Here is a 72,089-nt window from a genome sequence, read left to right as displayed (position 1 = left end):
TTATAACGGGTTCCGCATGATTTATTCTCCATGTTGGTGAAAGAAGTCTGTCAAGAAGTAAATGACCTTAAGGATATGACATACAGTGTTTATTAAAGCTTTTAGAGGAATATGTAGTCACTAAAATTGAGTGTGAACGTTCTCATTAACAAAAGTAGTACGGCAGCACCATACTCTGTAAATTATTCAATATGCCTTATCACATTAAGTTAGCGTAGTAATCTGACTGTGTTTAAAATATCTGCTTTCGTCATTGTCTGAAAGAAAAGTAGCAAATAAGTATTAGTTTAAGTTATTACGTTCCTGAATCAAAGCGCTCAAAGCGCTGATGGTGGCTGCTAATCAATGTGTAAAATATTACAAAGAAAGTGACATTTGAGGAATTCTTAATATAAGGCAGTGGCTACGATTACGGTACCGTAATCCTAGCCTCTGGTTCTAGGATTACGGAAGTTCCGTATTCCTAGACAACCCTATGAGGATAGGCTAGGATTACGGAAGTATTTAAGAGGCATCAAATATATGTTAGGACATGCATAAATGACGTTGTAAAATTACTTATTTCACTATTATTTCGTGCCATCGATCCGCTGTTTTGGGTTAGTATAATCTTAATGGTGGCACGCGGAAATATTATAGAATTATCTATGTTTCATATATACCTGCAATTTTTGTCATCAAATCAACACAAATGGTCTTTAATAACATACAATATGGTTATAAATAAAAAAAAATCAAAGTATAGAATATTTTTTTAAACCTAACTTTTACCCTCATATTTCTATAATATTTCCGCGGGCCGCCATTAATATAGCGTTTAAGATTATACTAACCCAAAATGGCGGATAGATAACACGGAATAATAAGGCAGGCATCAAAAATCGCTATTTTAGTAAAGTGAAATAAGAAGTTTACAACATCATTTATGCATGTCCTTGTGAATATATTTGATGCCTCTTAAATACTTCCGTAATCCTAGCCTATCCTCATAGGGTTGTCTAGGAATACGGAACTTCCGTAATCCTAGAACCAGAGGCTAGGATTACGGTACCGTAATCGTAGCCACTGCCTTAATATAAACCCAGAAGAACTTTTTGTGTGTGTGTGTGTGTGTGAGGGGGGGGGGGGGGGGGGGGGGGGGGGTGTGCAAAATATTCAGCTTTGGTTTCAGAATTAATCCTTTTTTCATTGCCAGTCATTGTTTACATACACACTGATTCTGTCTTTAACGAACAGTTTTGATCCTTTTTGATTATTTGTGACGAAAACAACAACTTAAATTATTGTACTGTAAATAAATAATATAAGCTTTTTCTACAAACCATTCAGCTTTTAAGATTTCTTTCTAAAGCTTTTGGACAGTGCCTGTCATTAATTATGTACACACTGATTTAGTCCTTATCGGATAACTTTGGTTTTCATGAAATTTGTGTGGAAGAAATCAGCACAAAACATGCACCACAAATGCACCTCAGAATTTCAGTTCTGCAGCCAGCGCATTAATTATCACTCCATTTTGTTATACCGGAACTCAAAAGTCCGCTAGACATACCAGCAGGCTTCGCAAAAATGTTGGACATTTAAGTCAGACAAACTTACAACTTTAGTCAGACCGTGAAAGCAATCAAAAAATAAATTATGTAACTGGCGAAACAAAACCGTTTTAATTTTTATACATATTTGTATCAATCCAGATATTTTGAGCCGAACCATGAGAAATCCAACATAGTGCGTTTGCGACCAGCATGGGTCCAGACCAGCCTGTGCATCCATGCAGTCTGGTCAGGATTCATGCTTTTCGCTTTCAAAGCCTATTGCAACTAGAGAAACCGTTAGCGAACAGCATGGATCCTGACCAGACTGTGCGGATCCGCAGGTCCATGCTGGTCACAAATGCACTATGTTGGTTTACTCTTGGTGCGACTGAAGTGAGCAGAATCTGTCTTAAGGTTTCGATGGAGGCCTTGAGAAACAAAAATCAAACAACACCAAATCAAAGAAAGAAAGAGTTGTTTGACATGAAAATTGAACAGCATGTAAAACATGTATATTACTTTACGAAACAAGTGTAAGTATACTGATATAAACATTGAATTCCGGAAAAGGGCTGCCTAAAGGGGCTCCACTTCCGGACAGTTAAACGCCTTTAAAATCTCACCATTTTCAAAGAACAGTTACACATGTTCGTTTTGATGCATTTGCAATAGCGTGCGAGTGGTGAAATTTCGCATAACAAGGTGGAACACAGTTTTTAGCAATTGTTTATCTTTATTTCTTTACAAATGGCATTCATTTTCAAAGGGAGACAACTGTTCCCGATTAGTTTAAGTACAAATGGCATTCATTTTCAAAGGGAAACAACTTTTTCCGATTATTTAAGTAATCTTTGAGAAAAAGTTGTCTCCCTTTGAAAATGAATGCCATTTGTAAAGAAAAAAAGATCAACAATTGCTGAAAACTATGTTCCACCTTGTTACGTGAAATTTCACCACTCGCACGCTATTGCAAATGCATCAAAACAAACATGTGTAACAGTTCTTTGAAAATGGTGAGTTTTTAAAGGCGTTTAACTGTCCGGAAGTGGAGCCCCTTTAGGCAGCCCTTTTCCGGAATTCAATGTTTATATCAGTATACTTACACTTGTTTCGTAAAGTAATATACATGTTTTACATGCTGTTCAATTTTCATGTCAAACAACTCTTTCTTTCTATGATTTGGTGTTGTTTGATTTTTGTTTCTCAAGGCCTCCATCGAAACCTTAAAACAATTCAATTTTTAAGTTGGTCAAATCTGTTATCCGATGGCTTGATACAGTCTGACATATCGCCGTTTCAAAAAGGCGAGTATTAATATCATCGCTGCGCCCGTTGATCATTCGTGTTTTGTTAGACGAATTTGTACCGAATACATGTGTATCTATGCATTAATATAGTATCTTATGTTGTACATTTGCTGAAGGACGATTATCCGTGAGGTACGGAATCATGTTGGGGCCATTTATAATGTCGCCGTCGCGTTTGTGGGGTCGACACACGACAACGCGAAGTGACATAGCGACATTATTTTATATATAGGGGGTATTTTTTGTAAAGATAGACTTCTATGGTCTTATTGATAGAATTTCAGACTCCTGTGCTTTTTCTAACTTTAAACTTTCGTAACATATTAAATTTGTTGAAACAAAGTCTCAATTAAAGTCCGAAATGGAGATTAACGTGCATTAACATTAGTCTACTAAATGATTGGAAAATTTGAAAATCGAAACTGTTCTGAAAACAACTCATAATAAAAATTCCTTACCCCACCAACTTTCGTATGCAAACGCTGATCATTTGGACAGGAAACACAGAAAACAGATAAGTGACATGCATCAATAAGTATTTACCCTTACCAAAATAATGTAGATTGATGTTATCAAATAAATTAGCATGTTTTTCTTCATCCAGTTTTCAATGAAATAAATCGGTTTTTGTAGCATGTAATTTGGTAAACATTTGACTAAAATGGCGTAAATGCATAAAGGGGAAACAACTTTAATGCAACTAAATATAAGTGTTATGGAGGCTACCGTAATCGTAGCCACTGCCTATGATTTATTATAGACGATGTGTGCGTAGAATGTATTTATTTTGATTAAAATCCATTTGAGAACAATCTAGGACGAATAATAAGCATTTATACACTTTTACGTCCGTAAAAAGTAGCGCACCAAAACATTTTGGATTGATTTTTTTTCAATGGGACGAGCGCAAGCCAAAAACAAAAACAAAATATTTTTTTGTGTTTCTGAAAATATACGAGCGGCAAATCCGATGAACAACTTTTTAATTTGGTGAGGCCTTAATTATATTTTTTTCTTAATATAACGATGAACTGGACATGTTCAAGTTATATCAATAAATTACTGTCCTGTTCTGTTCTGTTCATAAATCATCTTACTAAATTAGTGCGCTAATTAGTGTTAATTGGCAGTAGCAACGCCTGAGGAAATCCGTATCACTGCTGATTATCGATTTTCTATAAATAGCCTAATTACCGTAACATGTGGTCATATTTTCGAGTGTTTGAAACGACGAGACAATACTGTCTAAAATTCGGTAACATTCTTAGATCACTAGGGTTGCATTAATATAATATTTTATAATTTGATAGCTATGATTGACGAACATTTAAGTTTATTCAGACATCCTTGAAAATTGTTACAACTTGCTGGAAAAGCTATGGTAGGTATAAACTGGTATTGTCTATGGATCGGAAATGTTCGGAAACTTTTCCGTTGAAATTCCCTTTCTATTTTTAGCCGTGGATTATCTGTAGATGTATATAATTTGTAGATTATTGCTAGATCTATTAGAAGTCATCGTTCTTTATCAAATACAGTCTTATATTTCGGGAGTTATACATGTGACAATGCGGTTAGGAAACATGTTTGAATTGTCAGTCTGGATTCCCGGCTAGGTTTCTACCTTCTCTACGTTATAAGCTACGTGACCTCTAGCCTAGAGCAGTACTAGGTTATAACACACTAAATAGCCACCACTATATATTCTATATAAAATGACAAGTTTTCACAATGCTGCAATACACACCTAGTCCCATTTTAAATTTCTTTAACTAACATTTTCTTGTAGAGCAACATTTATACTGTAAAAATATCCAAAGAAAAGTAGTGGTCATGTTTGATGCAAGAAAAATATTTCTGGTCAAACGGACACACCGTAATTTTTACACTGAAATGACAATCACAATTTAGAGTAGGGGTGTATGAATAAATTTCACATGTTAAATCAGTTTGGAGTCTTTTTTCAACATGCAAATGCTACCAGTATGTCAAGTGTAGGCATGCAATATGATTTCAACCAATATATAGCAATGATTTCAAGGAAAAATCCTTCTAACAGCAAAAAAAACTGAGAACTATTTGAATCCGCCATTATGCGATGTTAAGGGGGGTTGCGGGTGTCCGACCACAGCTGATGGTTCTGAATGCCTCATGAGGGCCCCGTGCCAAGTTTGAGGTAACCTCATGGGTTTAATCTCACCCAACTCTTTAACGTGTATTTTAATAATATATATCCCTGTATGTATGCATACCGCTGACACGTTATTATATATTGTAATTTATTTTTGCGGTATTTGCATTGACAATTAATGACGTTTTTTCCATAGTAGGAGCAGTTGTATCGTTTTATTAATGATACAGTGGTATAGGATTGGTAGATTTTACCAGGGAAACAATATCCTGACGCAAAAGCGCTTTCGACCCGAAGGTCTTCTTCGGTTGCTATAAAATCTAAATCCTACGTTATTAGAATCTTATGGATTTGTATTTTTCATTTAAAATTATTAATCAATATATTACGTGGATTCACGTTAGATTTTATTAAAGCCTGTTATTTTATCCGTAGGACATGAAAATAAGAAGCGACAGACTCGCCCGCACTCTGAGAGACATGTTGTTTTAACCATGACGAGAACTGACCTAGATTTTAACCATATATCAGTAAGAGCAGTCTGTCGCTTCTGACTATTGACAATAAATAACAAATGCTGATTGAATGGGATAAGGCCGTGACTTTTATTATTATAATATCATTACAGAAAATTAATGAAATATCATGGCATATTGTATGAGATAGAAGTATCATGAAATGAAGCATGAAATGATAGATTTCTAGCCAAATTGCATAGAAACAAAATAGGCAACGCTATGATGCTGAAGCTCTAAATTTATGATAAGTACACATGTACTAGACAATGGAAGGAGAATGCAAAATTGCAAATTCTGCTAGCAAATCCAGCTGCCGAAATTCCGAGGCCAAGATGCTCAACGAATTCTCAACATCATGATAATGGATTTTAAGGAAACAAAAAAATGAATCCGGTGCATGTGCAAGAGAATATATAATTAGAATAAAACTGCCAAATAGATACCATATTTTTGCCATGTTTATGCAGCAATATATCAGCCACGAAGTGAACAAAAGTCACGACTAACAATTAAAACTTAAGTCTTTAAAATGATTTTTTTTCTTTTGCTGTTAAGAAGATGATATTTTGCAGCAAAATAAACAAGTCCGCTGCTGCCCGCGTGTTTACTTGATACAACATAATTATCATATTCTACAAAATAAAATATTTTCTTTACTGAATAAAAACAAACAGTTTCTTTTGTTACACAACCTTAAAGTTTCGCTGAATCTATTTCATTTTGTTAACAGGACTATTTCAAAGGGAAGTCGAGTAACTGCGAGCCGGCTGCCTAACGCCTAACTCCTATTTATATATCTTTTTTTACCCTCATCTTTTAGTTATTTATCTTAATTTGAAGGGCGGAGGGGGGAGGTAGTGATGTCCAAATGCTGCAAACAGAAAGGTGTCTCCACCCCCCGACTTCCTTGATCTATAACATTCGTTTTTCTGGTATTAAACGAAAATTGGACATGGTCCAGGTCTTAACATTTGGACAATTAAATATACAGATAAATACTTAAATAAACTGGGGAAAAAAACGCTGAATTTCGTAGATGAAGCACTTTCATATGCATGAGCAATACAATCCATAATGAAGCCTTCATATACATGGTGGCGAACGTTTGACTTCTTGGAAGGAATAATTGTCTTTATCCATAAAAGGCACTGTATACCGGTGTGGCAGTATGTGGCATGACCTGGTGTACTGGCGCTGAAAAATATATAACACGACAGCAGAATTTTTTCCAAAAATTGTTAGGGTGAGGAGGGCCGGCAGGGGTGTAAAATTCCACTCGCCCGCTCGCATTGGCGAGTTAAAGTCTGAGTAGGACGAGTGGACCTCGCTGTATACTCGACCGATCGGGCGAGTGGTTTTTTTACGTCCTTACCTTACCAAAATTCAGAAATTACAACTCCAAAACGTCAACAAACTTTGAGATGGTTCAGTCGCTACCTGGATTGACTGGAATTTACCCGCGAATCGTAAAGATATCAAAACGTCATGCCGTTAATTTTCCATTCCACAAGCACGTGCGACCTATCGTATTAAATATCTAATTTACATCGTCACGTACACAAAAACCGTGCGTAGTGCATTCATTTTTTTAACATTTTCGCTTCAAGTTTTCAACATCTCTTGAGAAATAATACTATTTGAATTCTATAATGATTTTAATAAGCTATCGACAGAAATGTAGGCAAAATTCTATAAAAACTTTCGAATTTTCATATAAACATTTGTAAAAATTCAAACAGCGCGATCTTAGTTACTTATTTCTTTCTAAAAGTAAATAAATGATGAATACTCTGTGCATAAAATTCAGACTTATGACCAGAAAGAACAAAAAAAACAGAATAAAAAAATCTTAAATAATGAAAAAGCGGCAGCAATTACAATACATGGAGTAAAACGATTTTTGGCAAACAGATTTCTGTTAGTGCGGCAGAATAGGTTACGTGACCTCGTAAACGTAAATAGAAATGCGATTTTAAAATAAAGCAATGTGATGTCATTGCGGTTTTTAATAAGTTCTAAATGAATCTGTGTACATGTATTTTTTGACCAACAATTTAAAAGTATTTTTTTGTCAAACAATAATGTAAATTCCTCGAGGGCAAATAGGTCACAGAGGTAGGATATCCACTATAGTAACTATCGTTTGAGACATTTACCTTTTATACGGGATATAGCACATTCGCTTTTGATAACAAATTAAAGAAGACACTTTTTATTGATTTCTATTTCTCAGCAATTTTAAGAACCGATGCGGTACGATCAGACAGTGATGTGTCACATCGCGCGAAAACATGACGTAATGCCATGACAATCTCGAGCAAAAATACCGCTTTGATCTCCACTTCAGATGTCAAGATACTGACTCTTTGAGGGGTGTAAATTGATCATGAAAACAAGGTCGATTACTTAGTTTATCGTCTGAATAATTACCGATAATCTTTAACGTTTTTTTCCTCTCTTTCAACACGGGTGGATGGACGATGATTATTGTGTCCAAATTTTTTAGACACTTTTCAAAATAAATATTTTTCGGGAAATAATACTATTGTACATAATACTCCTTTCATAAAAGTGACAGTATTAAAAGTGTCAATTATTAGGGCGAGTGGCTGTTCACTAAGGGCGAGTAGATATTACTGGCTACTAGTCCTGCAGGGCGAGTGGTGTGAAAAATAATTTTACACCCCTGGGAGGGTGGGTATTTTTATACATGAAGTGTCGACTTGCCTGCTTAGTTATTTGTGAAGGAATGAACCGGTTTGAAATATAAAATTGATCAAAACGACCCAACCCGTGAACCACTCGTGCGTGAAAGTGATTAATCAAGGCACGTTATATTATATGGACTGGATTAGAGTAACAGAAGCAGAAATTATAGCTCATGCGTACCTACTGAAAAATAACATAGATTTATTTCTCAAGAGAACATAAATTCCTTTATTTTATCCGTAGGACATGAAAATAAGAAGCGACAGACTCGCCCGCACTCTGAGAGACATGTTGTTTTAACCATGACGAGAACTGACCTAGATTTTAACCATATATCAGTAAGAGCAGTCTGTCGCTTCTGACTATTGACAATAAATAACAAATGCTGATTGAATGGGATAAGGCCGTGACTTTTATTATTATAATATCATTACAGAAAATAATGAAATATCATGGCATATTGTATGAGATAGAAGTATCATGAAATGAAGCATGAAATGATAGATTTCTAGCCAAATTGCATAGAAACAAAATAGGCAACGCTATGATGCTGAAGCTCTAAATTTATGATAAGTACACATGTACTAGACAATGGAAGGAGAATGCAAAATTGCAAATTCTGCTAGCAAATCCAGCTGCCGAAATTCCGAGGCCAAGATGCTCAACGAATTCTCAACACATTGATAATGGATTTTGCTCTGATTGCCTAAATTATACTGGTGATTGTGTATACAATATGCCATACCGAAATGCACAAAGTGTGTTGAGGGCCACCAAATATTTTAGGAAATAAAATTCGTCCATAAAATGGTACATTGAATATTGTATCTAATTACTGAATAGCCACATGCAAGCATTCGTTTCTTTAATAATACCAGATTTTCCGGATAATTTACTTTCAAAGATGGCAATATAAGCTATATTCAACTCTAATTGGCCATTATTTCTCTTGATTTTATCTAATCAACAATATGCAGCAGTTACTTTTTCCCTGATAATTTGTTGGATCTAACCCGAAATAGGTCAGGTGGTAATCTTTATAAGACGCGCACTTTATAATTCAGCGATTATTCAAGTATGTAATTACGTATATTTGAATAGATCAAAAATTTTACTTAATAGTGTTTTGCTTACCCTGCTAGCAAAGTTTCCATTTACTTTCACCAGTCTAAGGTGAAAGAACTCTACCGAGGTCATGCCACCCTGCCACTCCGAGTTTATTTTAGAATTAGTCTCATGCAAACCACCAAATGGTTCGACAGTGCTCTCAGGCTGCGCTTCTATTCCTAGTGTATTGTTTGACTAGACAGTGCTTCTTCCTTGGTTCCGGTATAATGACATATATCAACAGCACAACGCCTGTGACAAGAGGATATAGAAGCTGCATACACAAGCATCTAAATAAAAATAAATAAAGTATCAAAATTATTATCTATTATGTTGGGTTAACCCCCTCGGAATCAAATAACTAAATAATAGAAATACTATACAGATGTTGATTATTGATAAATGATTTCGTGATTACGATAAAGTCACAAAGCGCACAGCCCTAGATTTGACAGTGTGGACGAAAATTATTAAATAGATGGCGGCATTAAGATACCATACTATTGCAATATTCAAGAATCAATGTTACTGCAATTCCTATACGACTAAGCCACTGGCAGTGTTATACGGAATATTTTCTTACATAATACATGCATGCGCAGGCACCATCTAGCACTGAAAACACAGTCAAAGTCGTAATTCGAAAGCAAAATTTATGACATATGCCGTTCAAATCAGTTCGATCAAATTAACCTCCTTAGAAATTTTGATTTAACAAAAGCCACAGTAAAACAATTTAATTACAAGCGTAAACATAGATATTACAGACATAAACCAATGTATAGTCTGTATCATATACGGTAGAACACGGACCAAATACAACTTTTCAATAACATCGACCTTTTATCTTTCGCTTCTACGACATCCACATCAAAATAGTTTTTGATAAAAAGCGTTAACATAAATAATGTGGTCATAAACCGATTTAGATGGTAGAACAAAAGGGACCGCAGACAACGATTTAATAACATGTAGCTTTTACCTGACTACTTACCTTCAGGTACTGCTACCAAATAACATATTTTAACTACTTTACCCAACAACAGCATAAATTTCTGTTGTCCACATGCCTGTTTTCTTTACCCATCGCCCAAAAGAAATTTACTTTCAATACCTGCTTAAAATAAAACAAAACAATAGATTGTACTGCTGTATAATGAATAAAATGTGACGCAATCTAATACTTAATGTATGATTAATTTAAAGCCATTTCCAGTTTCGGAAGGTCAACATAGTACTGCTGTAATTATTACCCGATGTACAGTAAAATGCATAGTCTAATCATCATCATCATAACCGCCACCACCATCATCATCATCACAATATTTTAATTTTGCGTTCAAAGGTATGATTACTAGCCCAACGTCATCATCAACATCATCATCATCATGAGGATACCATCAAAATTATAAAATTAGAACAATTAGTAAATAACCACGATATTATATTTCTTAAACTAGAGATGCTTTTGAAAAAGGCGCATATCTCCCACAACTGCCTTATCAGACTTTCAGTGCTTTGATTATAACGCGACTGCCTTATCAGACTTTCAGTGCTTTGATTATAAAAAACAAGTTTCAAGGGCCTTCATTCCGAAGTGCCTGAGCCGATTTGGCAAGTTAACGAACTTTGGCCGAGATATTATGATCAAACACATTTTCGTCAAATTTGGTGAAGATCGGATGTGAAATGTTCATCTTAGAGTGCGGACAAGTTTTGTGACAGACGGACATATGGACACAGACAGACAGACACGCACGCACGCACACACGGACACACACACACACACACACACACACACACACAGAGGAATAAATAATATATGGCGACCACACCACTATGCGGACCTGCAAAACTGAAAAGATAAGTTGATATCCAACGCACAAAATACTGGAGAATACTATTCCACAAACTGATAAATTTGTTTAGTTATACATTGTACGCAACAGACACGGGTGCAAAGGTGAGGATCGGGCACATTGTGCCGCGCAATAGTTAACCCTCCAAGCAATCAACTGCACTAAAAGGTAAAAGGTAAAGGTAAAGGTAATTTTATTTACCGTCGCTTTGTGAAACAATTAACATAAGTTCTGCAGAGCTTTTGAGCGACCCCACCCCAAGAACAGTTAAAACCATTTATACCTTACCCCCAGCGGTTTGCTGGTACCCATTTACAGCTGGGTCGACTGTGGCAAACGTGATAAAGTGCCTTGCCCAAGGACACACCGCAAATGGGAGTAGCCAGGATCCGAACCAGGGGCCTTCACCTCCGTGGGAGCGTCTTAGCCCTCTCGACCAATGCGTCCACTAAGCGGCACTCAAGGACATAAACAGGGGGGTGATGTCTGTTTCAACATACCCAAATGTTAGAGGTTTGTAGCAAAGTGATCCACAAATATATAAAATATATAATGTGTACTGACTTACAAGTACACATTTATAAACAACTTTCGACGGGTCAAAGACCAATTGGCCGAAGAGTTGTAATCCCTGTTTAATATAAGATACAGTCAATTCAAGGAATTTGGTTGAACGGCCGACCATGTAGGTCAAGGCCCCCTCTAACGGTTAAGAAGCGCACGCCCTTAACACCAATAATAAGTGAAGGCCAGTCGAACGCCAAACTTAAGATGCTGATCTAGTGGCCAACCTAGGAAGTGAGCTTGAATTTTAAGATACTCCGCAGTATCAAACCTTTAAAAGGCATACCAAAATTGTGGATCATATAAATTTTATATAGCTCACGTGATCAACACGGACAGCCTAAAACAAGCATTTTTGAACAAACAAACAAACAAACAAAATTAATTCTCCTGTACGAGTGCGTTGGACCAGTATCTCCTCTGAGAGACATAATAACAACGTCAGTAATAAATTGATAATCATTGTGATCATCATCCAAATCGTCCATTCCAATATCATCATAAGAATCGTCTTGACCACTAGTCGTGTTCACCAACATCGACCTTTTCTGTACATAAATCTACTAAATCCGTTCTGGTATACTTAGTATTATAACCATCTGTAATGACAGCAACATGACCATAATGGACAGCATGATAAATTATTATGCTTTATAAGTATTCAACTGCCAGCAGCAACAACCATAGAAAGATGTGTTCATTCATTCTCAATTTTCAATCGTTTTTTAATTTTTGCATTTCATTTGTAATAGAGTGTAGAGATAGGCCCTAAATTTTCAATGATAGAATTACATTAAATAAAGTCTAGAAATTAATTTCCAAGTCCTTGAAATAACCAAAAATGATTTCACAAATGTGAAGTTTATAATAGTTTTGTTAATATCAGTAACAGAAGTTTTAATTTTTAATTTAAAGTTGTGATCCACAAAGAATGACAACTCTTGCCTTGGGCTAGTACTTATAAGTAGAGATCTATTAGTTTACTTCCCTTGCAATTACACAATTGAGTGGAAAATGAAAACTGTTTAAGACACAATATCATACTTTTTTTGCACAACAAAATCATTAAGGATTTATTCATTTGTGTTTGATTTACCCCTCAAGACATGGTTCCTATGATTCTGTCAACTTACATATGGTAAAAAATTAACTTTTAACAAGCCAATAATAAAACGAAGTACCAGTAGGTAAATAATAGTGCAGATAATACAGTTTTTCTTGTATCAAAATGTCACAATAGATCCACTTTTGTAATACAGAACGCCTGGTAGGATTAGTAAAGGTGCAATTATATTGATCTCTATTTCCTATGCCTATAGAGTGTATATCTAAGGCAGTAGTGAAACAAATAACTGTTGTTGATAATGCTGTTGTAAAATATGCACGTATTGATGCCTTCGGTCTTGAAATGTTCAAAGATATTTCACTTATTCGTTGAGGATAGTCGTTTAGTTTTGACTGTATAAGCAGTGTAAACTTTGAGCTTTCATCCTAAATTATTAGAATTTTGCGACGTGTCAAATCTTTGACGTGAGACATGTAAAACTGTCAGCCAATATCCAAAACACGACGTCCCAACAAAACGGCAACAAACAAATAATGACGATTGCCGCTACTTTTCAATAGAAACGGGGATTTCCCTCGAAAAGAACCCAGCCCCTGATACCGCAAACAACAAATGACTGTTGGACACAAACAACACATGAAAACATCCATTCATGTGCCCCAGCGGCCAACCACTGCAGACTTGCACCCTTCTTTAATTTGATGAAATACACTGTAAAGGAAAAAAAACAATTTGTTCAAAACTTATCTGCATTTTTCTTGCATCCTCCTCTCTGTGGCAACATTACTGGAAAACGCCAGCTCTTCAAACATGTGATGAACATATTTTTATACATGAAGTGTCGACTTGCCTGCTTAGTTATTTGTGAAGGAATGAACCGGTTTGAAATATAAAATTGATCAAAACGACCCAACCCGTGAACCACTCGTGCGTGAAAGTGATTAATCGAGGCACGTTATATTATATGGACTGGATTAGAGTAACAGAAGCAGAAATTATAGCTCATGCGTACCTACTGAAAAATAACATAGATTTATTTCTCAAGAGAACATAAATTCCTTTATTGTGTTAATGCTCTGTCAGGGTAGGTTCCTGAATATCCAGGTGAAACCTGGTGTAAGTGAGCTTCGCTATGTACGAGGTAGGTTCTCGTTATTTTGTATAGCGTGTAAAATGAAATAGTAATGAATGCTTTTTTTGCATTGTTAGTAAGATCTAACAAACAATAGATTTACTATCTCCAAGGTATGCTTTAAAGAATAATATTAGCCAAAATAATTTAGCTAGTACACAGTCTACATTAAAATATAGAACTGCGTCAGGATATTGTTAAGGGGGTTTGCGGGTGTCCGACCACAGCTGATGGTTCAGAATGCCTCATGAGGGCCCCGTGTCAAGTTTGAGGTAACCTCATGGGTTTAATCTCACCCAACTCTTTAACGTGTATTTTAATAATATATATCCCTGTATGTATGCATACCGCTGACACGTTATTATATAATTGTAATTTATTTTTGCGGTATTTGCATTGTCAATTAATGACGTTTTTTCCATAGTAGGAGCAGTTGTATCGTTTTATAACTGATACAGTGGTATAAGATTGGTAGACAATATCCTGACGCAAGTCTATATTGTTCCTGGAAAGCCTGGAACTATTTTTGGTTGTGTTGTTAGGATGGTCTTAAGAACTGACAAGATTTCTCAAACAGAGTATTCTTTTTAACACTGGTGACAGCAACCACCAAAAACTTGTTCTTCAAACCTTATGATTAAAAAAGATCAAATGTTCCGTATAAAGATGATATTGGAAAAGTACTTATAGCACCGAAAGGTGCATGCGCAATCAGTAATCTGCACTAGGTCTCGAGTTTTTCCAGTATCATGACCAGAAATTTTCTCTTTTTTTTTTTACATAATTCTTGCCACAGAAGAGTTGAATACATGTGATAATCTCACAGTGGAATACATGTGATAATCTCACAGTGGAATACATCTGATAATCTCGTGACGTTTCACCGATATGCGATTGGCTTATCGCATTTATGGAACGCCGTTTTTTTTTCTGCAATATAGCCGGCACTTTATATGATATAGAAAGAAATGTTTGTGATTCATTATTTCATACAATTTATTAAAACTTTCAGCAATGTTCAATATTAATACCTGTTTGTGCAGAAGGGATTTTGTTAATTGCTCTTTAATTCACTGGATTATGGTCCTGTGTTGTCAACGAAGTCCAGGTGAAGGCATGAATCACATTTGTGATAGCTCTAGTAACATATTTCGATAGTCATTGAATGCGACCATTTGAGCTAAGTTATGTTATACATGAAAGGGAAATATAGTTATTTTTGCTCAAAACAATAACTTTCGGAATTAAGAAATACATGTTTCATAGATAAATCATGTAGAATTGAGTAATATTTCCTGCATTAAAGAAAAAAATCAAATAGGGTTATTATAACAGTAGATTACTTTAATTCTTCTGTACATTCCTGCTTTTAAACTCTTATGCACTGACGCGCACCTGCATAAAATACTCGCAAGGGTGTCATGCAGTATTTATAGATAGATAGATTGATCTGGGACTTTGTATTCGGCTCGAGTGGATTTTGCAAGATGGGATCTCACGAGGCGCGTAAGGAGAGGACAACTGTAAGCTAATATAGCTTTCTGTCCAATTCCTGGAATGCTGTATTGTAAATATTTCATGCTTTTCGGAATAAAAATATGTTTAAACTAAAACCAGTGTAGTGTGTCAAGGGTATCAAGATAGTTAAAATGGTATAAAGGGAAACAATCAAATTTAAACAATTTGGCTTAATAATCAAGGGACAATACTCTTCAAAACACGGTCTCATTTCTGGACATGTTTCTTCGAAAAGTCGAGCTAAAATCATATGTATCCGGCTCATTTAAGTCAATAAGGAGAACATTATGTCCTCCACCGCTAATTCATGTGGAGAAGTGGCTGCTACCTGCAAAGAACCAATTATATAGATTACATAAATGAAATACTGTTTGAAAAACTCCAATAAACAAACACTTGTTGTATGAGCGGTATAACACCAACATATATAATGGCTTGTCGAAAGGCGGAAGGCAACAGTTTTTCCTATTGACTGGCAAGCCATGCAATAAGAATTCAATTGCGTGACATCAGATATGAATTTAAAATGTTTTTTTCTCGATTTTAGACTCTAGCCAAGCGGACATGTGTTGAATAATAGACCGACAAACAGTAACATTTGTTTTGGGTTTAACCCCGGGTTTTTTACAGTTTTTCAGGTATTTAAAGGCGAGCAGTTTATAACCATGTTCCGGAATTTTGACCAAAAAAAATTTTTTCTCCTCAAGTAAAAGCCAATTTCCCTACACAAAACGAGATAATGGACAAATTTATGCACACCCAATGCCCCGCGCCCCGTAAAATGGGCCCCCTCTCCTTAACGAAAAAAAATGCCAAATATGTATATTTAAAAAAAGTATAATTCACTTTCATGCTTTTAAACTTTCTTAAATAAAGATAAAATTATAATATTTTGCTGGTTTGATTCTCAGGGAATAAACTTCAAGATTTTGCATTTTTCACTTTTTCCCCCGGGGTTTTTAAATTTTTTTTCCCACGTTTCACTTCTTTCCGATTTTCACTTTGTTTGGGCCTTTTCGGTTAATATTGATTGGCCGAATCATGTTCAGCTGAAAAACATGCTACATTTAAACCGCAACCATTACAAAAATGTATTCAACCAATCAATAAAAAACAATAAAATTATGTCCTGGCACCGGATTCCCCCTAAACTGTGTCATTCTCTACAGAGCAAAAAAAGTCCCAAAAGGGGCAGAACGGTAAAATATAAAAAAAAGATCCGCCCTAAATATGTTCATTGACACCAAGCTTTTAGAAACTACTTTGTGAAAATTTGAAGCAAACCGGTTTGGGGTTAGATACAAAATTTTTCACTATTTTTCATACAGCACAAATTTTCAAAGGGCTATAAGGGGAAAGTTTTTTTAAACAAATGATTGTTTCCGAGTACCTTTCATTTAAATCTGGAGTAAAAAAAATTGAAGCCTAATTCGTAATGAGTATCTTTTTGTGGGCGATACTAACAAAAAAGTCAAAAAGAAGTTTCAAAAAAAAGGAAGAAAAGCCTACACATGTTTTTTAATACGTAACAATTGAAGGGGGCCCCGAAAAAATACCTATCTCCATTTTGATCCAAAATTGAGTTTAAAGGGATTTGGGGTAAAAAAACTTCCGCACCTGACTAACCCCCCCGCCGTATTCTTCTGTTTTTGATGAAAAAAGGTATTTGCCGTACAACTTAACAATGAGTTGAATCAAAGAGTTTAGGGCTTTGATGGCGTTTCGGATAATAAAAGAACACAATTAAAGCAAAAAAGACATAAATCATTTTAAATGTCACCGGTATGTGAAATTAAAAATATTTCATTGATATATTTATGCAGGAATGATTCACAAATCATGGTTTAAATGCAACAATGGTCCTAACTCCATGGATTTAGAACCTTTGTTGCATAACTCGATGGATTTAGAACCCTTGTTGCATAAACATTATCGGCAAAAACAAGACATTTTTTGGTTACAAAAATAGTATAAATAGTGCAAAATACACGAAACATTGTAATATGACTGTTTAAATAGTATACAATCTATAGCTGTAATTATTTTGGAAAATATCACATTTCACTGAAATTTTACAAAAATGCGGGTTTTTTTTCAACATTTTTACTAAATGGATTAGGTACCTTTTTGCACGGAACCCTTTAATTGGAGATAAAAAAGAAAACATCTTGAAAGTAGATTGTGCCTTAACAGGAACATACACAACATTATGGTCTCGTGAAATTTGCTGTTACTCAACAATAAGGGGTACAAGTTGTTCCTTATACATGTATAACACGCAAAAATAAACATCAAAATTACCTAAAGTTTATATCTCCTCTATAACGAAATCCTAGTACCGCCCCTGATTGGACATAGAACGGAAAGTAACCCGTATTCGGTATTACAATCGATTATTGTATTTCTCTCCCTTTATAAATCGTGGAAATAACCGAATCTATTCCGGTGTACTGTATTCAAACTGGGATACTATATTTAAACTGGAAAAAACCGATATTATTGATTTCTGGAGAAAAAACGGCATAGGTGACAAGTAAGGTAAGTGTATTTAATGTTAATTACACTGTCTAACATAGAATGTCTCGATTCATAAATCTTAGAATGATGAGCTACTGTGACATAGGCCTACACGTAATGAAAACGAAAGTGGTTGAAAATAGCGTCCTGTATCTAGTCCAGCTGATCACTGTCACACAAAGTAAAGAAATGTTTTCGGACTTACAGCAAAGTGTTATGGAATTCTGGGAGATTAATGTGTTATAAATTACGGTTTAAAGCCGAAAACGAAAGTAGGCTGACATTTTACTGTTTTATAGCCACAAATTGGTTTTCCCCATTTGTTTAACCTAAAAATAGAAATGGATTTTCAAAGTTGTTACTTAATTTAGATTATACGTAAAACGAACGGAGATAACATAATGTGCATTTACATCTCAATTAACTTTAAGATAACGTGTATGAAGATTAGCTAGAAGAATTCATATAATGTCGGATTTATAACAATAAAACAAGGTGAGAGGCATATTAGATATTATTTCTATGCAAGACTAGAAAGTATAATATACCCGAAACGGGTCATTTTTGCACACACATTCTGCAAATAATACATGGACAAACCATAAAATTAAAGAGTTTTCACTCTATAAATTTACATAGTGCGTGGTATAAGGAATCTGTTTAAATTCCATTAAAGATTTAAGACTGCATGCATTAATAAATGAAGGTTATATGTGATTTCCCGTCAATATTGATATACTGATGTTTTTGAATTTTTCGAAAATGTGACAAAAAAATAAAATAAATCTCAGCCATTTTGCTAATGGTTTTATATGTGCATGTCACAAGTAAAACATTTTATTTTAACATGTGATTTTGATTTAAGTTTGATTCTAACATATTTCATAAACCCAGGCTGTAAATTTATAGACCGAAAAATCGTTGAATTTATTGATTGTCCATATGTTTACATAATGTCTGTAAAAACGACGGAACAATGAGAACCACGATCATGAACGGGAAAATGCACAACTTTTTCAATCACGCATTTCTGTTCTAAAACGCATAAACTTCCCTTATGGGTAGCGTTATTATCTAAGGGCATTGCAAATGCCTGTTGTTGTAGTATTACCCATAATAGCGGAAACCCCTTATTCACTTGAATATTTGTTGTGTTGTTATCTGAGGGCTTCTTCATCTTTTTATGTAATACCTAAGAGAAACAGAAACCCCTTATTCACTTGAATAGTTGTTTCGTTATTATCTAAGGGCATTGCAAATGCCTATTGCTGTAGTCTTACCCATTATAGCGGAAACCCCTTATTCACTTGAATATTTGCTGTGTCAGGTCATTTTTACACAAATTCTGCAAATAATATATGGACAAACCATAAAATTAAGGAGTTTTCAATATATAAATTTACATAGTGCGTGGTACAAGGAATCTGAGGGCTTCATCATTTTTGTTGTAATACCTGAGGGTAGCGGAAAAACTTTATACACTAAGTCTTGAATTGTTGCTGCGTTATTATCTGAGGGCTTCATCAATTTTTGTTGTAATACCTGAGGGTAGCGGAAACCCCTTATACACTTGTATAGTTGCTGCGTTATTATCTGAGGGCTTCATCTTTTTTTTTTGTAATATCTGAGGGTAGCGGAAAACACTTATTCATTTGAATTGTTGCTCCGTTATTATGTGGGGGCTTGTTATCTGAGGGTTTCATCATTTTTTCTTGTAATACCTGAGAGTAGTGGAAATCCCTCATACACTTGAATTGTTGCTGCGTTATTATCTGAGGACTTCATCAATTTTTGTTGTAATACCAGAGGGTAGCGGAAACCCCTTATTCACTTCAATAGTTCCTGCGTTATTATCTGAGGGCTTCATCAATATTTGTTGTAATACCTGAGGGCAGAGGAAACCCCTTATACACTTTAATTGTTGCTGCGTTATTATCTGAGGGCTTCATCATTTTTTTTGTTGTAATACCTGAGGGTATCGGAAAACCGTTATTCACTTGAATTGTTGCTGCGTTATTATGTGAGGGCTTCATCATTTTTTGTAGTAATACCTGAGGGTAGCACAAACCCCTTATACACTTGAATTGTTGCTGCGTTATTATCTTAGGGTTTCATCATTTTTTATTGTAATGCCTGAGGGTAGCGGAAAACTCTTATTCACTTGAATTGTTGCTGCGTTATTATCCGAGGGCTTCATCATTTTTTTTGTTGTAATACCTGAGGGTAGCGGAAATCCCTTATACACTTCAGTTGTTGCGGCGTTATTATCTGAGGGCTTCATCATTTTTTGTTGTAATGCCTGAGGGTAGCGGAAAACCCTTATTCACTTGAATTGTTGCTGCGTTATTATCTGAGGGCTTCATCATTTTTTGTTGTAATACCTGAGGGTAGCGGAAACCCCTTATACACTTGAATTGTTGCTGCGTTATTATCTGAGGGCTTCGTCATTTTTTGTTGTAATACCTGAGGGTAGCGGAAACCCCTTATACACTTGAATTGTTGCTGCGTTATTATCTGAGGGCTTCATCATTTTTTGTTGTAATACCTGAGGGTAGCGGAAACGCCTTATACACTTGAATTGTTGCTGCAATTATCGTTATTATCTGAGGGCTTCGTCATTTTTTTGTTGTAATACCTGGGGGTAGCGGAAATCCCTTATACACTTGAATTGTTGCTGCGTTGTTATCTGAGGGCTTCATCATTTGTTTGTTGTAATACCTGGGGGTAGCGGAGAACCCCTTTTATACTTGAATTATTGCTGCGTTATTATCTGAGGGCTTCATCATTTTTTTTGTTGTAATACCTGGGGGTAGCGGAAACCCTAATACACTTGAATTGTTGCTGCGTTATTCTCTGAGGGATTCATCATTTTTTTTATGTAAAACCTGAGGGTAGTGGAAACCCCTTATATACTTGAATTGTTGCTGCATTATCTGAGGGCTTCATTATTTTTTGTTGTAATACCTGAGGGTAGCGGAAACCCCTTATACACTTGAATAGTTGCTGCGTTATTATCTGAGGGCTTCATCATTTTTGTTGTAATACCTGAGGGTAGCGGAAACCCCTTATACACTTGAATTGTTGCTGCGTTACTATCTGGGGGCTTCATCATTTTTTTTTTGTAATACCTGGGGGGAGCGGAAATCCCTTATACACTTGAGTTATTGCTGCGTTATTATCTGAGGGCTTCATCATTTTTTTTGTTTTAATACCTGGGTGTAGAGGAAACCCCTTTAACACTTGAATTGTTGCTGCGTTATTATCTGAGGGCTTCATCATTTTTTGTTCTAATACCTGAGGGTAGCGGTAACCGCTTATACACTTGAATTGTTGCTGCGTTATTATATTAGGGCTTCGTCATTTTTTTGTTGTAATACCTGAGGGTAGCGGAAACCTCTTATACACTTGAATAGTTGCTGTGTTATTATCTGAGGGCTTCATCATTTTTTGTTGAAATACCTGAGGGTAGCGGAAACACCCTATAGACTTGAATTGTTGCTGCGTTATTATCCGAGGGCTTCATCATTTTTTTTTGATGTAATACCTGAGGGTAGCGGAAACCCCTTATAGACTTGAATAGTTGCTGTGTTATTATCTGAGGGCTTCATCATTTTTTGTTGAAATACCTGAGGGTAGCGGAAACCCCTTATACACTTGAATTGTTGCTGCGTTATTATCTGAGGGCTTCATCATTTTTTTGTTGTAATACCTGAGGGTAGCGGAGAACCCCTTATAGACTTGAATTGTTGCTGCGTTATTATCTGAGGGCTTCATCATTTTTTGTTTGTAATACCTGAGGGTAGCGGAAACCCCTTATAGACTTGAATTGTTGCTGCGTTATTATCTGAGGGCTTCATCATTTTTTTTGTTGTAATACCTGGGTGTAGCGGAAACCCCTTATACACTTGAATTGTTGCTGCGTTATTATCTGAGGGCTTCATCATTTCTTTTGTTGTAATTACTGAGGGTAGCGGAAAACACTCATACACTTGAATTGTTGCTGCGTTATTATCTGAGGGCTTCATCAATTTTTGGTGTAATACCTGAGGGTAGAGGAAATCCCTTATACACCTGAATTGTTGCAGCGTTATTATCTGAGGGCTTCATCATTTTTATCCCCCGACGAAAGTCGGAGGGATATAGTTTTGGCGTTGTCCGTCCGTCCTTCCGTCCGTCTTTCCGTCCGTCCGTCCGTCCGTCCGTCCTTCCGTCTTTCCGTCCGTCCGTCCGTCCGGAGCCATATCTAGGAAATGGTTGGGAATATTTATTTAAAACTTCATATACGTGTTCACCTCAATGAGTTCTTGCGGCCCGTCAAGTTTCAGTCAGATTGCCCAAGTAACACCAGAGTTATGGCCCTTAGAAGTTTCTAGTGTTAACTATATAGGGTACTATAAATATGGCAATTTCTGCATCATAACTTTTGATATATTTTACCTAGAACTATGAAACTTAAACAGAATTTAGATCACCATAATGTGGTTGTGTACACACAATTTCATTTGGATTTATTTGTAAATTAAGAGTTATTGCCCTTTAATTGTATAAAAATTCACATATTTGTACATAACAAACTTACCATTTTGTAGAATTTCATTAAATTTCTTTCATTCTTTTCCATGAACATTTATTGTAAACATGTGAAGTTGTGTACCCACACCTGGTCGCCCCCTTACCTTGATCACACACCTCCCCCCCTATCCCCCGACACCCCCCCCCCCCCCCCTCCAACCCCAAAAAAAAAAAAAAAAATTCATTCCTTATTTTAGATTTTTTTCAAACAAACTTCATATACATGTTCACCACTATGAGGTTATGGGGCCCATCAAGTTTCAGACAGATTGCCCAAGTAACACCAGGGTTATGGCCCTTAGAAGTTTCTAGTGTTAACTATAGGGTACTATAGATCTATAGATATGCCAATTTCTGCATCATAACTTTTGATATATTTGACCTAGAACTATGAAACTTTAACAGAATTTAGAGCACTATAATGTGGTTGTGCACAGACAATTTTGTACGGATTTCTTTTTGTAACTTCAGAGTTATTGCCCTTTAATTGTCTAAAAATCCACATATTTGTACATAACAAACTTACCATTTGGCAGAATTTCATTAAATTTCTTTCATTCTTTTCTGTGAACATTTATTATAAACATGTGAAGTTGCGCACCCACACCTGGTCACCCACTTGCCTTGGTCACACCCCCCCCCCCCCCCAACCCCCCCCCCCCCCCCCCCACTCCCAAATTTTTTATTTTTTTTTCATTTATTTTAGATTTTTTTCGAACCTTCCGAGTTGTACTATTCCCCCACCTCACTTCTCCACCCAGTCATGCCCACCACTGATCATGCATCCTCTGCCCCCCCCCCCCCCCCCCCAACCCCACTCCAACTTCACCCTTTTACCTTTTTTTTTTTCATTTTTAACTTTCAATCAATATTTATAATCAGCATGTGAAATTTTGTTTCCTCTCCCGTTCCCCTGCACCCCCACCCCCTAAAAAAATAGATATATACATATATCTATATATAGATATATATATTTCCATCCTTTTTTTTTTTTTTTTTTTTTTAAATGTTCAAACCTTCAACATGTTAAGTTGTGACTTGCACAAACCTTGCCCTCGGCCATGTTCAAGATATCTTATCTGTGTTCTCTTAAGGACATCTGATCTTTTAAGTTCAAATGTACATGTAAAACAGCAACACCTGGTGCCAAACCACTCAGAGACAATATTTCATTCCAGTTAAACTTCAAGCTCACATTTCAATTAACTGCATTTAATTTTAAAAGCTAAGCTTATTACAGTAAGCATATCCCATTCAAAATAAATTCTTTAGTCCGGATCAAAGTATCATACATTTATTGTGTACTCTTTAATTAAACATTTGTTTTCTGTTAAATTGATTTTGACTAATGAAATTATTTGCTTCTTATTAACATCCTTAACTTTTTGCCGGATATATCTTTTTGCCATTCCTCACCACAAACCCTTTCGGCGGGGGATACCAATTCATCGAATTTGCTTGTTTTTGTTGTAATACCTGGGTGTAGCGGAAAACCGTTATTCCCTTGAATTGTTGCTGCATTATTATCTGGGGGCTTCATCATTTTTTGTTGAAATACCTGAGGGTAGCGGATAACCCTTATTCACATAATTGTTGCTGCGTTATTATCTGAGGGCTTGATCATTTTTTGTTGAAATGCCTGAGGGTAGCAGATAACCCTTATTCACTTGAATTTTTGCTGCTTTAAATATCTGAGGGCTTCATTATTTTTTGGTTGTAATACCTGAGGGTAGCGGGAAAACCCTTATACACTTGAATTGTTGCTGCGTTATTATTGAGGGCATCTTTCATTTTTGTTGTAATACCTGAGGATGGCGGAAACCCTTATACACTTGAATTGTTGCTGCTTTTATTATCGTTATTACTGGGGGTTTCATCATTTTTTTTTTGTTGTAATACCTGGGGTAGAGGAAACCCCTTTTATACACTGAATTATTGCTGCGTTATTATCTGAGGGTTTCATCATTTTTTTGTTGTAATACCTGGGTGTAGCGGAAACCCCTTTAACTCTTGAATTGTTGCTGCGTTATTATCTGAGGGCATCATCATTTTTTGTTATAATACCTGAGGGTAGCGGAAAACCCTTATTCACTTGAATTGTTGCTGCCTGATTATCTGAGTGCTTCATCATTTTATTGGTTGTAATACCTGAGGGTAGCGGAGAACCCTTATACACTTGAATTGTTGCAGCGTTATTATCTGAGGGCTTCATCATTTTTGTTGTAATACCTGAGGGTGGAGGAAACCCCTTATACACTTGAATTGTTGCTGCGTTATTATCTGAGGGCTTCATCATTTTTTGTTGTAATACCTGGGGGAAGCGGAAATGCCTTATATACTTGAATTATTGCTGCGTTATTATCTGAGGGCTTCATCATTTTTTTTGTTTTAATACCTGGGGGTAGGGGAAACCCCTTTAACACCTGAATGGTTGCTGCGTTATTATCTGTGGGCTTCATCATTTTTTGTTGTAATACCTGGGGGTAGCGGAAACCCCTTATACATTTGAATTGTTGCTGCGTTATTATCTTAGGACTTCATCCTTTTTTTTTTGTTGTAATACCTGAGGGTAGCGGAAAACCGTTATTCCCTTGAATTGTTGCTGCGTTATTATCTGGAGGCTTCATCAATTTTTTGTTGTTGTAATACCTGAGGGTAGAGGAAACCCCTTATACACTTGAGTTGTTGCTGCGTTATTATCTGAGGTTTTCATCATTTTTTGTTGTAATATCTGGGGGTAGCGGAAACCCCTTATACATTTGAATAGTTGCTGCGTTATTATCTGAAGGCTTCATCATTTTTTTTGTTGTAATACCTGAGGGTAGCGGAAAACCGTTATGCACTTGAATTTTTGCTTGGTTATTATCTGGGGGCTTCATCATTTTTTGTTGTAATACCTGAGGGTAGCGCAAACCCCTTATACACTTGAATTGTTGCTGCGTTATTATCTGAGGGCTTCATCATTTTTTGTTGTAAAACCTGGGGGCAGCGGAAACCCCTTATACATTTGAATTGTTGCTGCGTTATTATCTTAGGGCTTCATCATTTTTTTGTTGTAATACCTGAGGGTAGCGGAAAACCGTTATTCACTTGAATTGTTGCTGCGTTATTATCTGGAGGCTTCATCAATTTTTGTTGTAATATCTGAGGGTAGAGGAAACCTTATACACTTGAATTGTTGCTGCGTTATTATCTGAAGGCTTCTCATTTTTTTTTTTGTAATACCTGAGGGTAAGCGGAAAAGCCGTTATTCACTTGAATTGTTTCTGCGTTTTATCTGCGGGCTTCATCATTTTTTTTGTAATACCCTGAGGGTAGCGGAAAACCCTTATCCCCTTTTGAATTGTTGCTGCGTTATTTATCTGAGGGCTTCATCATTTTTTGTTGTAATACCTGAGGGAGCGGAAACGCCTTATACACTTGAATTGTTGCTGCAATTACGTTATTATCTGAGGGCTTCGTCATTTTTTTGTTGTAATACCTGGGGGCAGCGGAAATCCTTATACACTTGAATTGTTGCTGCGTTGTTATCTGAGGGATTCATCATTTTGTTTGTTGTAATTCCCTGGGGGTAGCGGAGAACCCCTTTTACTTGAATTATTGCTGCTTATTATATGAGGGCTTCATCATTTTTTTTTGTTGTAATACCTGGGGGTAGCGGAAACCCTAATACACTTGAATTGTTGCTGCGTTTATTCTCTGAGGGATTCATCATTTTTTTATGTAATACCGGGGGTTGTGGAAACCCTTTATATACTTGAATTGTTGCTGCATTATCTGAGGGCTTCATTATTTTTTGTTGTAATACCTGGGGTAGGGGAAAACCCCCTTATACACTTGGAATAGTTGCGCGTATTATCTGAGGGCTTCATCATTTTTGTTGTAATACCTGAGGGTGGGCGGAAACCCTTATACACTTGAATTGTTGCTGCTTTTTACTATCTGGGGGCTTCATCATTTTTTTTGTAATACCTGGGGGGAGCGGAAACCCCTTATACACTTGAGTTATTGCTGGTTTTATCTGAGGGCTTCATCATTTTTTTTTTTTAATACCTGGGTGTAGAGGAAACCCCTTTAAACACTTGAATTGTTGCTGCGTTTATTTTCTGAGGGCTTCATCATTTTTTGTTTCTAATACTAAGGGTAGCGGTAACCGTTTATACACTTGAATTGTTGCTGCGTTTTATATTGGGGCTTTCGTCATTTTTTTGTTGTATACCTGAGGGTAGCGGAAACCTCTTATACACTTGAATAGTTGCTGTTTTATTATTGAGGGCTTCATCTTTTTTTTGTTGAAATACCTGAGGGTACGGAAAAAACCCTATAGACTTGAATTGTTGCTGCGTTATTATCCGAGGGCTTCATCATTTTTTTTGATGTAATACCTGGGGGTAGCGGAAACCCTTATAGACTTGAATAGTTGCTGTGTTATTATCTGGGGGCTTCATCATTTTTTGTTGAAATACCTGAGGGTAGCGGAAACCCATAGACTTGAATTGTTGCTGCGTTTTTCTGAGGGCTTCATCATTTTTTTGTTGTATTACCTGAGGGTAGCGGAGAACCCCTTATAGACTTGAATTGTTGCTGCTTTAAATTATCTGAGGGTTTCATCATTTTTTCTTGTAATACCTGGGGGGTTAGCGGAAACCCCTTATAGACTTGATTTGTTGCTGCGTTATTATCTGAGGGCTTCATCATTTTTTTGTTGTAATACCTGGGTGTAGCGGACAACCCTTATATACCTGAATTGTTGCTGCGTTATTATCTGAGGGCTTCATCATTTCTTTTGTTGTAATTACTGAGGGTAGCGGAAAACACTCATACCCTTGAATTGTTGCTGCGTTATTATCTGAGGGCTTCACCAATTTTTGTTGTAATACCTGAGGGTAGAGGAAATCCCTTATACACCTGAATTGTTGCTGCGTTATTATCTGAGGGCTTCATCATTTTTGTTGTTGTAATACCTGGGTGTAGCGGAAAACCGTTATTCCCTTGAATTGTTGCTGCATTATTATCTGAGGGCTTCATCATTTTTTGTTGAAATGCCTGAGGGTAGCAGATAACCCTTATTCACTTGAATTGTTGCTGCGTTATTATCTGAGGGCTTCATTATTTTTTGTTGTAATACCTGAGGGTAGCGGAAATCCCTATACACTTGAATTGTTGCTGCGTTATTATCTGAGGGCATCATCATTTTTGTTGTAATACCTGAGGGTGGCGGAAACCCCTTATACACTTGAATTGTTGCTGCGTTATTATCGTTATTATCTGAGGGTTTCATCATTTTTTTTTTGTAATACCTGGGGGTAGCGGAAATCCCTTATACACTTGAATTATTGCTTCGTTATTATCTGGCTTCATCATTTTTTTGTTGTAATACCTGGGTGTAGCGGAAACCCCTTTAACTCTTGAATTGTTGCTGCGTTATTATCTGAGGGCTTCATCACTTTTTTGTTATAATACCTGAGGGTAGCGGAAAACCCTTATTCACTTGAATTGTTGCTGCCTTATTATCTGAGTGCTTCATCATTTCTTTGGTTGTAATACCTGAGGGTAGCGGAGAACCCTTATACACTTGAATTGTTGCAGCGTTATTATCTGAGGGCTTCATCATTTTTGTTGTAATACCTGAGGGTGGAGGAAACCCCTTATACACTTGAATTGTTGCTGCGTTATTATCTGAGGGCTTCATCATTTTTTTTTTGTTTTAATACCTGGGGGTAGGGGAAACCCCTTTAACACCTGAATGGTTGCTGCGTTATTATCTGTGGGCTTCATCATTTTTTGTTGTAATACCTGGGGGTAGCGGAAACCCCTTATACATTTGAATTGTTGCTGCGTTATTATCTTAGGGCTTCATCATTTTTTTTTGTTGTAATACCTGAGGGTAGCGGAAAACCGTTATTCCCTTGAATTTTTGCTGCGTTATTATCTGGAGGCTTCATCAATTTTTTTTTGTTGTAATACCTGAGGGTAGAGGAAACCCCTTATACACTTGAATTGTTGCTGCGTTATTATCTGAGGGTTTCATCATTTTTTGTTGTAATATCTGGGGGTAGCGGAAACCCCTTATACATTTGAATAGTTGCTGCGTTATTATCTGAAGGCTTCATCATTTTTTTGTTGTAATACCTGAGGGTAGCGGAAAACCCTTATACATTTGAATTGTTGCTACGCTATTATCTGAGGGCTTCATCATTTTTTTGTTGTAATACCTGAGGGTAGCGGAAAACCGTTATTCACTTGAATTGTTGCTGCGTTATTATCTGGAGGCTTCATCAATTTTTGTTGTAATACCTGAGAGTAGAGGAAACCCTTATACACTTGAATTGTTGCTGCGTTATTATCTGAAGGCTTCATCATTTTTTGTTGTAATACCTGAGGGTAGCGGAAAACCGTTATTCACTTGAATTGTTTCTGCGTTATTATCTGGGGGCTTCATCATTTTTTGTTGTAATACCTGAGGGTAGCGGAAACCCCTTATACACTTGAATTGTTGCTGCGTTATTATCTGAGGGCTTCATCATTTTTTGTTGTAATGCCTGAGGGTAGCGGAAAACTCTTATTCACTGGAATTGTTGCTGCGTTATTATCTGTGGGCTTCATCATTTTTGTGTTGTAATGCCTGAGTGTAGCGGATAACCCTTATTCACTTGAATTGTTGCTGCGTTATTATCTGAGGGCTTCATCATTTTTGTTGTAATGCCTGAGGGTAGCGGAAAACCCTGATTCACTTAAATTGTTGCTGCGTTATTATCTGAGGGCTTCATCATTTTTTGTTTTAATACCTGATGGTAGGGGAGAACCCCCTATACAATTGAATTGTTGCTGCGTTAATATCTGAGGGCTTCGTCAGTTTTTGTTGTTATACCTGAAGGTAGCGGAAATCCCTTATACACTTGAATTGTTGCTGCGTTATTATCTGAGGGCTTCATCATTTTTGTTGTAATACCTGAGGGTAGCGCAAACCCCTTATACACTTGAATTGTTGCTGCGTTATTATCGTTATTATCTGAGGGCTTCATCTTTTTTTTGTTGTAATACCTGGGGGCAGCGGAAACCGCTTATACATTTGAATTGTTGCTGCGTTATTATCTTAGGGCTTCATCATTTTTTTGTTGTAATACCTGAGGGTAGCGGATAACCGTTATTCACTTGAATTGTTGCTGCGTTATTATCTGGAGGCTTCATCAATTTTTGTTGTAATACCTGAGGGTAGAGGAAACCCTTATACACTTGAATTGTTGCTGCGTTATTATCTGAAGGCTTCATCATTTTTTTGTTGTAATACCTGAGGGTAGCGGAAAACCGTTATTCACTTGAATTGTTTCTGCGTTATTATCTGCGGGCTTCATCATTTTTTGTTGTAATACCTGAGGGTAGCGGAAACCCCTTATACCCTTGAATTGTTGCTGCGTTATTATCTGAGGGCTTCATCATTTTTTGTGTAATACCTGAGGGTAGCGGAAACGCCTTATACACTTGAAATTTTGCTGCATTATCGTATTTCTGAGGGCTTCGTCATTTTTTTGTTGTAATACCTGGGGGAAAGCGGAAATCATTTATACCTTGAATTGTTGCTGCGTTGTTATCTGAGGGATTCATCATTTGTTTGTTGTAATACCTGGGGGTAGCGGAGAACCCCTTTTATACTTGAATTATAACTGCGTTATTATCTGAGGGCTTCATCATTTTTTTTGTTGTAATACCTGGGGGTAGCGGAAAACCGTTATTCACTTGAATTGTTTCTGCGTTATTATCTGCGGGCTTCATCATTTTTTGTTGTAATACCTGAGGGTAGCGGAAACCCCTTATACCCTTGAATTGTTGCTGCGTTATTATCTGAGGGCTTCATCATTTTTTGTTGTAATACCTGAGGGTAGCGGAAACGCCTTATACACTTGAATTGTTGCTGCAATTATCGTTATTATCTGAGGGCTTCGTCATTTTTTTGTTGTAATACCTGGGGGTAGCGGAAATCCTTTATACACTTGAATTGTTGCTGCGTTGTTATCTGAGGGATTCATCATTTGTTTGTTGTAATACCTGGGGGAAGCGGAGAACCCTTTATACTTGAATTATGTTTGCGTTATTATCTGAGGGCTTCATCATTTTTTTTGTTGAAATTACCTGGGGGAGCGGAAAACCGTTATTCACTTGAATTGTTTTTTGCGTTATATCTGCGGGCTTCATCATTTTTTTTTTGTAATCCCTGGGTAGCGAAATCCCTTATACCCTTGAATTGTTGCTGCGTTATTATCTGAGGGCTTCATCATTTTTGTTGAATCCCTGAGGGTAGCGGAAACGCCTTATAACACTTGAATTGTTGCTGAAATTTATCCGTTATTATCTGAGGGCTTCGTCATTTTTTTGTTTGTAAAAACCTGGGGGTAGCGGAAACCCTTTTGTACACTTGAATTGTTGCTGCGTTGTTATCTGAGGGATTCATCATTTGTTTGTTGTTAAACCTGGGGGTTGAGGAGAACCCCTTTTATACTTGAATTATTGCTGCGTTATTATCTGAGGGCTTCATCATTTTTTTTGTTGTAATACCTGGGGGTAGCGGAAACCCAATACACTTGAATTGTTGCTGCGTTATTCTCTTAGGGATTCATCTTTTTTTTATGTAATACCCGAGGGTTGGGGAAAACCCCCTTTTATATACTTGAATTTTGCTGCATTATCTGGGGCTTCATTATTTTTTGTTGTAATACCTGAGGGTAGCGGAAACCCCTTTTATACCTTGAATAGTTGGGGCTTTTATTATCTGAGGGCTTCATCATTTTTTTGTAATACCTAGGGTGCGGAAACCCCTTATACACTTGAATTGTTGCTGCGTAACTATCTGGGGGCTTCATCTTTTTTTTTTGTAATACCTGGGGGGAGCGGAAATCCCTTATACACTTGAGTTATTGCTGCGTTATTATTGAGGGCTTCATCATTTTTTTGTTTTAATCCCTGGGTGTAGGGGAAAACCCCCTTTAACACTTGAATTGTTGCTGCTTTTATTATCTGGGCTTCATCATTTTTTTGTTCTAATACCTGAGGGTAGCGGTAACCGCTTATACATTTGAATTGTTGCTGCGTTTTTAATATTAGGGCTTCGTCATTTTTTTGTTGTAATACCTGAGGGTAGCGGAAACCTCTTATACACTTGAATAGTTGCTGTGTTATTATCTGAGGGCTTCATCATTTTTTGTTGAAATACCTGAGGGTAGCGGAAACACCCTATAGACTTGAATTGTTGCTGCGTTATTATCCGAGGGCTTCATCATTTTTTTTGATGTAATACCTGAGGGTAGCGGAAACCCCTTATAGGCTTGAATAGTTGCTGTGTTATTATCTGAGGGCTTCATCATTTTTTGTTGAAATACCTGAGGGTAGCGGACACCCCTTATAGACTTGAATTGTTGCTGCGTTATTATCTGAGGGCTTCATCATTTTTTTGTTGTAATACCTGAGGGTAGCGGAAACCCCTTATAGACTTGATTTGTTGCTGCGTTATTATCTGAGGGCTTCATCATTTTTTTGTTGTAATACCTGGGTGTAGCGGAAACCCCTATAGATTGATTTGTTGCTGCGTTATTATCGAGGGCTTCATCATTTTTTTTTGTAATACCTGGGTGTAGCGGACACCCCTTATATACCTGAATTTTTGCTGGGGGTTATTATCTGAGGGCTTCATCTTTCTTTTTTTGTAATTACTGAGGGTAGCGAAACACTCAAAACCCTTGAATTGTTCCCTTGCGTTATTATCTGAGGGCTTGATCAATTTTTGTTGTAATACCTGAGGGTAGAGGAAATCCCTTATACACCTGAATTGTTGCTGCGTTATTATCTGAGGGCTTCATCATTTTTTTTGTTGTAATACCTGGGTGTAGCGGAAAACCGTTATTCCCTTGAATTGTTGCTGCATTATTATCTGAGGGTTTCATCATTTTTTGTTGAAATACCTGAGGGTAGCGGATAACCCTTATTCACATAATTGTTGCTGCGTTATTATCTGGGGGCTTGATCATTTTTTGTTGTAATGCCTGAGGGTAGCAGATAACCCTTATTCACTTGAATTGTTGCTGCGTTATTATCTGAGGGCTTCCATTATTTTTTGTTGTAAAAACCTGAGGGTAGCGGAAACCCCCTTTACACTTGCTTGTTGCTGCGTTATTATCTGGGGGGCATCATCATTTTTGTTGTAATCCCTGAGGGTGGCAGAAACCCCTTTACACTTAATTGTTGCGGGCGTTATTATCGTTATTTTCTGAGGGTTTCATCATTTTTTTTTTGTAATACCTGGGGGTAGCGGAAATCCTTATACACTTGAATTATTGCTTCGTTTTATCTGGGGGCCCTTCATCATTTTTTTGTTGTAATACCTGAGGGTAGCGGAGAACCCTTATACACTTGAATTGTTGCAGCGTTTTTATCTGAGGGTTCATCATTTTGTTGTAATACCTGAGGGTGGAGGAACCCCTTATACACTTGAATTTTTTGCTGCGTTATTATCTGAGGCTTCAATCATTTTTTTTTTGTTTTAATTTACCTGGGGGTGGGGGAAAACCCCTTAACACCTGAATGGTTGCTGCGTTTATTATCTGTGGTTTCCATCATTTTTTGTTGTAATACCTGGGGGTAGGGGAAAACCCCCTTATAACATTTAAATTTGTTGCTGCTTTATTATCTTAGGGCTTCATCATTTTTTTTTGTTGTAATACCTGAGGGTAGCGGAAAACCGTTATTCCCTTGAATTTTTGCTGCGTTATTATCTGGAGGCTTCATCAATTTTTTTTTTGTTGTAATACCTGAGGGTAGAGGAAACCCCTTATACACTTGAATTGTTGTTTGGGGGTTATTATCTGAGGGTTTCATCATTTTTTGTTGTAATATCTGGGGTAAGCGGAAAACCCTTATACATTTGAAAAAGTTGCTGCTTTTATTATTCTGAAGGATTCATCATTTTTTTTTTTTGTAATACCTGAGGGTAGCGGGAAAACCCTTATACATTTGAATTGTTGCTGCGCTATTATCTGAGGGCTTCATCATTTTTTTGTTGTAATGCCTGAGGGTAGCGGAAAACCGTTATTCACTTGAATTGTTGCTGCGTTATTATCTGGAGTCTTCATCATTTTTTTGTTGTAATACCTGAGGGTAGCGGAAAACCGTTATTCACTTGAATTGTTTCTGCGTTATTATCTGGGGGCTTCATCATTTTTTGTTGTAATACCTGAGGGTAGCGGAAACCCCTTATACACTTGAATTGTTGCTGCGTTATTATCTGAGGGCTTTCATCATTTTTTGTTGTAAGCCTGGGGGTTTAGCGGAAAATCTTATTCACTGGAATTGTTGCTGCGTTATTATCTGTGGGCTTCATCATTTTGTTTTGTAATGCCGGGAGTGTAGCGGATAACCCTTATTCACTTGAATTGTTGATGCGTTATTATCTGAGGGCTTCATCATTTTTGTTGTAATGCCTGAGGGTAGCGGAAAACCCTGATTCACTTAAATTGTTGCTGCGTTATTATCTGAGGGCTTCATCATTTTTTGTTTTAATACCTGAAGGTAGCGGAGAACCCCCTATACAATTGAATTGTTGCTGCGTTAATATCTGAGGGCTTCGTCAGTTTTTGTTGTTATACCTGAAGGTAGCGGAAATCCCTTATACACTTGAATTGTTGCTGCGTTATTATCTGAGGGCTTCATCATTTTTGTTGTAATACCTGAGGGTAGCGGAAAACCCTTATACACTTGAATTGTTGCTGCGTTATTATCGTTATTATCTGAAGGCTTCATCATTTTTGTTGTAATACCTGGGGGTAGCGGAAAACCGTTATTCACTTGAATTGTTTTTGCGTTATTATCTGAGGGCTTCGTCAGTTTTTGTTGTTATACCTGAAGGTAGCGGAAACCCCTTATACATTTGAATAGTTGCTGCGTTATTATCTGAAAGCTTCATCATTTTTTTGTTGTAATACCTGAGGGTAGCGGAAAACCGTTATTCACTTGAATTGTTGCTGCGTTATAATCTGGGGGCTACATCATTTTTTGTTGTAATACCTGAGGGTAGCAGAAACCCCTTATACACTTGAATTGTTGCTGCGTTATTATCTGAGGGCTTCATCATTTTTTGTTGTAATACCTGGGGGCAGCGGAAACCCCTTATACATTTGAATTGTTGCTGCGTTATTATCTTAGGGCTTCATCATTTTTTTGTTGTAATGCCTGAGGGTAGCGGAAAACCGTTATTCACTTGAATTGTTGCTGCGTTATTATCTGGAGGCTTCATCAATTTTTGTTGTAATACCTGAGGGTAGAGGAAACCCTTATACACTTGAATTGTTGCTGCGTTATTATCTGAGGGTTTCATCATTTTTTGTTGTAATACCTTGGGGTAGCGGAAACTCTTTATACATTTGAATTGTTGCTGCGTTATTATCTGAAGGCTTCATCATTTTTTTGTTGTAATACCTGAGGGTAGCGAAAAACCGTTATTCAATTGAATTGTTTCTGCGTTATTATCTGGGGGCTTCATCATTTTTTGTTGTAATACCTGAGGGTAGCGGAAAACCGTTATTCACTTGAATTGTTGCTGCGTTATTATCTGGAGGCTTCATCAATTTTTGTTGTCATACCTGAGGGTAGAGGAAACCCTTATGCACTTGAATTGTTGCTGCGTTATTATCTGAAGGCTTCATCATTTTTTTGTTGTAATACCTGAGGGTAGCGGAAAACCGTTATTCACTTGAATTGTTTCTGCGTTATTATCTGGGGTTTTCTCATTTTTGTTGTAATACCTGGGGGTAGCGGAAAACCCCTTATACACTTGAATTGTTGCGGGCGTTATTATCTGAGGGCTTCATCATTTTTTGTTGTAATGCCTGAGGGTAGCGGAAAACTCTTATTCACTGGAATTGTTGCTGCGTTATTATCTGTGGGCTTCATCATTTTTGTGTTGTAATGCCTGAGGGTAGCGGATAACCCTTATTCACTTGAATTGTTGCTGCGTTATTATGTGAGGGCTTCATCATTTTTGTTGTAATGCTTGAGGGTAGCGGAAAACCCTGATTCACTTAAATTGTTGCTACCTTAATATCTGAGGGCTTCATCATTTTTTTGTTGTAATACCTGAGGGTAGCGGAGAACCCCTTATACAATTGAATTGTTGCTGCGTTATTATCTGAGGGCTTCGTCAGTTTTTGTTGTTATACCTGAAGGTAGCGGAAATCCCTTATACACTTGAATTGTTGCTGCGTTATTATCTGAGGGTTTTCATCATTTTTGTTGTAATACCTGAGGGTAGCGGAACCCCTTAAAACTTTAATTGTTTGTTTGCGTTATTGTCGTTATTATCTGAGGGCTTCATCATTTTTTGTTGTAATACCTGGGGGTAGCGGAAATCCCTTAAACACTTGAATTGTCGCTGCGTTATTATCTGAGGGCTTCATCATTGTACCCCCCAACAACAAAGTTGTAAGGGGGGGGGGGGGTATACTGGTTTCAGGTTGTCTGTCTGTCTGTCTGTCTGTCTGTCCGTCTGGCCGTCTGTCCGTAGACGCAATCTTGTGCGCACCATCTCTCCTTATCCCCTTGACAGAATTTAATGAAACTTCACACAAGTGATCAGTACCAACAGTAGTTGTGCATGGGGCATGTTAGGTTCTTTTAGAAAAAAAATTTGCAGAGTTATGGGACATTTTTTTATTTTTTGTACTATACATATACATAGACACAATCTTGGCGCCCCAAATCTCTCCTCTTTCCCCTTGATACAATTTTATGAAACTTCACACAAGTGATCAGTACCAACAGTAGTTGTGCATGGGGCATGTTAGGTTCTTTTAGAAAAAAAATTTGCAGAGTTATGGGTCTTTGTTTTTTTGTTACTATACTATATACATAGAACAATCTTGTGCGCCCCATCTCTCCTCATCCCCTTGACCAGTTTAATGAAACTTCACACAAGTGATCAGTAACACAGTATTTTGTGCATGGGCATGTTGGGTTCTTTCAGAAAAAAAATTGCAGAGTTATGGGACTTTGTTTTTTTGTTACTATACTATATACATAGATTACAATCTTCTGCGCACCATCTCTCCTCATCCCCTTGACACAATTTAATGAAACTTCACACAAGTGATCAGTAACAACAGTAGTTGTGCATGGGGCATGTTAGGTTCTTTCAGCGACAAAAATTGCAGAGTTATGGGACTTTGTTTCTTGTTAACATACTATGTACATACAGTCTGCATATGCAATCTTGTGCGTGCCTAATCTACCAAACCCTTACACACAATTTAATGAAACTTCACACAAGTGATCAGTACCAACCCTAGTTGTGCATGGTGCATGTTACATTCTTTTAGATAAATATTCTGCATAGTTATGGGACTTTGTTTTTTGTTACTATACTGTATACATACAGTCTATATACATACAGTCCACATAATTATGCAGTCTTGTGTGCATCAAATTGCAATGTACTGTGTCAGTACATGCGGGGGGTACATTCATCACCTTTAGTGATAGCTCTAGTTTCTTTGGTTGTAATACTTGGGGGTAGAAGAAACCCTTTAAGAATTGAATCATTGGTGCGTTATTATCTGAGGGCTTCATCTTTTTTTGTTGTAATACTTGAGGGTAGCGGAAACCCCTGATACACTTGAATTGTTGCTGCGTTATTATCTGAGGGCTTCGTCATTTTTGTTGTTATACCTGAGGGTAGCGGAAACCCCTTATACACTTGAATTGTTGCTGCGTTATTATCTGAGGGCTTCATCATTTTTTGTTGTAATACCTGAGGGTAGCGGAAACCCCTTATACACTTGAATTGTTGCTGAGTTATTATCTGAGGGTTTCATCATTTTTTTTTGTTGAAATACCTGAGGGTAGTGGAAAACCCTTATTCACTTGAATTGTTGCTGCGTTATTATCTGGGGGCTTCACCATTTTTTTTTTTGTGTTGTTGTGTGATAGAGCTAAATGCTCAGCGACTGTTGTTGATGCGCTGATGGGGAATCAGCAAAATTGATGAATAACTCCAACTCTGTTTTAAATGTCTTGTATTGAAATCAACACAAATATAAATAACAAATAAATAACGAGTTTCTTTGACAATTAAATCTTGACTTCAAAATTAATGTCGAAACGGTTTTCCATATAAAAGTTTACTTTTTACACAACTACAGGTATTCCTGACATAAATTTCAACTCTGCAGAGATTGCCTCAGTTCTTACTTTCGAGTCCTAATATTTTCTCTTTTTTTCTTCATTCAAAACCATGCTTTATAAAGCATATTATGTTGGCAAGGAAACATATGCCAAAAACATTTCTAAACAATTATTTAACAAGTATAGACTTTTACAGTGAGAATTAGTCAAGATAAATTTCAGTCTGTATAACAGTTAATCATACATAATCATTATACCAATCAACATTATAATGAGCATAATAGCAATGTTTTTAACACAATAAAATTATACAGTAAAAGCTAAAACATATTAGGTCCAGGTTAAAACATGTCTGTAATTAGTTAGAAATCTTCTAAGAGGATAATAATAAGTTGTAACAAAATTGGATTTTTCTGAAAATACATATTCTAATAAGATAATTTTGAGAAAATCAAAAATCAAGTAATAATTCCTGTGTTTAACTTTTGAGAGAAATATTGTCACAGAAAACCTTGTGACAATTTCAGGGGAAGTTGTGACAAGGTTTTTTGTCACAAGATATTTCTTTTAAATTGTATTTGTTAATTTTCATTTATCATGATCATGATGATTACTATATCTATAATTTACCTATTTACCTGTACATACATGTTAAAAATATATCAGTAATTGATTTTACTGAACAACAAATATAATCTGGTATTAATCAACACCATTTGTTATATATTTGCTTCTAAACTTTTAAGTATTTTTAATTACCTATAGAATCTTATTTAGGACCATCTAAAAGAATTAGTGTATAAAATCCCTAAAAATCCCTAGTTAGTAAATCTTACATTAAAGAAAAACTTAAATTTTCAATAAAAATAATCTGTGAGATGATCCGGTTGTTTGGCTGCTATGGACACTGTTGATGGCAACCAAGCAGTATATAAGGGGACAAGGTTCCAGTGCCCTTATCATACTGCTTCATTTAGAAAATAAAAATATAACAACTGGACATCTCTCTTCAATATTTTCAGGTAAGAAACTTTTGTGTATTTTTGTTAAGAAAATTTGTGACTTAATTTTGTCTTAAATTTTGATTTAAATGTTTTGTAATTACTGTACAATGTTGAATTTCTCAGTTGTTACTGATTATAGTATATTTATTTAATATTGAAGATATTTTCAATAATTTGAAATTAGTTAGATTTCTACTATTTCTTGATATTTTACATTTATTTTATTGTTTTCCTCATTGGTACTCTCACTTACTAAGCGAGTATTTCCCCAAGAAACTTAAACTTAATTTGTAACTTTATATTGTATAAATTCTAATATCACTTCTATAATGTTTTTATTTATTGTACATGTATATGATCATATTGCTTCATTTAGAAAATAAAAATATAACAACTGGACATCTCTCTTCAGTATTTTCAGAAAACTCCAAAATATCTGGTGTAACATTTGTTACAAAAGAACAACAACAACAACAACAAATAAACCAATCTAACAAAAACATCGCCCACAAACCCCGGCGACAGTTGCAATACCTGAGGGTAGCGGAAACCCCTTATACACTTGAATTGTTGCTGCGTTATTATCTGAGGGCTTCATCATTTTTTGTTGTAATACCTGAGGGTAGCGGAAAACCCTTATACACTTGAATTGTTGCTGCGTTATTATCTGAGGGCTTCATCATTGTTGTTGTAATGCCTGAGGGTAGCGAAAACCCTTATTCACTTAAATTATTGCTGCGTTATTATCTAAGGGCTTCATCATTTTTTTTGTTGTAATACCTGAGGGTAGCGGAAACCCCTTATACAATTGAATTGTTGCTGCGTTATTATCTGAGAGCTTCGTCAGTTTTTGTTGTTATACCTGAGGGTGGCGGAAATCCCTTCTTATACACTTGAATTGTTGCTGCGTTATTATCTGAGGGCTTCATCATTTTTGTTGTAATACCTGAGGGTAGCGGAAACCCCTTATACACTTGAATTGTTGCTGCGTTATTATCGTTATTATCTGAGGGCTTCATCATTTTTTGTTGTAATACCTGGGGGTAGCGGAAATCCCTTATACACTTGAATTGTCGCTGCGTTATTATCTGAGGGCTTCATCATTTTTTTGTTGTAATACCTGGGGGTAGCGGAAACCCTTTAACACTTGAATTATTGCTGCGTTATTATCTGAGGGCTTCATCATTTTTGTTGTAATACTTGAGGGTAGCGGAAACCCCTGATACACTTGAATTGTTGCTGCGTTATTATCTGAGGGCGTCATCATTTTTTTGTTGTAATACCTGAGGGTAGCGGAAACCCCTTATACACTTGAATTGTTGCTGCGTTATTATCTGAGGGCTTTATCATTTTTGTTGTAATACCTGAGGGTAGCGAAAAACCGTTATTCACTTGAATTGTTGCTGCGTTATTATCTGAGGGCCTCATCATTTTTATACGCCCGTTTGAAAAACGGGACGTATTATGGGAACGCCCCTGGCGGGCGGGCGGCGTCCACAGACTTTGTCCGGAGCATATCTTCTACAGGCATGGAGGGATTTTGATAAAACTTGGCACAGTTGTTCACCATCATGAGACAGAGTGTTATGCGCAAGAACCGGGTCCCTAGGTCTAAGGTCAAGGTCACACGTAGAGGTCAAAGGTCAAATTCAAGAATGACTTTGTCCGGAGCATATCTTCTTCATGCATGGAGGGGTTTTGATGAAACTTGGCACAGTTGTTTATCATCATGAGACGGAGTGTCATGCGCAAGAACCAGGTCCCTAGGTCTAAGGTCAAGGTCACACTTAGAGGTCAAAGGACACAAGAAAGAAAACTTTGTCCGGAGCATATCTTCTTCATGCATGGAGGGATTTTGATATAACTTGGCACAAATGTTCACCACCACGAGGCGGAGTGTCATGCGCAAGAACCAGGTCCCTATGTCTAAGGTCAAGGTCACACTTAGAGGTCAAAGGATACAAGAATGAAAACCTTGTCCGGAGAATTTCTTCTTCATGCATTGAGGGATTTTGATATAACTTGGCACAAATGTTCACCACCACGAGACGGAGTGTCATGCGCAAGAACCAGGTCCCTAGGTCTAAGGTCAAGGTCACACTTAGAGGCCAAAGGTCAGATACAAGAATGACTTTGTCCGAAGCATTTCTTCTTCATGCATGGAGGGATTTTGATGTAACTTGGCACAATTATACACCATCATGAGACGAAGTGTCATGCGCAGTTCCCTTTTTAGAATTACTTCCCTTTGTTGTTACTATAAATAGCTTATATTGTAACTTTTTCATTACTAGTCGTAGGGAAAAATCGAGACCACTTTTCTGTAGTACAACATGCATGCTACATCCAATTATGAGGTGTATTTTGACCAATCTCTACCTGGTAAAGATTTTTGCGCGGATTTACAATTTTTTTGTGGATTTTTTTTTAAGATTACCTTCCCTTAGTTGTTACTATAAATAACTTATATTGTAACTTTTTTATAATTGACCGTAGGGAAAAGACAAGACCACTTTTCTGTGGTACAACATGGATGTTACTTTCAAATTTTATGTGTATTTTAAGGTATCTCTACCTGGTAAGAGTTTTTTTGTGGACTTAGAAAAACAAAAGACTTACAATGATTACTAAACAACCACAAAATTAAAACTCCATTTGCAAATACAGGTGCTAGAGTAAAGAAATTTGCTGTGACGGGCGTATATTGTGACATTCTGGCACTCTTGTTTTGTTGTTGTAATACCTGAGGGTAGCGGAAACCCCTTATACACTTGAATTGTTGCTGCGTTATTATCTGAGGGTTTCATCATTTTTTTTTGTTGAAATACCTGAGGGTAGGGGAAAACCCTTATTCACATGAATTGTTGCTGCGTTATTATCTGGGGGCTTCACCATTTTTTTTTGTTGTTGTAATACCTGAGGGTAGCGGAAACCCCTTATACACTTCAATTGTTGCTGCGTTATTATCTGAGGGCTTCATCACTTTTTTGTTGTAATACCTGAGGGTAGCGGAAACCCCTTATACACTTGAATTGTTGCTGCGTTATTATCTGAGTGCTTCATCTTTTTTTTGTAATACCTAAGGGTAGCGGACCCCTTATACAATTGAATTGTTGCTGCGTTATTATCTGAGGGCTTCATCACTTTTGTTGTAATACCTGAGGGTAGCGGAAACACCTTATACACTTGAATTGTTGCTGCGTTATTATCTGAGGGCTTCATCACTTTTGTTGTAATACCTGGGGGTAGTGGAAACCCCTTATACACTTGAATTGTTGCTGCGTTATTATCTGAGGGCTTCATCATTTTTTGTTGTAATACCTGTGGGTAGCGGAAACCCGTTATACACTTGAATTGTTGCTGCATTATTATCTGAGGGCTTCATCATTTTTTGTTGTAGTACCAAGTTATTATCTGAGGGCATCGTAAATACTTAGTGTTGTAGTCATACCCGAGGGTAGCGGAAACCCCTTATTCACTTGAATACATGTAGATCCTTCAATTTTACTCCAGTAAGAATATAATTATTTAATTTAAATATTATTAAGAATATATATCATTTTACATATAATTATCATTGTATCATGTATGCGTATGTAATAAAAAGATTAAGTCGAGCAATATTTCCGCTGCAGAGCTTAGTCATATTTCTCGATACAAATCTAATGACCTATAACCCTTCCCGTCTCATAAATTATTTTAGATTGCCTGATTACATATCGGAACAGTTTAGATTATAACATACTGAATTTACGACATAATATTTCTGGTATATATGTAACATTTTTGTTGATCTTTTTCAGCCTGCTGAACACAAAGAAGTATTGCATTTAAAAAGAGAAATGTATTTCTGGCTGTCGTACCTAAAGATAACGACAGAGTAAGATGACCCCTCGTGCAATTTATATTTAAACTGAATCAAAATTTTCAAGTTTAATGATGTGAAAAACACGCATAAATAAAGTAAACTGATGTGACATGTGAAACCGCACGTGGACTTAACGTTTTGGATTACGATGGTTGTATGATTTCCTGTAAAAATCATGGCCACTCCGTTGTATGATCCTAAACTATCAGGAGCCAAATTTAAGAATTGGATTAAGGCTGGATTAGGTGTGTTATTAACTAAAGAAGGTATTGAGCCTTTTGTTTATGATGAAATAGAACAGTTCCAGCAAAAATGTTTGAGGGACATTTGCAACAATAATGGACTTACTGTTGGTACCACGTGTTCTAGTTGTTGCACAGAAAATGTCGTCGTTTGCCCCACAAATAGAATTTGTAATGCAAGACGTGGGAAATGTAACTTCCATAGAAATTCTGCCACGCAATATCTTCCGTCTGGCTGCCCTAACAAGATATGTCATAATTTTAAAAACGCGATACAGCGGGCCCATCGATACTACGGTCCATCCTATAAAAACTCTGATGCTGCCCAGTGGTGCAGCAATCCGTGGGAAGTTGCTAAATGTTTCATGCCACCTGACGGATACACAGATGCGATGAATGCAGCAGACACTGATTTCAATGGAATCACCAGTGTTGTCCTGAACTATGAAGCATTTCAAACGAAAATTCACGACGACCTTTCCAAACCGTACAACATCTTTGAACAGGTAACACTTCATGAGTTTGATTAGAATAAATTGTCCGATATCTTTTATTCAGAAGTCATTTGTGTGCGCATTATCCGTCCGTTAGTCAATTACTCCTACGGTCCATCCTGTGCTTACCCGGTCTATAACACTGCCATCAGTCGAGTTATATAACGTGGTACAAATACTCCTAAAACAAAATGATGTGTTCCTAAATCCATGGCCTTGACGCAAAGGCCAAATCACTCCTAGAGATAAAGTCAAGAATTTCCTCTGCTTTTGTTAAAAAAGGTCTAGTCATTATTTTTCCATGCAGATATTGATAATCAAATTATATGCAAAGAAAAACGCCAAAAAGGACTATACATGTTTGTTCTTTATTATGACCAAGGCCACAAACTTAAAGCTCAAGGTCACACTTACAGGTAAAAAAGATCAAGTTCGTTTGATTTTCATATAGCTCAACACAACTCTTACCATTTCGCACTCTGTTTCAAATTGGAAACTATGAAGATATTTTAAAGATTTACATCAATTTTCTTGAAGTGTGAATTGTAAAACCGAGCGTTAACGATTATTTACAACCGGCCTGTCACTTTACGAATGATCGAATTTAAAACAAAAGACAAAAAAAAAAAAAAAAAACAATAACATTTTGTTGCAGTCTTCATAAAAACGACAACAGCACAACAGAAACATATGAAAAATGCATCCTTTGAAATAAATATTTTGCGAGTTGAATCATTTATATACATGTTGTATTTCGTTTTTGAAACAATTCTTTTGTGATATTTGTTTACAGGGTAGAGAGGTAGGCAGAGCAGTTCGACATTGCCCACAATTAGAGATGGAAGATACAGATCTACAACACTATTTTAGTGTCTTGCAGAATCTGCTGTCAGATCGTGCATATCTGTCTGCTAATACTGCTGCGCAGAATGCTAAAACGAAATTATTACAGGTTGGTGTTATAGTTCATGTTTGGAGGGATCTTTCAAAGTTATAGGTCTCACTAGTAGTTGTATAGAAACATATTTATTAGAAAGGACACAATCATTATGCATCTCCGTATATGATGAGATATAATATAGCTTGTATGCATGCCCTTTTCCGTCCGTCTTCAAAACAAAAGTTCGATTTACTCTTTAAGGTTGAGAAACAAAAATCAAACAACACCATTCATAGAAAGAAAGAGTTGTTTGACATGAAAATTGAACAGCATATAAAACATGTATATTACTTTACGAAACAAGTGTCAGTATACTGATATAAACTTTGAATTCCAGAAAATGACTGCCTATAAGGGCACAGTTTTCAGCAATTGTGTATCTTTATTTCTTTACAAATGGCATTCATTTTCAAAAGGAGACAACCTTTTCTCGACGATTACTTAAAATAATCGCAAAAGGTTGTCTTCGTTCGAAAATGAATGCCATTTGGCCTTGTGCACAGTAAAGTGCCCAATTGGGTTAGCATCTAAGTCAAAAAATAAAGTTTTTACTTTGCCTTTAAAAATACCTTTTTTCTACACTTCAACATGTTGTGCACAAGGATCAGTACCCAAATAGATAACTTTTTGGGATTTTTTTTCAAAAAAGTGGATTCAAGTTGCCATGTCGGGTTGGGGACGGACATTACACTGTCATTCAAATTAGATTCCTACTGCAAATGTTTTATGCAAAACCACTTCTTTTATGTGTATTTTCTAATAGTTTGAGGTCACAGATAAAGAAAATATAAGCCTTAACTCTTTGCTTTTCCATTTTTTAAAAAAAATAGCTAATTACTTTGAAATTACGATTATTTTCTGTTAATCGTAAAATTCGCTTTAATCTAAAATTTGGAAAATGGAACATTTACAGCAGGAAAACACCTTTAAAGCAAGTAATTAAAACAAACAACAAAGTAGAAACATAAATACTCTTATTTATATTACATTTAAGCAGAAAATATCATAAATAAATAGTGCCAGAAATGGGGGACGGACATTACATAAATGACTGGGTTCAGCTTTTATAACTACTTTGAAATATAAACTACTCTAAAAATTTAAATTTCTTAACTAAGGGAACATTTGTGTCATTTCAGTAGGTAATATGTCTATAAATATAGTAAATGGTTTTACTAAATGATATAGGAAATTCATTTCAGACATTCATTTATATAGCAGTTAAAAAAGCTAGCGAGATTGAAGTACATGTATTTCATTTTTATTAATTTTCAAAAAGTATTCTACTAGTATTAAGCAGTATTTGTCAAAATCAGCTATACAATCAATTCTTCACTGCATATTATCATATATGCAAGTACTGTTCTGTTTCAAAGAAAAAAAAACTTACATGCAGTACAAGCATTCACATAAAACTAATCCATATCTAACAACCTTCCCGTAGAATACAAGCATATTAAATGTAGATGACCATAACACTACTGTATCAGTTTAGCTTTTTATCAGTGCTGTGTTAATGGTACAAAAAGAAATAATGATAACATAATAATGTTCTGTATATAACACTTCAACACATTGTTTTTTTTTTGTATACTTGTACCAGTCTTTTTTTCACGGTTTAATTTAAAATATGTTTTTTTTTTAGTTTTTTTTTTAAGGAGGAAGTCCTTAGCAGAACAGGCAAAATATATCCTTATTAGGGGTTTTAATTTTATACAATGCATGGGATCATAACACCTACATCAAAGAGTGCTGTTTTAGGTAAAGATTCCATAATGATCAATTAAGATCCAGCTTAGGGGTTTTATGGTCCCTTGTATATTGGCACCCTGTTGAGAAGTGTGATTTTGTGATCTGTGGCCACCTGTGTTTTATGGCATGTTGTTGCCATCTCAATCATGTCAATAGGTCACTTATTAATTATGTTGTTTTAATTAAGGAATGATTTTGATGCATCTTATGACCCTTTATTTTGTAGATGAAAATATAAGAGAAAATATAAAAGATAAGAAATATACAATAGGGCACTTAGGGGAGGGGGATCAAGTGTTTATGGTAGCATTTCAAAAAGTTTTTGTAATTAGGGACAAAAGAGAGGCAGAGCTTTCTGGACCTGATGTTAAACCCTATAAATTACAAGACTATAAATTTCAAAAAGACTGAGGACTGAAACTCTACTTACTTTTTTCAACATGTAGTTTTAGTCCAAAAATGTAATGTCCGTCCCCCAACACTTTAAATGTGCTTATTAATAATGTTGGGCAAAGTTTTTCTTTATTTATATACTCATTAGTCTTTTTTTCATGTTTTTGCATGAGTTCTTTATATGAAAGTAAAATTCATGTATGAAACTGATTCATTTTGCTGAAGATTTCAACAAATTTTGTCATTTTTTTTACACACAATGTGTTTTTAAGAAAAAATATCACAAAATAACGTATTTTACTGATTTCCAATGCATTTTTTAAAAATTTCCCTTCTTACTGGTAAAACAGAAAAGAAAGGAATTGAATTTGATAGAAAATAATAATATATATACAACATTCAAAATAAATGGTAAGTGGGGACGGACATTACGGGGACGGACATTACAGATAACTTTTACACTTTTGTTAATATCTAAAAAACTGCTTGATGGATTTCAACAATTTTTGGAAATATTGCTCATGTCATCATATGTAATAAAAATGTGCTGCAACTTTCTAGCTCTATAACACTTAATGAAGTTTATGGTAGGGGGACGGACATTACGGATTTTTTGTCACAAACTAACTTTTGATGAGATATTCGGCCATATTTATTTATAGACTTGATGTACAGAAATGATACTTTGCCTATTTCAACTTACATATTTTTCAAACTTATCAAGGCTATCTCACATGTTCTAGCACCAAAAGATACTACTTTTTTCTGCACATTTTTAAGTATAGCTTTTTCAGATTTCTAGGGCGTTACATCCGTACAACTTTGGTTCAAACCATGATTCTCGGAACAGAATTACAGAAGTACATGATGTTATATATCAGATGAAAGCTAAGATATTTTTCTTTCACAAAATTTAAAAGTGAAAATGTAAAAAAGAACAGAATTTCTGTGAGACAGCTTACAAAAATGATAAAATTTTAGATGCTAACCCGTTACATGCAAAAATGGCTATTTTTTGTATACTTAAACTTGTCGCACTACTTTATTTCTAAATTTTCATGATAAATGTTCACCTCCACATCTACATCTGTATCATACCTTACTTATAAACTTTATTTCATAGTTCTATCATGTACTGTTTGAAAGATGGGGCTATGTACATGATTTTTTGCTGAATTGGGCACTTTACTGCGCACCAGGCCATAATTTGTACTTAAAGTTATCTGGAAAAGTTGTCTCCCTTTGAAAATGAATACCATTTGTAAAGAAATAAAGATAAACAATTGCTGAAAAATGTGTTCCACCTTGTTATGCGAAATTTAACCACTCGCATGCTATTGCAAATGCATCAAAACGAACATGTGTAACTGTTCTTTGAAAATGGTGAGTTTTTAAAGGCTTTTAACTGTCCGGAAGTGGAGCTCCTTTAGTCCTTTTCCGGAATTCAATGTTTATATCAGTATACTGACACTTGTATCGTAAAGTATTATGCATGTTTTACATGCTGTTCAATTTTCATGTCAAACAACTTTTTCTTCCTATGATTTGGTGTTTCCCCGAGGCCTGCTTCGAAACCTTAAGAGACTTTTGTTTGATCTTCAGGAAACTTTATAGACATGCTGAGAACAGCATTATAATTATGCCAGCTGCGAGTACGGTTGCAGTCTTTGCTTATCTTAGGATTTTTTTCTGGTGCATTAATTTTTGAAGACTTTTCGATATTAAGCAATGTGTTGACTATGTATATAAATATATACATCTATATTCAACATGATTGTCTACCAAGCATTGTTGAGCCGTATATGTCACAGAACGAATATGTAACACGAGTGAAAATTTTTACCGAAAATACTACTGTTTGCAGATCAAATTGCCCTTTCAACGCTTTTCAGATCGATAGAGTTGCATGTTTACGTCACAAAAACTGTGAAGCTGAAGCTATTTTTGGAATACTCCTGACATGTTAACCCCGCCTCATCCACAATAAATTATTCATTCACTTTGTCGTGAAACTTTTTTCTTTATCTTGACGTCACACAAAGCGCGCGCTCTGACTCTGTCTTTGAAGTATCGCCCTACTTGCATACATTGTAAGTGCAATATGGTGATAATCATAATTTGAATATGTTTTAAAAGTAGAAAAGAATAGAATAGAATAGTTCAACTACGTTAAAATGAAAACAGCGTTTTTCTGTTTGTTATGGCAATTATTATCGACGAAACTTCCAACCACGCAAGGTGAACAAGGTTTTATAGAAAGATATCATTGAACCTAAAAGCTTGCAACACTTGTAGATCTAATTGTCATATCCATAAAAACGGATTTATTTGATATTCAAACTTTTTCTTTTTTTTTTACCAAATTTTTATGAGCTCATCATCAATGAATAATTGACATATTTCAATAACATAGTTATATAGAACTTGCTTTTTGTGGACCGGATAACTTACATCACAGTTTATTATATATGTATTGTGAAAAAAATCAAATTTAAAATTAAGTCGAATCATTCAGTCATATAATTTTTTTGATTTTAATACCCAAAGCCTCCTTTAAAGAATTCACAGAATAAGAGTTAATGTATTAACTATATTTATTTAAAGATTCGTCATATTTTATGGTAAAATTGTGTTATCTAAACCTTTTTTTACACTAAGATGTTTGGAGAATGACTTGTGAATCATTTAAACTGACAGGTTTTTTTATGCAATTTTATCTCGTAAAGGTAGCACAAAACAGTTTTGACAAGAGAAATCAAATGTACATTTTTGTCTTTTTTTAGCCCACCATCATCAGATGGTGGGCTATTCAAATCACTCTGCGTCCGTGGTCCGTCGTCCTTCCGTCCGTCCGTCCGTCCGTGGTCCGTCCGTCCTCCTTTTTTCGAACAATTTCTCGTTATCGCATCTCCTCAGAAACTACCAGGGGGATTTTGACCAAACTTTGTCAGAATGATGTATTGGTACCCTAGTTGTGTCCCCCTGAAAATCAGACTGGTTTAACCATTTTTAGTGAGTTATGGCCCTTTGTTTATTTCTATAATTTACATAGATTTATATAGGGAAAAACTTTAAAAATCTTGTTGTCCAAAACCACAGAGCCGAGGGCTTTGATATTTGGCATGAAGCATCATCTAGTGGTCCTCTACCAAGATAATTCAAGTTATTTCCCTGGGGTCTAATATGGCTCCGCCCCGGGGGTCACATGGTTTATATAGACTTATATAGGGAAAAACTTTGAAAAACCTCTTGTTTAAAACCACAGGGCCTAGGGCTTTGATATGTTGTATGTGACATCATCTATTGGTCTTCTACTGAGATTGTTCATATTATCCCCCTAGGGTCAAATATGGCCCCGCACTGGGGGTCACATGGTTTACATGGACTTATATAGGGAAAAACTTTGAAAATCTTCTTGTCCAAACCACAAAGCCTAGGGCTTTGGCATTTGTAATGTAGCATCATCTAGTGGTTCTCTACCAAGTTTGTTCAAATTATCCCCCTAGAGTCAAATATGGCCCCGCCCCAGGGTCACATGGTTCATATAGACTTATATAAGGAAAAGCTTTTAAAAACTTCTTGTCAATAACCTACAACATTCAAATTTGGACCACATTTATGATTTTGAGTGGCAAGATGAACCTTGACATGAGTTGACCTTGATTTTGACATAGTGACCTACTTTCACATTTCTGTAGCTACAGCCTTCAAATTTGGGCCACATGCATAGTTTTGTGCACTGAAAAAAACTTTGACCTTGACATTGACCTAGTGACCTACTTTCACATTTTTGAAGGTACATGCTTTAAATTTGGACCACATGCATAGATTTGTGTTCTGATGTGTAATTTGACCTTGATTTTGACCTAGTGACCTACTTTTACATTTCTCAAGCTACAGCCTTCAAATTTGGACCACTTGCATAGTTTTGTGTACCGCAATAAACTTTGAGCTTAAGATTGACCTAGTGACCTACTTTCTAATTTCTCAAACTACAGCATTTAAACTTGATGCACTTGCATAATTTTGTGTACAAAGAACTTTGTCCTGGAAATTGATCTAGTGACCTACTTTCACATTTCTCAAGCTACAGCTTTCGAATTTGGACCACATGCACAGTGTTGTATACGGAAATGAAATTTGACGTTGAGCTAGTCAATAAGTCTTGAAATTAGTAACACTCAAAAAAGGCACATTGGTGGGCGCCAAGACCACTCTGTGATCTCTTGTTTCTTTTTTTTAGCCCACCATCATCAGATGGTGGGCTATTCAAATCACTCTGCGTCCATGGTCCGTCGTCCTTCCGTTGGTCCGTCCTTCCGTCTGTTAACAATTTCTCGTTATCCCATCTCCTCAGAAACTACCAGGGGGATTTTGACCAAACTTTGTCAGAATGATGTATTGGTACCCTAGTTGTGTCCCCCTGAAAATTAGACTGGTTCAACAATTTTTAGTGAGTTATGGCCTTTTGTTTATTTCTATAATTTACATAGATTTATATAGGGAAAAACTTTGAAAATCTTCTTGTCCAAAACCACAGGGCCTAGGGCTTTGATATTTGGTATGAAGCAGCATCTAGTGGTCCTCTACCAGGAGGATTCAAATTATTTCCCTGGGGTCTAATATGGCCCCGCCCCAGTGGTCACATGGTTTATATAGACTTATATAGAAGAAAACTTTGAAAAATCTCTTGTTCAAAACCACAGGGCCTAGGGCTTTGATATTTTGTATGTGACATCATCTAGTGGTCTTCTACTTAGATTGTTCAAATTATCCCGCTAGGGTCAAATATGTCCCCGCCCCGGGGGTCACATGGTTTATATAGACTTATATAGGGAAAAACTTTGAAAAACCTCTTGTCCAAACCACAAAGCCTAGGGCTTTGGCATTTGTAATGTAGCATTATCTAGTGGTTCTCTACCAAGTTTGTTCAAATTATCCCCCCTAGGGTCAAATATGGCCCCGCCCTGGGGGTCACATGGTCCATATAGACTTACATAGGGAAAAGCTTTTAAAATCTTCTTGTCAATAACCTACAACATTCAAATTTGGACCACATGTATGGTTTTGAGTGGCAAGATGAACCTTGACATGAGTTGAACTTGATTTTGACCTAGTGACCTACTTTCACATTTCTGTAGCTACAGCCTTCAAATTTGGACCACATGCATAGTTTTGTGCACTGAAAAAAACTTTGACATTGACATTGACCTTGTGGCCTACTTTCACATTTTTGAAGGTACAGGCTTCAAATTTGGACCACATGCATAGTTTTTTGTTCCGAAATGAAATTTGACCTTGATTTTGACCTAGTGACCTACTTTAACATTTCTCAAGCTACAGCCTTCAAACTTGGACCACATGCATAGTTTTGTGTACCGAAACAAACTTTGACCTTAACATTGACCTAGTGACCTACTTTCACATTTTTGAAGGTACAGGCTTCAAACTTGGACCACATGCATAGTTCTGTGTTCCGAAATAAAATTTGACCTTGATTTTGACCTAGTGACCTACTTTCACATTTCTCGAGCTACAGCCTTCAAATTTGGACCACTTGCATTGTTTTGTGTACTGAAATGAACTTTGACCTTAAGATTGACCTAGTGACCTACTTTCACATTTCTGTAGCTACAGGCTTCAAATTTAGACCACATGCATAGGATTGTGTACCGAAACAAACTTTGACCTTGACATTGACCTAGTGACCTACTTTCACATTTTTGAAGGTACAGGCTTTAAAATGTTGGACACACATGCATAGATTTGTGTTCTGAGTGTAATTTGACCTTGATTTTGACCTAGTGACCTACTTTAACATTTCTCAAGCTACAGCCTTCAAACTTGGACCACATGCATAGTTTTGTGTACCGAAACAAACTTTGACCTTAACATTGACCTAGTGACCTACTTTCACATTTTTGAAGGTACAGGCTTCAAACTTGGACCACATGCATAGTTCTGTGTTCCGAAATAAAATTTGACCTTGATTTTGACCTAGTGACCTACTTTCACATTTCTCGAGCTACAGCCTTCAAATTTGGACCACTTGCATTGTTTTGTGTACTGAAATGAACTTTGACCTTAAGATTGACCTAGTGACCTACTTTCACATTTCTGTAGCTACAGGCTTCAAATTTAGACCACATGCATAGGATTGTGTACCGAAACAAACTTTGACCTTGACATTGACCTAGTGACCTACTTTCACATTTTTGAAGGTACAGGCTTTAAATTTGGACCACATGCATAGATTTGTGTTCTGAAGTGTAATTTGACCTTGATTTTGACCTAGTGACCTACTTTCACATTTCTCAAGCTATAGCCTTCAAATTTGGACCACTTGCATAGTTTTGTGTACCAAAATAAACTTTGACCTCAAGATTGACCTATTGACCTACTTTCAAATTTTTCAAACTACAGCCTTCAAACTTGATGCACTTGCATAGTTTTGTGTACAAAGAACTTTGTCCTTGAAATTGATCTAGTGACCTACTTTCACATTTCTCAAGCTACAGCTTTCAAATTTGGACCACATGCACAGTGTTGTGTACGGAAATGAAATTTGACCTTGAGCTAGTCAGTAAGTCTTGAAATTTGGAACTTTCAAAAATGGCACATTTGTGGGCGCAAAGATCACTCTGTGATCTCTTGTTAATATCAAGGATTCTTTCTACATCAAGCTATGAGCATATAAACATTTTTACCAAAGTTTGTAGGATTAGCTTTAAATTAAAGAAACATTACCAAACAGAAACAAAGTTAAATTTACTGAAAGGGCCAGAATTAGCTATTTTGACCTTGCCTGCACAATAGCAGCTTCTTTTATGATTTTATTTTAACCAAACTTGCACACAACTTGTATCACTATAAGATCTTGGTTCCTTTCTTGAACTGGCAAGATTCCGTAATGGGTTCCAGAGTTATGGCCCCTGAAAGGGCCAGAATTAGCTATTTTGACCTTGTCTGCACAATAGCAACTTCATTTATGATTTGAATTTAATCAAACTTGCACAAAACCTGTGTCGCCATAAGATCTCAGTTCCATTATTGAACCGGTCAGATACTTTAATGGGTTCCAGAGTTATGGCCCCTGAAAAGGCCAAAATTAGCTATTTTGACATTGTCTGCACAATAGCAGCTTCATTTATGATTTGATTTTAACCAAACTTGCACACAACTTGTATCACCACCAGATCTTGGTTTCTTTCTTGAACTGGCAAGATTCCATCATGAGTTCCAGAGTTATGGCCCCTTAAAGGTCCATATTTGGCTATTTTGGCTTTTGCTGCCATATAGAGACTTCATTTTTGGTTTTATTTGATACAAACTTCTAAAATATCTTCAACAACAATAAATCTTGGATTTCCTGACAAATCAGATCCAATCGTAGGTTCCAGAGTTATTTTATATCTGATTACCTCCCCTGATTGTAATCAAAATGGATTTATATCAGTAAGTACTTATAGGACTTCTTTGAAATTTCATTATTGTCATTAGTTAGACTGAGCCAATCAGGGTAGATAACTATTGACTGATTTTATGTCAAATTACCTCCCTTTTTTCAAATTAAAATGGGTATATCTCCGTAACTAATGAAGATACTGATCTGAAATTTCATTTATGTCAACAGATTTATTTGGCAGATTCTTCTTTTGTTCACTTACAATAATTTTCTTTGTAATTACTTCCCTTTTACATTACTAAAAATAGCTTATTTTTAGTAACTTTTTTATTACTGGCCGTAGGGAAAAACCGAGACCACTTTTCTATGGTACAACATGGATGGTACCTCCAATTTTTAGGTGTATTTTGACATATCTGTACCTTTTAAGATTTTTTTTCTTTTTGGTTAAATTTCTTCCCTTTGTTGTTCCTGTCCTTTGGACTTAGATATTTTTTCTGAAGACCTTGTCCTCAAGTGCAATGATAACAGGTAAGCGATATAGGGCCATCATGGCCCTCTTGTTTTCTCTCGTTAATACATGCCAGGATCTCGTTAAATAAAACCAGTACATAATTATGATACAGCAATAGTGTACCGAAGCTTCGATGTTGATTTCGTTTTAAATTTAGGAGACGTTGTTCGGTTTGACCTGGTCAGTAATTGGTTAATCATAGCACAGTTGCAGATTTCTATGAAAAATCAGCCACCGTTGTGGAAACCTGTTTAGAAATAAGCCATCGCTGCGGAATCGGCCATTGTTATGGAAATCGGCCTACGTTGTGGGACCCGACAATGATATGAAACTTTCATATATATGAAATTATATCATCCAGTATATATTTTTACAGATAGTATTGTAATGAATATTAATGTGCAAAAAAAATCAATCAAAAACTGCGATAAAGTTAAAAGAAAATCATTATCTTTTGATATCTGGCTATTATCATTTGGAAAATATTTCAGCTTCAAAATGATACCTTAGTCATTGGAAAAGACGATGTCCTTGATGTGCTGGATGATGTTCGTAAAACAGTTCAAGATGCGAAAAGCAAAAAGTTACAACTTATCCAACTTACAAAAAAGCATATCAGTGATATTGTCAAACGTGGAAAAGTGTCAATGTCTCAGTTAGATAAAGCATATAAATCTGCAATGGATGAAATAGAAAAGCAAGCAAAGAAATCGATTGAAGACGTACAAGCTGAAGGAGTAAAACAAAAAGAAGATATAGTGTCAGAAGGATATACTGTTAAGAGAAAGTTAGTAGATGCGACTGATCAAGAATTTAAAAGGTTGAAAACAGAGGCCACTGCAGTAATTGCATCAAGAGCTGGTGAAGTTGCAGAACAAATAGCGGGAGCCAGAGATGAAGTGTTAGAGCAGATTGAGAAGACAAAAACAGAAAGCAAAGAAGATATATACAACAAATTAAAAAATGGTAAGTGTATTTTTTTTGCATATTTCATTATCTCTCATGAACAAGTTCAATCAAACCTAGTCTGCTATTCTTCTTCTTTGTTGCATTCTTTGCTTCCAAGGGATCGTTTTAAAGATTTGATTATACAACATTTTGTGAGAAACTGGCTGTCTGATTTTTATACGCCCGTCTCTGAAAGAGCGGGGGTATTATATGAGCACCAGTGACGGACGGGCAGTTGGCGTCTAAAGCATGTCTGCTCCCGAAGTCGAACATCTTTCATCAGATCTCTACCAAACTTGCTGACAATATGTGACAATGTGGGTGGGCATAATATTTCGGTCAAGTTTAATAACCTCTCAAATCGCCATTGAATGACTTGAAAAACTGCTAATTTAGTTTTGTCCGCTCTCTAAGTCGACTAGTTTTCATCCGATCTTCACCAAACTGCTGACAATGTTCGTGGACATAAAATTATTGCCAAGTCAGGTAATCACCCGAATCGCCTCAGACACTCTTAGATAATGACCCTTGAATTAGGCCAAGTTCGATGACGGGCGAATTTGTGTTAATCCGGCACTCTTATTTTTAATAGTTTTACAAACAATCTTGTGAGGAACTCCATGTTTGTATTTAAGCAGTTTTGCACAAAGTCTTGTTAAAGCTGCCCGTCTGGTTATTATGCAGTTTGAAATAAAATCCTGCGAGAAACTGCCTGTCGGATTTTTTTTTAACAATTTTGAAACATCTTGTGAGGAACTGACTATCTGATTTTATAATCACCTTACACGAAATCTTGTGAGGAACTATAGCTGCTTTTGAGAAAAACACTTGTCTCCCGCAACTTCCTAATTATCTCAATAGTACGTCAGTCTTTATATACTGTTTACGTAGAGTACATGCACATAAACGACCCTAAAAGGAATCATATACTACTAGAGCGCTTCCCAATGTTAACAGCAAAAGGATCAATATACTGCTGCTTATAAAGTAGTACAAGAATATGGTCCTTTTGCTGTCAACATTGCGCAAGAAAATGTAAGTTTTCGTTTTGGTATTTAAAGGGCAATTATTCTGAAGTGCCTGGACTGATTTGGTTAGTTATCGATTTTTGCCGAGGACTTAGGATAAGACACATTTTGTTCAAGTTCGGTGAAGATCGCATGAGAAATGTTCGACTTAGAGTGCGAGAGTGCGGACAAGCTTTGTTACAGACACATAGACAGGAGTAAATCAATATGTCTCTCACATCACTGTGTGGTGGGAGGCATTACTACCTGTATGATTTTTAGAATAGTTTAAACAAATGCTACTCAGATGGTTCTTTATACACCACTTTAAAAAAAAACTGGAATATTTCTTTAAGGGGAATTTCATTGAGCGGAACAGAACAGAAACTTTATTTCGACTAAATCATTTACAGCTCGTCGTCATACATGGTGATAACAATATACATTTACAATATACATTTACAATGAATATTTACAAAAAACATAATTATACAATATACATTGGCAATAAACATTTACAATATACATTTATAATATACATTTACAATAAACATTTACAATATACATTTACAATAAACATTTACAATATACATTTTACAATATAAATTTACAATAAACATTTACAATATGCATTTACAATAAACATTTACAATAAACATTTACAGAATACATTTACAATATACATTTACAATAAACATTTACAGTTTCACAGACCATGGGTATTGAAAATTGTAATATGAATATTTAGATAAACAAAACCGTACACGCGATTGCTGTAGTCGTTACTGCTAATGCTTGCCTGTTTAGGTCATATATATCTAGATCATTTGCATGCGCGATAATGTTCTTAAAGTGTGTCTATGTGTCAAAATACAGCATAAATAAAGACAGATATTAATACGTACAATTGTGCAAATCAGAAAAAAGCTCTTGAGACCACACTTTTCATAATATTTGATTTTATTTTTACAGTAATCCTGTTGTTAGATTATTCTTACACGGCACTACATTCTCCGATTTTTTTGAAAAAAATATATATATCATAGATATTTCTCTATATCACTCACAGTGCCGAACTTCTCTTTTCTAAAAAAAAAATCTGCCTTGAAATATATTATTTAATCATCTCCCATTGTTGCCTTTACAATTACTGGTATTCTATTATTATCCTAACATTCAAGCCATACAGTAGTCATGTACAGCTAGACCTACCTATATAGGACTGTAAGGACGCATAGCGCTTACGGCGCATAGAGCTTACACGTGAGCTCTATGCGTCAAGCTTAAGTCTAGTTTACTTTATAAATGGACGAGGGGTGGGCTTGTGGTGTTGTATCACATTTATGTGTGCGGATGTATAAGAGTAACTGCAGATTCTGAACAGTTTACATGTAGATAGTTACTTTAAACACTTCTATTTCTTTATATGTTCCGTTTCAAAACTTGTCAACTTGTTAATGATTTCATTTATTTTAATTTAAGAATAAATCTCAGTGATCGTATACTTTTTGTCTTCCGGGGTCTTGAGCACACAGCTCTAATATCGAACGATGGAGTCTGTTATCGTGACATGAACACCATAACATTAAGCCATTTCCACGAACGTGCTGGAATGCATTATGTTAGTCTTACCGTTGATGACGTGGACTTTAAAATGTATATTAGAGCCGCGATCAATACCTCAAAAGAATATATTGAAAATAACACTGTAAAAGTTGCTGAAAGAGCAGAAAATAACAGCGTTGGGCCACAGGGTGGAATATCGCAGCGAAGTGCTGATTATTATTATCACCTGCTGAAAGCCCAAGTGGAGAAGAAACAAACCCAGGAAAACTAGAATTTATAACAGAGTTACCGACAGAGAGACACTTTCTGTTTGCCTATCAGACCCCGCGATCCGTAGACCAACGCTCTTACCTACTGAGCTAAGCTAAGCTGTCAGAAGCGGATCATATTTCATAAACTGATAAAATATATGAACAATTTTATTATTTCTTGATAAAAGTACCATAACTTTGTGAATGATTTAAACAGCTATAATCTCTTAACAATATCTCGCTAACTAAATTTTATACTTTACTGTTTGAAACGATATCACCTTCCGATAACAATCCCGCCCCTTCCTCCATCTCATCCAATTTTGTTTTTGTATTTTGCCTTGAACGGAAACGTACTTGTTAATGGATGATCTCCTTCGTTTTTCACCACAGACTCTATTTGTGATTAGCCTACTTTTTTCCGGCAATGTCTGCTGTGGTGCGTGCTTCTGGGAAATCTACCCATAACTTCTGATTTGATATGTTTTTTTTTCTTTGTTTATGCTGCTTCTACATCTCAAGGAGTTACAGCCAAAAAAGCGTATCAGATGGCCTTTTTTGCATTTTTTATCAACATCGAACATTGATTACAATATTGTTATAGTAAGAGAGGTGGTATGGTATAAACTAGTATTATTGTGCATTTCACTCATTTATACCGTAATACTCTGCGCGCAACATCTAATGCAGGGACGTAAGATGAAGGAGCAGGTATATATATATACGAGTTACAAACTTAACTTTAATATCACATCACACAATTATGACGTCATTCATAATGTCATACATTTATGACTTCACCGCTGAATAATAATTGAGGTAAGTCACCGTGTCCAACGTATACGTCGCATTTACGGCGGGTACGCTACATAAACGGTATATTGTACGCTCCATTACCGGTATTTCCTGTTGATTTTGTCAACATTCTGTATTGTCAGGTAAGAAAAACTACTTATTTTCATTGAAGTTCAACGTGTTTAAAGAAGAGATATATTCAGTACGAGATGTAGATCATTCACGCTTCCCATGGTAATGTGGTTTAGGCCAGTAATTCTCTAGTTACTTCAAACATTCGAGTAAACTGACGTGTGATGTCGGTTTCGAACTCGGACGTTCACTTTCAGGTTCATTTTCTGTCTCTTTAAATAATTCTGTTAACTTTTCACCTGTTTAACGCGAGAATAGTATAACAAGTTACAAATAAAAATATATATCATGGCGTAAATTCATGTTTTAGGGGAGCTTTATGCCAAAATTAGCGATGTACGCCCTATAAAACGGCGCGTCTACAGAAGTACGCCACATAAAAAGGCCGTTATCTTTATCTAAAATGCAACAGTTACTATCATTATTGTAAGGAATTTCCGGGAAAGATACGTAAACCCTACCACTGCGTACTATGATAAATTCCTAGCAAATAGTCTGTTTTAAAATATTAATTTTAATATCGAATGTTATCAAATAAACTTTACTCAATATATGAAATTACTAGGTTTGTAGATATTTTCGGGCGTTTACGTTAGCTTACGAAAGAATCGTATCCTGAAAGTATTTACATATGTAGAAAACACATTACACGATGGGGTTGTGGTGTCTACGCTCGATACCATGGGTTCCAAATTACCGGCGTGGACCATTTTATCGGCATTGATTTTATTCTAAGATTATTTCACATACATGTAACATTTTTTACGAATTTTAATTGTTTTCTATTGTAGATTTGAGTCGCACCATGAAAACCAACATATTGCTTTGCGATCAGCAGGTTATACTGCAGTTATTCTGTCAAAAATGTGCTTTCATGGTGTACTCGAAAGAAGTCCTTAATAAATAGATCCTTATTTTTCCATTTTTCACGCATTTGCGCGTAAATCGGGGGCCAAATGGGCATTATTTCACTCGTGGAATGAATTGACATAAAATAGGACACTTTTCATGCTAATATTCGCATGTTTTCGAGTTGTTTCTTGTGTAGGGTGTTTATTCTGCGAACCGCTTTCAGTAATGCGGAAACATGAGGGTACCTGACTTAAGTTGACTTGTATTTCACTGCATACTTTTCAATACCCCTTTTTCTTTTTCTTTTCTTGAGGCAAATGTATGGATATCTTGTGGGAAATAGGTTAACGACTGAGTGAAAATCTAAAAACTGTAACAAATTGTTCTGAAGTAGCTGAATTTTATATGAAACAAAGAACAATTTCTTTTATTGGTATATAGCCAGCATGGATACAGACCAGCCTGCGCATGCGCGCATCCTGGTCAAGATCCATGCTATTCGCTAATGGTTTTCTAATTGCAATAGGCTTTGAAAGCGAACAGCATGGATCCTGACCAGACTGCGCGGATACGCAAGCTGGTCTGGATCCATGCTGGTAACAACGCAACTATGTTGGTTTTCGCCTGGCGCGGCTCATTTTATTTTCTGGAAACACTTACGATATAAAATCTGTCATTCTTTTTTTCTAAGATACTTTAAAAGAAAAATCGACAGTTTCTTCTACGGTTATCTTGAATACAAGTGTTATTCATTCAGGAAATAAACAAGAAATGATGATTATTAGTTTGATCAGATAAGTAGGGGAGAACGGTGTTGAATGTGCCATGGGTTGGTAGTGCCACGGGTGACTTCCCATCTTTATTGAAGAGCTTAGACGTCATTTGCAAATATCTTAATCGCGCCATTTTTCAAATACATTTCTTTGGAAAGCACAAACACTATAAACAAAAGGACAACGAAACTGTGTTTGAAATACCGATTTGGACCGCTATAAGTAATTTTTGACGTATTACACATTTGTGTTCTGACAGTTCGTTAAGATGTAGATAATTATATCGACATAAGATATATTATAAAATTCAGCATTTTAAGTTATGTGAATTCAGAAATACGAAAAGGTTAAATGCCATGTAGTTTTATGATGCTTTACCATTCTGTAAGGTAAGGGTGTAGAGGCTGAGACGTTTGACAGGCCATGTTGACACTAGCAGTATTCTTAAACTAAAGACTGTATCCGCTGTTGTTACATCTCATTTTTTTAACGGAAATGTTATTTCAGGTAAACATTGTCTTAATTTACTGATAAACTGAAACAGCGCTTGAGAAGAAGGCAAAACATGAAAAATGGCACATTCAACCTCCCTTAGAGAGAATTTTCTTTCCTGTTAAGTCTGCAGATGAAATTTGAAAAAGAGATCTGGTCAGATGTAAGCACCAAAAACAAAATTGCGAAATTAGGAGCGAGAAACGTTTTGTCCGCACTGCTACCTGTAAATGCAACATTGTGTTACTTGTGAAATACATTTTCAGATTTTAATTCGTTTTAGGTTCAGACACCGAAGATAAATTTACGAAAATATATGGAGTATTCATGATTACCAGGTAAAAACTTTAACGGCCAATTCTATACCGTACGTACTGTTTATACATAACGAGCATATTTATTTTATCTTTCGAATAATTAATATTACTGTTACATTATGTAATTCCAAAGCCAATTATAAATGTTAAAAATGTAAATAAAATGAAAAATAGATGCGAGTGAAGACATACGTAATCAATTGCTATAAATTTAACGGCCTTTTTATGTGATGTTGTAAATTTAGCAGTCTTATTGAAGCTGATTTATTAATTGATTCTACTGATGAGAAACTTTGGCCTCTGCTACTAGAGATGTCATTCACCAGTTACCCTCATAAATTGCTTGGGACTGGAGTGTGTATCATTTTATCAGGGTATGTTGTCATCATGTACCATCGTAAACATGTTTGATTTGTTAGAGTTAGAGGTGGCTCCGTATTTGGGATGGTACCATCAGTCAACGGTTATCCTCATAAATATTAGGGGTAATCTTTTCATTTTTTTCATTACTATGATACACTCCAAATATGGGAGGGCACCTGCTTTTGTATATAAACCTAGGTCAAAACTAAGGAGGGATTCTTTACTTTTGGCTCGGACTTTGAAAACACAGATCATAGAAACTAGAAACAAAATATTTTACAATTATAAATAAGTGACTTTTGACCAGAGAAATGAGAGAATTATAATTTGACAACATTATTTCCATAATTTAGACAAAATCTCATAATAAACTAACATTGAAAACTGGATTTGAAGTGTATTTATCATTGGAGTATAAACCCCCACACCTGAAGCTACGTTTTTCAACACTGGTGGCAGCGACGGAAATGGACTTATACACGTGCTTATAAGAAATTTGGACATATATTTCTATTCAATATATTTGTGGTGACAATTAAGTGACAACCATGGGACCTAAAAAGCAACAAGAAAAAGATTCTGTCACAATTGAAGATGATGATAGTCACGAACAATAGCTGAAGTTGAACTTTTGAGACAAAAACTTAAATCGGCAGAAGTTGATAACTTGACCTTAAGTGAGAGACTACGCAAGAATGAACAGGAAAGTACTTTACAAAGAGATGAATTAGTGCGCAGTTACCAACAACGAATCAATGACATTTCTATGGAAAAAGACAATCAGATAAGAAATTTAGTTAATGAAAGGGACACAGCTTCGAATGAAAACAGCAATATATCAAGGCAGCAAAATCAACAGATGAGAGTCCGTGATAAATACGAGGTTCCTCTACCAAGGCAAATTATCTTTGATGGCAAATCATCCTGGGAGAGTTTCATTCACCCATTCGAAGCTATGGTTGGTGCGTGCAAGTGGGACAACAGTGAACGTTTGTTCAGCCTTTAGAACAGTTTACGGGGTGGTGCTGCGAATACGCTTTCAAGCAGCTGGGAGCTGACGAATTGTCAAGTTATGCAAAGATAAAATCATCTATGGCGACGTGATTTCAGGAAAAGCGCTCCACTTCCTCCTATTTGGCTGAGTTAGAAAACCGGAAATACAACAGGGAAAAAGAATCATTGGCTGAATATGTGGCAGAGGTTAAGAGGTTGGTAATAAAAGGTTACCCCACAGCGAACAACGAGACGAGGGAAACGATAAACCTTCGGCATTTTCTTAAGGGACTTCAGGATTCTCAGGCGGATTTGTTCATTGGGATGCAGGACCCAAAATCTATCGATCAGGCAAGGGAATTGCTCGACAACTATTCAAGCATCAGAAATGACGTGAGAGGGGCGAGAATTAGGAACATTGACACGGGCAGGGAACCTTATGTAACAGAAGCAAGACTGCAAGAATTTGGTAGGGATCTGAAATCCAACATAGGCAAAAAGATTGATCATCTCGCGAACCAGTTAAATGTTAAAAGTAGTAGATCAGCCTTGGATCGTAAAGTAAATCAGCGCCCAAGAAAAGATGTACAGTGTTTTAGATGCCAGCAGTTTGGTCACTATGCGGACGAGTGTATGGCAAACCTTCAGGGAGGTAACAAGTCGGAAAACTAGCTTCGACCAAGCCTAACAGCCCAGACTTGGTCAATAACAGTGAAGTTGAATTTAAGACTATTAAGTGTAGGAGTGCTAATACAGATGGTATTTCCATTATATTGCCTGTAAATATTTTTTAAACTGTGCGCGCGAACTTAGTCATAGATACTGGTGCCTGTACTACGATTTTTTCTACTGCATTATATCATAGAATACCAGAGGATGTGCGACCTGAGTTGTGTAAAGTTGACCCTTCAATACGTCTTGAAGTTGCGGATGACGGTTTATTAGCCATAGATGGACAATGTGAATTTTCATTTAGTGCATCGGGTCAAACTTTTAATTACACTGTATTAATTGCACCTATTCATGAAGATGGACTAATTGGAGTAGACTTCTTGTACGAAAATGATTACCAACTTAGTGCTAAAAAGGGATTAAAATTGAATGGGAAAAAATGTAGATCTCTAGTTGAAAAAGTTCCCTTGAGGGCAGTCAGAGTGACCACAAGGTCAAGAGTAACAATTCCAGCGAATTCAGAAACAGTAATACCTGGGGAGGCTATAAATTTCGGTGCAATCATTTCATCATTGGGCATTATTTACCCTTCAGAGAATAAACAACCGGCTAACAATGTTTTGATGGGAAGTGTGCTCATTGCTCCAAAGAGAATTTGGGGTGATTCAATTCCCATTAGACTAGTTAACACCTCTGACAGAAAAGTGAAATTTGTTTGTTTGTTTGTTTTGGGTTTAACGCCGTTTTTCAACAGTATTTCAGTCATGTAACGGCGGGCAGTTAACCTAACCAGTGTTCCTGGATCTGTACCAGTACAAACCTGTTCTCCGCAAGTAACTGCCAACTTCCCCACATGAATTATCAGAGGTGGAGGACTAATGATTTCAGACACAATGTCGTTTATCAAATAGTCACGGAGAACATACGCCCCGCCCGAGGATCGAACTCGCGACCCAGCGGTCCGTAGACCAACGCTCTTACCTACTGAGCTAAGCGGGCGGGCTAAAAGTGAAATTATCAAAAGGATCATTATTGGGATATTTGCATGAAACTAAACAGGAGGATTTATTGAGAGAAAATGTAGATTTAAATGACTGTGAAATATTGGACAATAATATCAAAACAAGTGAAAATGACATTAAGTATGACATGACTAAATGGAGTAGTGGGTTAAAGGACATGTACCATAGATCCTCAGAAAATCTCAATGAGTCACAAAAAGAAGCATTGAAGTGTCTATTGGAGAAACATAAAGATGCTTTTTCCAGTTCCTCCACAGATTTAGGGCGTACTTCATTAGTGCGACATACAATTGAAGTAGCAGAAAATGTTCGACCTGTTAAAATACCGCCTAGACGGGTGCCAAAAGCGTTCGAAGGTCAAGAAGAAAAAATTATTCAGCAACAACTTGAAATGGGAATAATTGAAGAAAGTAAGAGTCCATGGTCTGCACCTTTATGCTTCGTAAGGAAAAAGGACCCACAGGGAGGAGTGCGCGTCGTTGTCGATTATAGAGGTTTAAATGATCTAAGTAAAAAATGTGCCTATCCATTGCTAAGAATTGACAGTTGTTTAGAAAGTTTGGGAGGAAATAATTATAACAGTTCATTAGATCTTTTGTCAGGATTTTACCAAATAGAATTAGACGAGAGAGATCGTGAAAAGACTACATTTGGCACCAGCAGGGGCGGTTTGTATCAATATGTTACTATGCCACAGGGACTTACAGGGGCTCCACATACATTTCAGCGGTGTATGGAGTTAGTGTTTAAGAACTTACAATGGAGGACAATGATTATATACATGGATGATATTTGTACTTTTGCCGAAACTTTTGATCAAGCATTGTTTAGGTTAGATGAAATTTTAACCAGATTGGAGAAAAATAACTTGAAATTAAAACCAAGCAAGTGCAATTACCCCAAAAGGCGCATAAGTATATTGGGTCACACAATTGACAGTTTGGAATACGTCCTACAGAAGAGAAATTTAAAAGTGTGAAAGAGTGGCTGTGCCGCGGAATTAACTGAACTCAGATGTTTTTTAGGTTTTGTAGTTATTAAAAAACGTTTTTCAAGGGATTTAGTGCTAGGCTCACCACTTAATCGCTTAACAGAGGCCGGTCGAGCGTTTATCTGGGGACCGAAGGATAGTGCTTTTATGGACTTAAAAACTGCATTGACGGGCGAAGAAGTTTTAGCATATCCAAAAGAGGAAGGCTTATTCTAGTGGATACTGATAGTAGCAATTTTTCGTGCGGGGGTTGCTTGTCGCAAATGCAATGGTCAGATACAGCTCAGGATTATGTTGAAAACCAATTATTTTTGCAAGTAAATCTTTTGACAAAACACAACGACGTTATTGTGCCACAAGAAGAGAACTGTTGGGCGTAGTGACATTTATAAACCCAGTTAGACCACTTTCTGTTAGGTAGAGAATTTTTTATTAAGGACTGACTGTTCCCGTTTAGGTGGTTAATGTGGGTTAAGTCACCAACTGTTTCAAATGGCCGTTGGCTAGAGGTTTTGTCACAGTATAACTTTAATAACTTTAAAATCGAACATCGTGGGAAAAAGCATATCAATGCTGATAGCCTGTCCAGAATTCCAGGGAAACCAGAAAAGTGTCAGTGCTATGATGGGAATACAATACTTGAAAGTTTACCATGTAAGGGTGTCAGACTTTTTGAAGAAACACAATTCCTGGTCAGATTTTTCAAAATTCAATGACGTTTTTTCCATTATTTGATAAAACTTGAATATTTGGGAATCAGAATAGGCCAGTCGTTTTACGAGTGAAGGCTCAAAATAGTGGATTAGGGAGCAGTATTTTTGTGCTAGCACCCTGCAAATCATGAAGGATAGGTTGTTTCAATACACTTACCATGATAAACAGACTGGGAAGAACTTACCGAAATCGCGTTCATCGACTTCGATTCCATAATAGTCTGGATTTAAATTGTGCACAAGGGGAATAGCTTCAGTTTTGGTGCAATACGAGGAGGTGTTGAACAAGGACGTAAATTCTATACTGGATGAACATTTTTGCTTATCCGAGGATGCAGCGAAAATTATCTAACTTAGGTTGTCCTCAAACAGTTTAACACAGTTAATTGTTCACCGTCAAAATGGCCAAATTACAGAGAGCAACCCAGATTTAGGAATTGTGATACAGTGGTTTTGAAGAAAACAGACGACCCCGGGAGAGAAAAAGGTAGCTGGGAAATCACCAAGTGTGCGGAATTATTGGCTAAATTTGACCTGTTAACTTGTTGATGGATTGTTATTTAAAAAGTACTTGTCAGTACAAAGGACAATCGGCTTTTGTTGATAAGTGCCTAGAGTACTATATAAGGAACTTTTGATATCTTGCCATGATTCAATTTACTGGAGCACTTTTAGGAATTTCAAAGACATATTCAAAATTACATCTCAAATATCACTGGTATAAAATGAAGGCATACGTCCATTGCATATCAAAAGTTGTGAAAAGTGTCCCATTCCAAAAAAGGCCAAAAAACTACCGAGGGCACCATTAACAGAGTACACAGGTTGGCCATCCTATGGATCGTATACAAACTTACATAATGGGCCACTTAATGAGACAGAATCCGGAAATCGGTACATTATAGTGCATCAGGGACAGATTGAAACCTTTTCAGGGAAGTAAAATGACCATTGGCAATTAAACATGGTGAAGTCTGGGGAAAATAATCATAAAGCAAAAATGAAAGGGTACCAGCAAACTTCCAAATCCTGCCTGGACAGAAAACCAGTCAAAAAGTGAGGAGAAGTTCAAGGAACAGGACCAAACAGACCTTACCAAATGGTACACAATAGTTATAAATATTAAAAGTGTTTAATGTTTTGGATTAAGTTCATTTCCTTTGGTTAAAAGTGTTAAATAATATTCATCCTGGATTATAAGTGTGTAATTATTCATTTCATTATTCTTTGTAAGGATTTAATTAGTGGCTGCATTGGTAATAATAATCCCTTTCAGCCTAAGCGTATTCAAATGGATTTATTATTCTTTGTATGGATTTAATTATGGCTGCATTGGTAATGAATAATCCCATTCACCCTTGGTGTATTCAAATGGATTTATTTGTGGATTTCATTTTCAGATATGAAAATTTTGGGGCCTTTTATTAAAATCATTTGTTGTACAATTAGATATTCTTGGCACACAGGACTTAAAACTTTGGTAGAGACGACTACCATAGCCATATAAATTAAACATTGTGCCTATTCCTCTTGTTTTCAAATTAATTCAAGTAAAGGCACTAGGACTTACATTAGTAAATGGTAAAGACGACTACAATATCAATGAAATTGATCAAAATTGTGCCTATTTCTATCACCATACTGTGTTAATGTTAAAATAAATAAAGGCACCAGGACTAAGTGTGAGAGAAATAAACATTGTATGAAAGTGCTTACAAATATATATTCAACTTGTTAGATGAACTGATTCAACACTGGAATTTATTTTTACATGCGTTTTACTAGGACAGTTGGGGATTTTTTTTACACTTTTTAATGTTTCATACACACATTAGTTTAATAGACATTTTACATGTATGCTACTTTAATAAGTATTTAGTCACGTTATTATCATCTGTCAAACTATAATAATGTGTTTTATTAAAACACAGAGTATAGCATGTTTGCTACTATTCATGACAATACATCATTTATATTGAGGAGCAATTTCAATTATATAATAGTTTAGGTATTCATATTCTTATGTATCTTCTTCATAGTGTTTGAGGGCAAGAGTCTGGCTCAGAAGTCACTTATGTTTTAATGTTTAAACTTAATTGGGGACAATTAAGAAGCTAAGGGTGGGGGAGTGTTTTAAATTTAGCAGTCTTATTAAAGCTGATTTATTAAAATTTATTCTACTGATGAGAAACTTTGGCCTCTGCTACTAGAGTGTCATTCCCAGTTACCCTCATAAATTGCTTGGAACGGGTGGTGTATCATTTTATCAGGGGATGTTGTCATCATGTACCATCGTAAACAGTCTGGTTTGTTAGAGTTAGAGGTGGCTCCGTATTTGGGATGGAAACCCTCAGTCAACGGTTATCCTCATAAATACTAGGGGTAATCTTTGTCTTTCATTACTATGATACACTCCAAATTGGGAGGGTCCTGCTTTTGTATATAAACCTAGGTCAGAATAGGGAGGGATTCTTTACTTTTGGCTCGGGCTTTTAAAATGACAGATCATAGAAACAAGAAATGAAATATTTTACAGTTATAATTTTAAGTGATTTAGACCAGAGGAATGAGAGTATTATAATTTTGATGACTTTATTTCCATCACTAGACAAAATCTCATAATTGAAAACTGGATTTGAAGTGTATTTTATCAATGGAGTATAAGCCCCCACACCCGAAGCTACGTTTTTCAACAGTGGCGTACTTCTGTAGACGCGCCGTTTTATAGGGCGTACATCGCTAATTTTGGCATAAAGCTCCCCTAAAACATGAATTTACGCCATGATATATATTTGTATTTGTAACTTGTTATATTATTTCTCGCGTTAAACAGTGAAAAATTAACAGAATGATTTTAAGAGACAGAAAATGAACCTGAAGTGAACGTCCGAGTTCGAAAACCGACATCACGCGTCGTTTACTCGAATGTTTGAAGAAACTAAAGAATTACTGGCCAAAACCACATTACCATAGGGAGCGTGAATGATCTGCAACTCGTACTGAATATATCGCTTCTTTAAACACGTTGAACTTCAATGAAAATAAGTAGTTTTTCTTACCTCACCATACAGAATGTTGACAAAATCAACAAGAAATGCCGGTAATGGAGCGTACAATATACCGGTTATGTAGCGCACCCGCCGTAAATGCGACGTATACGTTGGACACGGTGTAAGTGAATTCGCTCGTAGAGGTCAAAAACGTGTTTTACGATCCTACATTTAAATCAGCATGAATTTTCGCTGTCTGACTCCGAGTATTTATGCGGAGTCACTCGAAGGAAATCCTCGGAGTGACTCAAGATGAAAGCCAATTAGCGGAATACAGAGTTTACTTCGAGTTACTCCGAGACGAACAAATGATTACCTATACAAATTTAATTTGGGTCTTCGGATACATTCGAGAACAATTTCAGATTACACGGAGCTAAATAAAATGGATACTCGAAAAATAAAAAAATTAGTAATTTATGAAAATTATAATAGTATATTTTAGTTAACATTAATTTTATAACATTTTATCGCTTTTTGAGAGGATACGGTAGCAAATATTTTCCCTTTTTTTTAATTTCTTCTATATGAATAATGAAAGACCCTTCCTTGATGAAAATTAATATTTCACCTTGTTCTTCTTGGTTGCATTCTTTGCTTTCAAATGACCTTTTTACAGATTTTATAATATAACTCTTAATCTGCTTGAATTGTACTTGCGGGATCAGAAATTATATGCTATTCAACAACTCACTTTCTTCAACGCAAGTTATTTTAAAGTTCGTTTAGGTTTTTAAATTCCTAAATTAAGTCCAGTTAAATAATTCATTTCTAAATCAAATTGGGATTGTCAGGAAGTATTTCAAAATCATAAAATTGCCAATTCACTTTTTAGCAGTTGTTACTTTAAAGTTTATCTAATTAAAATGACGCTTAATTTAGTGCATTTAATAACTTTATTTCTACATTTAAAATTAACAAGTCAGAAATTATTTCAAAATTAAATCCTAAAAATCACTTTTCTTCAACGGGGGGGCTTTTGAATGTTTATTTATAATTATATTATATTTAACCCATTTTACATAAATATGCTGCTTAATCTAATTCGTCAGAAACTATTTCAATATCAAACTTCACAAACATTAAACCGTAAAAACAACAAGCTAATTATATAAAAAAATCCATCAAGGTAAGGGAATACTGTCTCGGAGTTTCATGAAATCATCTCGCATCACTCGAAATGACCGATAAATTGTTTGTTGCAGAATCCGATTCGCGCGGAGTGGACATACGAGGGGCATTTCAAAAGTAATGCAACTGGGGTGATATAAAGCGCGCGTTTGATAGATTTCAAATTATTTACGCGTCATACCCTCAGAGTAATCCCCCTTGTTACGTACACAAAGTTTCAAACGTTTAATCCGGTTCTTAAAGGCATCTTCATACTCATTTTCAGGTATACCCAGCATACACTGATAAACAGCGGACCCCAAGGCCTGTCGGGACCTATACCGTCTACCAGCTAAATGTTTTTTCAATTTAGGGAACAAGAAATAGTCACACGGGGCTAGGTCTGGGGAATATGGTGCATGTGGAAGAACTCGAACCCTTTTCTTGTTCAAAAACAAGGTCGCAATAGCAGACTTATGCGCAGGGGCGTTATCATGCAACAAGGATAGGTGCTTAAAGCCAGTGTGTGGGCGACGTTTGAAACATTGTTTTTAAAGTTTCTTCAACACTTTTTCTTTATAAAATATACCAGTCACAGATTTTCTATTAGGTACAACCAGTTGCATAATAGGGCCACGTATATCAAAGAAAATAACAAACATTGCTTTCTTAGCACTAATCAATCTTTTGGAAATTGAGGGGCGGCGACAGTTTTTGGTAGCCCATATTTTGTTGTTTATTATTCTGGTAGGCTCGAAAAAGTGAACCCATGTCTCATCTCCAGTAATAATGTCAGAAAACTGCTTTCTTTGATATTTTGGAAACATTTTAAGCAGTTTTCTGGCGGTTTCAAGTCGGACATGCTTTTGCTTGTCTGACAACAAATGAGGGATCCATCTAGCCGTAATACATCTCATTTTTAAAATACGTTTTAGAATGCGGAATACGCTTGCGGCTGAAATACCAACTCTACTAGCTGTCTGATGAACAGTTAGTCTGGCGTCAGACTTAACCACATCACATACTTTGTTAACCATAGTGTTAGAAGTAGCACTACAAGGACGTCCCTATTTTGGTGCATCATTAATGGAGTCACAACCGCTTTTAAACTTCTTAATCCACCTCGTGACGGTGGCATACGACACTTCATTCTGTCCATGAACAACACACAATTCGTCAAAAATCTCCTTCGCTAATACGCCAAGCTGGCATCGAGTCTTTATATAACCTCGAATTTCAGCTGCCTTTACACTTCTCTTGCCAACCATTTTACTATAGTATCAATGACTATATGTTGCGTTTATCACTGTATTAGCAATAATACTGCGTGTACACCTGTAAATTTGGTATGTATGTGTAGAGAATGGATGTCTCGCTATATCGGTACAATTGTCAAGAAAATCCCGTGCAAGGCGAGGCCGCACGATAATCAGTTGCATTACTTTTGAAATGCCCCTCGTAAAATACCGGAAATCATTATATTGTCACCTGTATAATTTCGACTCGGAGTTCCGTCAAGTAATTTTTCGAAGTGACTAAACGTAATTAAACTATACTAATCGGTACTCCGAGTCAAAATAAGGCAGAACTCGGAGGAATTCCTCGCTATGCAAGACTTTTCCTTCGAGGAAAAACGGTAACTGGGCGTTTTCCGCGTGAGCTGATCTGTATACAGTGGCGCCTGCGTGTTTGTTCCCCGAGTTTGCGGGATAACGCGAGCAACTCGCGTGTTG

The 72,089-nt window shown here is 36.2% G+C and overlaps 1 protein-coding gene across 1 annotated transcript; it reads left to right on the top strand.

Moving 5' to 3' along the window:
- The first annotated feature begins 18,264 nt into the window (after window positions 1-18,264).
- Window positions 18,265-55,481, top strand: LOC123539625 (uncharacterized). The gene is made up of 4 exons (XM_053527469.1): window positions 18,265-18,458; window positions 42,505-43,317; window positions 44,099-44,257; window positions 54,801-55,481. The coding sequence occupies exons 2-4, from the start codon at window positions 42,745-42,747 to the stop codon at window positions 55,479-55,481; spliced, it is 1,413 nt and encodes a 470-aa protein (XP_053383444.1). The 5' UTR covers window positions 18,265-18,458; window positions 42,505-42,744.
- The last annotated feature ends 16,608 nt before the right edge of the window (window positions 55,482-72,089 follow it).

This window comes from Mercenaria mercenaria, chromosome 16 (assembly GCF_021730395.1).
Source record: "Mercenaria mercenaria strain notata chromosome 16, MADL_Memer_1, whole genome shotgun sequence".
Taxonomy (NCBI): domain Eukaryota; kingdom Metazoa; phylum Mollusca; class Bivalvia; order Venerida; family Veneridae; genus Mercenaria; species Mercenaria mercenaria.
This window is presented reverse-complemented; position numbering and strand designations above follow the sequence as displayed.

Coding starts and splice junctions, on each gene's coding strand:
- LOC123539625 (XM_053527469.1), top strand. CDS start 42,745: ATGGCCACTCCGTTGTATGATCCTAAACTATCAGGAGCCAAATTTAAG. Junction 43,318..44,098: donor CGTACAACATCTTTGAACAG/GTAACACTTCAT, acceptor ATTTGTTTACAG/GGTAGAGAGGTAGGCAGAGC. Junction 44,258..54,800: donor CTAAAACGAAATTATTACAG/GTTGGTGTTATA, acceptor AAAATATTTCAG/CTTCAAAATGATACCTTAGT.